The sequence below is a fragment of the Gymnogyps californianus genome, chromosome 19 (assembly GCF_018139145.2).
Source record: "Gymnogyps californianus isolate 813 chromosome 19, ASM1813914v2, whole genome shotgun sequence".
NCBI classification, from domain to species: Eukaryota; Metazoa; Chordata; class Aves; order Accipitriformes; family Cathartidae; genus Gymnogyps; species Gymnogyps californianus.
In genome coordinates, this window is record NC_059489.1 from 2792432 (window position 1) to 2863077 (window position 70646).

Genomic DNA, 70646 nt, shown 5'->3' on the forward strand with positions numbered 1-70646 from the left:
TTTTCATACTAGTTTTTCATCAAAGGTGTGTTAAGGGCAGCATGGCATTTATTTTTTTAAAGCTGTAAAATTAATAAGTTCCCTTGCAATGCTTCCTTTAAGAGATCTTCAGAAAGTCCCTAATTTAGCATGCTGAATTTCTCCTTAATAAGAGTTTCCTGGAGCTTTCGGTTCTCCTTACTCCAAGAAATGCCTTTCAGGAAAGTCCCCCTCGGAGGGTGCTGGCTCCATCCCCAGCCCCCCTCCTCCTCCTGCTAGATATAAGGGCTGACCCAAGGCTGGTCCCGAGTCCCCTTCTCAGAAATCCTGTGGAGCAACTGCTCGGGGGTTTCATTAATGATATTTTGAGATGCTATGTGCTCTCTGGCTGCTTTTCAGTGAAGCCCCAACAGGTTGCCTTGGACTGGGGTCCCACTTCAGCGGCAGAGCCAGGAGCAGCACCCAGTACGCAGGATGGGAAACCCCAAGGAGCAGTCGGAGCAGGTGTCATTTTTATGTTAAAATGCATTTTCTGTAGATAACGTGCAGGCATGCCAGGGCTCCACACTGTGCCAGGTACTGCCCGCACACTATGGCACAAGGTATGTGTCAGAAACGTAGTATTTTTTTAGCGAAGTGCATCTCAGGTGTGCTTTTAGCAGTTACGAGTAGCCTTCCCCATATCCCCCTTGTTGCGCAATGGGAAGTGATGCAAGAAAATGCTCTGCTTCTCTCCTAAATGAGCTCATTCCTTGAAAATGAGTAAATTGGCAGCTGCAGAAGAGCTACGGCCTTTTGTTAAGCAACAACCAGACAGCTTTTGTGTTTTTAGTCAGCTCTGCAAATCAGATGCAGAGTCCTCAAGCTGTTGAAGTTCCAGGACAGTCCAATTCCTGTAGTTGAATTATCGTGTGGCTGTAAACCCTTCCAACTAATTTGGATTTCCTGGCTTATCTGATTTCCTCACCTCCCTGTTTTGAATGCAGATCCATTGGAAAGCTATTTTTTCAAAAAAACCTAACAAACTCCATCCTGATTCCAGCTGTGTGACAGCTGCTGGAAAAGCAATTAAAAGGAGTGGGAACTAAAAAAAAAAAAAAAATTATTAAAAACAAAGGGGAAAAGAGAAAGAAGAAATAGAAATCCCGTTGGTCTTCGGACACAGGATTCACCTCTGCAGAGGAAGGAGTGCTTGCTGACTCAGGCTCTGAGCAAGATGGGGAGAAGGCGGTGAAGTTTTCCCTCCAGAGAAGCTCGGCCAGGGACGAGGTTGCTTTGGCACCGATCGGGAGCTGGCATTCGCCCTGTCTCAGGGCACGCAGCTATCCTCCTGCGGCTCTCCCCGGAACTTGTAAGCCTGGTAGCAACATGCTGTTATATCGCACGCAATGCACGTGTCACATTAAATACTGCAAAACGTCGCGTTAGTATCTGCGAGCTCTAGGCCAGCTGGTTGTAGGTATTGCTCCCCGGTTGGGTCATTGCTTCAGAAGAGTTGAGAGTGTTTGCACCGCCGGGATCGGACTCTGACGTCAGGCTGGAGAGGGGCATGGCCATCGGGCTGTGCTACAGCGTTGAACCCTCTCCAGGACTGCAAAGAGACGAAGAGCCCAGACATCTCAGAGCTGAAGGAGACGTGTTTCTAATGGAAAACACATTATCAGGTAAGGAGTTTCATATTTCTCTTTTGTTAAGGGAAAAATTATACCTAGGGCGTTTTCATGCAGGGGTTGTGTTTGGTGATTAATTTTTTCCTTGTTATTTTAATACAGTGTTATGCTGAATGCGTAAGAGCTGTACTTTCCAGCTCTGTTCCCTGACAAACATTAAGCTTCGCATCAAAATGTTTAAGAGGCAAAGGAGCAAAAATATTCTGCTTTTCTGGGTGTGCGTGGATTTTGATTCTCACCGCTGATGTAGTTTGGCTCTAGGCAAAGAGCCACAGGTTGAGTGCTGGGTCCTCCCAGCGAACGATCCCTCCCTTTGCTCCCCCCCTCCAGCCTTGCTATCACCAATAAAGGCTTCTAAAAGTGCAGACCCCCGAATTTCACTTCTCTGTATGAATTAAAGTGTTGAACTTTGATACAAGGCAGGCTTAGAGCTGTTTTTCTCCAGTTGAGAGTAGGAAAAAAACCTGTTTCAAAAACTGTGTGTTAAAAGAGTAGAGTCAGTAAAAATCTGTCTCGTATTTATCAGGAGTTAAAGACAGGGCTGCCCAGGGGCCAGATGCAGTTTTTTGTGTTTGCAATAACTGGCAAACAGGAGGGTATGGAGAAGGCACGTTCACCTCTGCACTCCCCACACGCAGGGATTAATCGTTGGCTCTCGGAAAGCCGGCGGCTCCTCTGGGAAGCACGAGATGCATCGCACATTGCTTTCTTCGTAGCCAGCATCGAGAGGTTCCTTCCAGTACTCCTGAAGAGCAACTTGCTTTTAGGAGTTAATCACAATATGCTCTGTTAAGTTTTTATTAGAGGGAAAAAAAGTCGGAGGAGGTGCCAAATAGGAAATCCCTGAGACGGTAAATAAATGAAGTGGTTATATAGGACATGCCTTCCTGGGACAACCTTTGGTATAACAGAGCTAGACACGGGATCCCAGCAAAAGTTATCGCAGTGCCGAGGGAGCGTGTTCCTGGAGAGCAAGAAGTTTGGGTGCATTTACCGAGCCCTCGGGAGGGAAATGCTTCCAGAGACATCCAGTTTTACAAGTGATGCTCTTAACTGGCTTAAAGCCTCTCAAACACTGTTCCCTCCAAACAAATTTCTGATGTTTGTTTTTGTCTTCTGAATCTGAAGTTTTGAATCTCGGGTCTTGTAGAGGCATCTCTCCGGCTTACATTTTGTGTCTTTTGATATCTACTTGAAAGTTAAAACCTTCCTGATGAAGTTCGTGCGGCATTTGTAGGCAGCATCACTTGTTTGACTTTCTGGCTTCATGTTGCAGCTTCCAGCGGTATTTGCTTCTTGCTCCACAGGCAGAAATAAGATTAAAACTGATACAAATTTAGTTGGAATTTTCTAAAAAGTTTTAGATTCACTCAATCTTTTTTTTTTAATGAAGTGTTTGTTACGTCTGTAGAGATTCAGTGCAGCTTTTACAAGACCATCATGTTTTCCATGTTATCCAAATACTCCAGCATGAACCTTTGCTTACTGCCCCAACATCCTGGGCTGGGTGGCTGCTTTCAGTTCACAACAACTGCAATCCAGACCTGGGCAAAAAAAGTAGCACTTCCTAGAAATCCCTTCCTTAATTGCCTTTCACCTTCATAGTAGGCTGCGGTGGGGAAGCACGGGAGAAAGCTCCGGGCAGGGAAAGGAGAGCGCTGGGGAGATAAGCCTTGTGCTAACAGTCAGAGGGTAAACAGGGATTCTAGATCCATCACCCCTGGAGTACGCAAATATTTAATTCTTCCAAAAACAAACAATGAAGGGAACAGAGTAGTAGAACCGTTTATTAACTCCAGCTGCCCAATCCGCGAAATCAGGAAATAATGTCCAAGGGGAAAAGAGCACTATGCGTTTGAGGTTGCTTTGATTTTTGGTTTCAGCCATTTTAAAGGATTAAAATACAAAAACATGTTCTGAGGTTCCCTCCCCTGCTCTCCTTCTGGGAAGGTCATGAAACCAGTTACCCTCAAATTGCTGTTATTCTTGCACAGGATATTTGCTGCTTGGCCACATGATCGAAGTCGGAGCTGAAATAAATATTCCCCATAAAAATATCCTCCAATAAATGCTCCCTGCGCAGTATTTAGGAGGATATAAAGAAACACATTGGTGTTTTAATGCTGCCCTGCTCTAGCTATACCAGAGTTATAATTCATTATGTTAGCATTTGGGTGAAAACAGAACAAATTGGTCTCTTACCAGCCTGCTTAAGGGAGACAGTGGCAGCATCTATTTTAGGCTGCTTTTAGTATCTAACCTCTGTTTCTAACTTGTCCTCCTGGGTGGCAGCTGCCTTCTCCCTACAGAAGATGTGGGGAGCAGGCTTGTATGTAATGGGGATGTTTTAGGGTCTAGTTACAATATCTAGAGCAGATGAGCAGTGGCTTGCCAACAAACCGCATGTCTAAGGCAAGACATAAATTCACTGCAAGAAACGCAGAATCTGAGGCTGAGCTCAGAAGTGCAGCGTAAACCAGAGCTACTGCACTCAGGAGCTGGACTTGACACTGCTGCTGCACATCATGTATGTTTTAAGTATTTTGAATAACTGCATAAAAAAAAAAGAAAATTAAAATTTATATCTTCTCTCTTCTATATGCCATTCAATCTTCTCACGTTTTTAGTACAGGACAGACTGGCTTTTCTGTTGTTAATTTTATGTAGAGGAAGAATCAAACTATAGCCAGTTGAATCCCTCTTTCTACAAAGCCTCTTTGGGATGAAGAAGGATGAATCTGTGCATGTGGAAGAGGCAGCTGAGTCCAACCCAGCTCTCTGTTCCCTTGCGTGATCTTGGACTATTTCCTTCGAACGTCTCCTTGGTCATCCAAACTGTAAAATGGAGAGAAGTTCTTAGCCTTTGGCATGTCATTGGCTTCCTCTGAAGTGGTGTTTACCCAAGTAAATATATTAACTTCCAGTGATCTGTTTTATTCTAAATGATATTATTTTCTTTCTCATCCTAGCTGGGAAAATGCAGGGGGTATTCAAGAGAGCCTCAAAAATATTTCAGCAAACCCATGCTCTCCTATGGAAAAATATTCTTCTGGTGTGGAGGAAGAAGACAGAAAGTTTTCAGGCAAGTATTGGATCTTTGAAAGGGAAGTTAGGATTTCCACTACAAAGTATTTTTAAATTGTATTGTTTTTATGCTAGGTGATATATGAGAAGCCTCAGCTGGTAATGTGGTTCTCTGGAAAATGTCAGCAGTTACGCTTCTTCCAGTGACACTACGATATCGCGGCATAATAAGGGCTTGTTACAAAGCTGGCTTATTGCTTTTGGTTGTTGATCCTATTTCTGCGCTGTCCAGAGGAACACAATGTCCAATTCATGATTACGGGTGTAAAATTATCAGCAGACCTCACTGGCTCCGGTACTAAGAAAACATGTTTTTCACTTGGAACATTCCTCATATTTTAAAATTACTACACCTGCAAAACAGCTCTTATTTATAGAAAGAAGGCATTCATGGCCAGAGGAGCTGGACCATGCAGCCAGATCAGCGCTGGATGAGAAGAGTCCTTGAAGACACTTTCCGTACCACCCAGCCTCCAAGTCACTGGCCTGCCACTCACCTCTGCATTTCCTTCCTTTCATCTAGGAATGGATTACATCCGTGGTTTTTCTCTTAATAATACAAACATCGTCAGGTATGATATTCCACTACCCGCGGCAAGAAATCCCTTACGACTTCCTCGGACGATTAGATGATCCAGCCTTTAACGCTACGGGAGTTACACTCGCATACACGCCTGTAACGAACACCACCAGGCAAATAATGAGCAAAGTGGCTTCGGATTCTGCGATGACGGGTAGCGCTGCTCTTAAATCCTTGTTATAGCTGCATGGTCTGAACTGACCCTGACACGGTCCTCGTTGTGGTGGGGGGAGAAAAGCATTGGGGCAACACAATTTTTGAGGGTACAAGTTGTGGCTGATGCCCATTTTCATGTTGTTGCATGACTAATCAAAGTTTCAGCTGTGGTGGGTTTTTTTCTTTTCTTTTTTTTTAATGACAGGTATAATAATAGAAGAGGTGGAAAATGAGAAAAAACTGGAAACAAGAGGAACTTTGGAGGAAGACATTATTGGTGTTGTTTTTAAGGATGACTTCTCCTACCGTCTCAGATTTCAAAGCTACAGTGTGGTGTCTCCAAATGATGCCTTTGACCACATTGGTAACAAAATAAACGAAACCAGAGAACCTGATTTTACATTAAAAAATGCTTAGGTGGATCTCTGTGCTGCCATGCCACTCAGAAGGGATCAAGGCTTTATTTGCTAAATGCTTCAAGAAAGATATTAATTAGAATTTGAGGTTTTGTTCACTTAGAAGGAAACAAGTGTCAGAGAAAAAAGTTTTTGAGAACACATACACATTACCCACAGTCCTTTTTGTCCCTCTCCCTTTTATGTCTTACCATGTCAAATCATGCCTGGAAAATGAGCATTATGTGTGCACTAATGTACTTCTAACATATAGTGCATAGACATATATTCAGTACATTAAAACATAAACCTGCACGCACATTTGTCAACATTACTACTTCTTTGACTAAATGCATCCCTATTTACTGACTAACAGTGGTAAACTATCCGAAACAAAAAGTAAGCTTATTATCAGATAAAAATCAAGTGAGTTCATCAGTTGATGGGCAAAAAAAAGTATTTTGCTAAGAACTGGTCTTGGAAAATGGAAATGATGGAGAGGCTATTTATTCTGTCTACACAAGTCAGTAGCTCTTTGCAGATGTGACCCCAGCTCCAGTGCGCTCTGGATTTCTTAGAGGTGCTCCTCTCCTGCCCTCGGCGTTGGGCACATTTACGGTCGCTGTGCTTTGAGCCTGGGCTCCTGCCAAAATAGGAGAGCTGAGCGTGGCCGGCTCTTCTGCGCTGTTGTTGTGGTTTAACCCCAGCCGGCAACTAAGCACCACGCAGCCGCTCGCTCGCTCCCCCCACCCAGTGGGATGGGGGAGAGAATCAAGGAAAAAAAAAACAACTTGTGGGTTGAGATAAAGACAGTTTAATAGGACAGAAATGAAGGAAAATAATGATAATAATAATAACAGAATGACAATAATAATACTAAAAGAACTAGAATATACAGAACAAGTGATGCACAATGCAATTGCTCACCACTTGCCGGCCAATGCCCAGTTAGTTCCTGAGCAGTGATCTGCCCCTCCTGGCCAGCTCCCCCCAGTTTATATACTGGGCATGACGTCATATGGTATGGAATATCCCTTTGGCCAATTTGGGTCAGCTGCCCTGGCTGTGTCCCCTCCCAACTTCTTGTGCCCCTCCAGCCTTCTTGCTGGCTGGGGATGAGAAGCTGAAAAATCCTTGACTTAGTATAAACACTACTTAGCAACAACTAAAACCATCAGTGTGTTATCAACACTATTTTCCTACTAAATCCAAAACACAGCACTGTACTAGCTACTAGGAAGAAAATTAACTCTCTCCCAGCTGAAACCAGGACAGCAGTGAAGACAGGGTTGATGCCACATCAGGTGGCCCATGGAGCCAAAGCCACCAACTCCCAATACCACATTATTCTTGGAGAAAAAAGGCTGCTCCAGGAAAAAAGCTGACTAAAACTAAATCTTGATTTCCTGACTCTTAGGTCAAATACATTTTCAACCCCACACATTATGCAATAGTGTTTATATACACATATATATGGAAATATATAGATAAAATTCTTCATTTTTTTTCTTTCCCACAGATACTTGCTCCAGTTTTTCATCAAGTAACTGCAAAGTTCCTTTGTACTGGTATGCGGGTTTCCTATCAGTGCAGTCCAGCATTGATGCGGCAGTCATAGAAGTAAGTATGGTCATGATGGAAAACATGTTTTCTGTTCTTTCCAGAGTTATCTGTAAACTTAAAAAAGCAACCAACCAACAAAACCAAACCACCAAACCAGTTAATTTTCTGTGATCATTAACTTTTTAAATACATAGTGTGATTCAAAAGTTAAAAGAATGATAGATCATTCTCATGGCTCAAGGCAGCGTTAGTGTTTATCACAAGGCAATATAAAAAGATACTAAACATTGAGGTTATTTGCCACTTGTAAATGTAACATTGTTATTGACAAAGTAATGATTTTAATGCTTATGAAAGCCTGTTTGTTCTGATGTTGGCTGTTTCATTACAGAAAATCAAATTAATGGCTGATTTCTTTTCTTTAGATGAAAACAAACCATTCTGTCTGGGAAGAGATGAAGTCAATTAGCGGCGTCCGTCTGAAATCACCCTTGATCAAACCTGTGTATAAAATGGATTATATTTGGTTCATTATTTACATTATATTGTGCTTCTCCCCATATATGTACTTTTTATCAGTGAAAGTTATAAGAGAGAAAAAGAAGCTCAAGGTATTAATGAGAGCAATGGGTTTGCAAGATATCGCATTCTGGTAAGTCTCATAGAAATAAACTGCATAATTACAGGAATTATCTTACGTACGTAAGATATATACTAGCTTGTAGGATGGATGTGTGTCTGGTACCACCGCTCAGCGGAGAAGCAGTAATTCCCCAGGCCCCAGCAGCAGTCATTTGCAATTGCCTAACCATACGTCTGGGCTCTCTGAAGCCAAGTTTTGCATGTTGTTGAAGCAGAACCTTTGCTGCTTTTATCTGTAATGTACCGTTTGCTGGAGGACCTCAGTTTCTGAGCACATTGCTCTGATACAGGATTTTTTGTTGTTGTTTGTTATACTTAGCTCTGCTCTCCTCCCCAAAAAAAGAGAAAGAGCACTCTTCACGTAGCAGAGACGCGGGTAGCAAGGTTCTTGGTGTTGAGGTGTTGCTTGCCTCCAGGAAATGGGTGGATACACACAGAAAACACAAAAAGTGAAGAAACAACAAACTTTGGAGAAAACTGCAAATGATGAAGCACAGGAGGGACGTAGGGCCTATCAAAACAGGCTTCCAAAGTCTTCTGAGCATGAGTATTTCACATCATTAGGAAAAGCATAAGAATAAGTGATCCTGGCTGCAGAGCCTCTGCTTAAGATGCCCTGTGGCTCTTTGCCGGCATCATTGCATCTGCAGAGATTTGGGTAGGTGCAAGACGTGGATATTTGCACCTTTCCTGTCTGGAAACTGTAAATGGAAATGTATTTGGAATTACAAAGTATTTGAGTTAAAAAGAGTGTGTCTTGTATTGGCTATGTCATGGCAAGTGCTGTCATGTACAGAGGCAAAAATAACTGTGCCTTCATTTGTAGGTTGTCCTGGAGCTTGCTGTACACGGTTTACATTTCCATAACGGCAAGTCTGCTGACACTGATCACAATTAGAGAAGTCATCCATGATTACAACTTTTTTGAAATATTTTTTTTTTATTTCTTTTACGGCATAGCATCTGTAAGTCTGCTTTTGTGTTCTTAAGTGATGCACAATTTTTTCCATTTCCGAGTTAAAACATCTGAAACTCAAAGACTACAGAGTACTCTAGGGCTGGGCATTATATGAGAAAGTAGCAAAAACTTCTGCACTACTGGGATTCGTTGTTATAATTTGTAGGCTAATATATCAATCCTATTACATTTTGGGAGATTCTGACTTGAAATCAGAGTAAAGAGAGGTGCTAACACCTGCATTAATGGGAAGGCTGGGGCTGCCTCCTTGCATCCAGCCTCCTCGGGAGGCTGAGAGGGCTCCGATCTGTCTGCCCCTATAGACCTGCCCTAAATATCAAAGCTGTCTGCTAAATGATGCAAGCCTTGTGATGTGCCATGTGCATCTGTAGGGGACAATTGAAACTCAGTTGAGTCTCTAATTTTGCTCGTTGGATTTTCATGTTGTTTTTTTTTAATCGCCAGCAGAAATGCAGCCTGTTAACTACTGGTTTTCTCTGCTGCAGATTCACTTCTGTTTCATGCTCTGCTCATTGTTAAAGCAACCAAATATTGCCAGTTTCGTGGGATTTGTCCTTCACATCATCTTCGGATTGCTGGGCTTTTTGACATTGTTCGAAAAACTACCACCATCTTCGGAATGGATTTTTAATCTCTTCAGTCCTTTTGCCTTTACAGCTGGCATCTCACAGGTAAGTTCAAAATAAAGCCAGCACATCATAAAAGTTCAGCCCACAGCAAAAATGCTGCAGAATTCTGCCAGATAACAGTAGCTGCCATATGTAATTTGCATTGCCATGATGACCCAATCACACCCCTCTGCCCTAGATGCTTTGTAAAAAGAAAACTTGACTACAAAAAGTACACGCTAATTCGTAACAAATATAGTTGGACTGTCAACTGCATCACGAATTTTACCAGCTCTGTATATACAATAAATTTCGATGTCTGGAAAATTATCACAGCAGTGGGATGTGTCTGGTGGGTACCAAGATCTGCAAGAACTGTGAGGTCTTGAAGTGCTGCCTTAGCAAATACCGTGCGCATCACTCTTCTGGTGTAGTAACTTCTTCTGCACAATTTTGAATTCAGCTTACTGAAGCACTTCTGATACTTGTGGTCATAAAAAAGTGTTGCCCTGGTTAGAAACAGCATCGTGATCACAAGTGGGCATGGGTTTCTGGCGAAAACGGTCATGATGACACAGCAGTAGCTTGCATGTAGTATTTCTGGCTAAAGGAAGTGTTGCATCTGACTTGTGCTTTTTTTCCCCCCTAGATGGTAAAATTAGAAAAATATGGACCAGCCTTTACACCAGAATTGTACCCTTTCTTTAAACTGTACATGATACTGAGCCTTGACAGTGTCTTGTATTTGCTGTTGGCCATCTACTTTGATAAGGTTTTGCCTGGTAAGTAGAAATGTGAGGGAAAGAATACAAATTTCCTTGCATTTTTCTTCTATAATCCTCTCCCCTCATAGGGGGAAAGCTGCCAAAGGGGCAGTGGGATAGAGCTGAGAAAACTGTAATCTACATGGAGCAACAAAAAAGGTGTCCTGGTAGCGAGCTGGTCAGGTTGTGGAAGGGCATCCTAACAGCAATGAGCCTTGCCGCGTTACATCAGGGGATGAAAGATGGATTTGCTGTATTGCTCAGAAAAAAAAATGGTTGGCAAGAATCCTGTTTTCCCAGAAGCTGGGTGCATGTAGCTACCTCATTTGGCCCTGCCTCAAAAACGGGCTCCAAAAGGAACGTTAAACCCTGCAGCGAGGCACCGAGATCCTACTCCCACAGCCCTAACCACTGGGTTTAAAAGGGTGTTGTAGGACTTGACCTGATTTTCCTATACCTTCTGGGCCAAAGAGGTTGTCAATGGGGTCTTTGCTGTGATTGTTCCCCACCTGCATTTACCGATATGGACGAGTGGACAACTTTAATTGCAGAACTTACCAATCCTTTTACGCTGCTGAAAGTCTGTATTCTGCAGCTATAGACGAAGAGATGACTGGACATGGCATTTATCAAAGTTGAGTTGACAGCAGTTTTTGGTTGATATTTCACCGTCTCTGTTTCTGAATTAGGCAAGTACGGAGTACCATATCCGCCTTTGTTCTTCCTGAGACCGTCGTACTGGTTCAAGCCCAGGAGCGGGTACGTGGGGGTGCAAGCTGGCAGCGAGAGCAGCCACGATCCTATCTCCAGCAATAACACCGAGCCGATGCCTCCAGGCTTTGATGGGAAGGAAGCAATTAGGTAAAGGCTCCAGTAGGCATGAAAAATATAACGCTACGCATTATATGTGACTCTAGAGAGCATAGCCATATTGCACTGGTAAACGTTAGACTGAGCCATCTAACATATACAGATAAGGTTAATGGCAAACATGTGAAAGGGAGGGTTTGTTCAGTGTTTCGTTCTGCTCCAGAGCTGGATGTGAACATTTATTGGACATGATGCATCCTCCGTGCCAGGGACCAACTCGCTGCCCCGCACGTTCTTCTTTGCAGAGCAGCAGCAGTGAGTCTGTTCCCCTATCACCATCGTCTTTAAGAACAGTGCTGATGGAGTGTGCTGCACAAGATACTGTTATTTACATCCTTAAGGGGCTAGTTTGGCCCATTGCTGTTGCTGCCCATTGCTTATTACTAGAAAGCAAATATAAATCTGCTAATAATAGTTTTTAATTATATAATCATTGCTTTTGATTATATAACCACGTGTTATATCTGCTTCATTCACTAAGTGTTCATTGAGTTTGACTTTGAAATCTTTTAAACATCTTTTAGAAAAGTACATGAGCTAACTCTGCTTTTAAGTGTAAAAGAAACGAATTACATAAAGCAATTCCTTCAGACGGTAATAAGCAGGACCAATTCGAGGAGGAGGTTGAGAAATATTCTTCCAATAGTTTTCAAAGGTTATTTTGAGGTGGAGGAAACATGTCAAGATTGTGAGATTCAATAGTAATGGCTTGCTTACCTTTCCTTTAGACTAAACAATATTAAAAAAATATACAAGAAGAAGGACAAGAGAACCGAAGCTTTAAGGGGTAAGAGAGGTTTTGTAGTTCTTTTAATTTCATTTTTCCCTAGATATGAACCCAAACTGTTTTGAAATGTACTGGATGCACCTAATTCTGCTCCAGCACTGTTAAAATACATTATGCAATGGTTATTTCTGCCGGGGTAAATTACTGGCAAATTTCTACCAGGTTGTTATCTTCCCGTTCACTCCAGGTAAATGACTTTTTATTATTTTTTCCAACAGTAGAAGTCTCCTTAAAAGCTGTGGGTTTCGCAGTGTTAAACCACTCTAAAAATCCCCTCTCAAACCTCCCTTTCAAAACGTAAACTATTTTGGGCAAACAAAACTTGGTTTTTTGGTCCCTGGCTATAGCCGAGTCTGCTGTCACTGGCTGGGCAGTGTTCTCCAAGCACTTGCACATCTGCCAACTGCTGCAGGTATGCAAGGAGTTGGCATAGTCACAGCATAGTCGTGGGATATTTGTTAAATGCCTTTGTTTAACAAGAACTCCCAGTGACCGTGAAAATATCAATATGGTCTGAAAGGTTTATACTGAGTAAAAAAAAAAAACCAACCCAAACAACCCACAAAAATACAAAGTCTTTTTTTTAAAAGGAAATGAGGTATCAAAGTCCGGCTGCTTTGAAATAACTCTTGAAATCTCACCTGTTGGAAAGGCTCTGGGCTCTTCTCTTTCTGTGGACTCTCTCTTGAGCCATGCTAAAATAAAAGGTTATGAACCTCGTAGAAAACAGAAGTCAAAATTCTTTAAATATTGAAGTTAATACACTTGTTCCCTCAATTCAATCAAGACATGACTGCAAGTTCCTTACTAAGTTTAGTCCTAACTTCTGAAGATGCAACCTGTGTTTTTGGATCTGTGTTTTTGCCTCTCAGCTTCAAAAGAAATGTCACTCCTCTGCCATACTTGGCAGAAAGCTACAGGTACACGTCCATTGCTCACAAACTTCCATCCTAATGTTATCCTATTTCTGTTCTAGGTTTGTCCTTAAATATATATGAAGGCCAGATCACTGCATTACTTGGTCACAATGGATCTGGAAAAACTGCTCTCTTAAATGTGCTCAGTGGATTTTCCAAGCCTTCAGCAGGTAAGATGATGGACCTGAATGCTGAAGAGGAGAAGCTGTTTGTTTTTTCAAGTGTAAGGGGGTAAAGATGCAAAAAAGCAAGTTTTGCCTCAGTCATTCAGTCTGGCTTGTTGTCAGTGCAGATTGCTCCTTCAACACGAGCTTCAGGGCTAATGCATCCCTTGTGGATGCGCTCATGTGTGCAAGCATACACAGATGGTTATTTCTCCATCTGGATGGCCTGATGTTTTCCATGAGCTGCATACCTATAGGAAATATGGTTTAGGTCTTAAGGGAGAGATTTGGTGCTCCGAAATATTTTTGAGTGGTATTAAAGCTTTGGATAACACAAAGTTATTTTGCCCCTTTTTTTTTTTTTTTTTAAACACTTGAGAAACATCCACAATGCTGGAATTAGTGTCAAAGGTATGAACACAAAGCAGTCTGCTTTCCCCTTATAACTGGGAAATACTGTACAGTATGAAATTTGTTTCATTCATTCCTGTGTGCAGGTTCTGCAATGATATACAACTACAAAGTTTCTGAAGTACGGGATATGGAAGGAATTCAGGCAATGGTTGGGATTTGTCCCCAATTTAATTTGCATTTTGAAGACTTAACGGTGAAGGAAAACCTGAGAACTTTTGCTCACATCAAGGGGATTCAGCGGAAGGAAGTAGAGCAAGAGGTTGGTATGTGCTTGTTAGTCACTGACCTCTGTTTTATGACATCTTGGACAGTTTGAGCTTTCTTTATAAAAGATTATCACCAGCATCTTGTTCTGTGGAAATGAGGACAACCCTAATTCAGGGGAGAAGCGTTTTTTCAATTCTTTCTTATCCTCATCTCATAAGAGTTAGAATTCAGATTTGCAGTATTTATCTCTAAGCAAAGCCATTTAGAGTAGATAAGTTTTAAATCTTGAAGTTATACTCTCCTGTACTGTGTGTAGCCTTTTATGAATTAAAATGCGACCGGTGCTTTGGAAATCTGGCTCTTGTCTTTGTATATTGTCAAGGTGCAGAAAGTTCTTACGATGTTGGACCTCACCGACCTTCAGGATGTTCGCGCTGATACTCTGAGTGGGGGACAAAAAAGAAAATTGTCTCTTGGAATTGCAATTTTAGGGAATCCCCAGGTAGGGACCAGTAATATTTACACACACAATGCGTACTGTTTTAGCATGTAGCTTTGCATTTTGACTTGGCACGCAGACATTTGTACTTTTCCCCTGGCACTCCAAGTCTGCTGACCTACTAATTCACTTGGCTGCTGGAAGGATTGAAGAATCTAGGTCAATGAGAACCATATTTTAAATTAAAAAGGTAATAATATTATAATGGGAGAAAGAGCAATAAAAATGTCTGATATTTGAGGATGCATTTTATTCTTAGAGTGAGATCATCAAAAGCATGAAATGAAATGATGTAAACATGGAAATGCCGGCTTGGACACATGAGGTCTGATCTTGTTCGCCTTTCCAGGTGTTGCTTTTAGATGAGCCAACGGCTGGGTTGGATCCCTGCTCCAGGCACCACGTGTGGAGCCTTCTGAAGGAACGCCAGCCTGGACGTGTGACGCTCTTCACAACCCAGTCCATGGAGGAGGCCGATGCTCATGCTGGTGAGCCCAGATTTTTGCACTGTGGTTGACTATGGTTTGCAGAGGAGGGTTTCCCGTTGCAGAGCCCACGTATGGGTCCCGCCATGATGCAGTCTGTGCTCACGGACACGTTTTGTCTGATAGCGACCACCCAACCTAGGCTGAGCAAAGGCTAAAGTTGGACTGATGTGCCCCTCCAGGACCTTGCTCGTGCTCTGCTTCAGGATGAAGCAGTTGCATATTATCTGGATATATCACTAGCAGGACCCACACAAGTTAGTGATATTGTTCGAATTAATATCTTTCCTATTGCCTTATTGCTCCTGGGCTGCACGCGAAATTTTCCACAAGCCTGTGAGAATGCATAACTAAAAGATTAACCTTGATGCTTAGGAGAAAGGCAGCGGTTTAAAAAGAAAAAAACCTTCAGCACTGGCCTGGTTTTACTCCTCTCGACTTCATTATAAAAATGTCTGTTGAGTTCAGAAGGAGCAGAGTGAGGTCAGTCTACTGCACTGCTGTAAATCCCCCCTAAACCCTTTGTATTCATACCTCCTTAGATCGGAAAGCTTTCCTCTCAAATGGGAGATTACAGTGTGTCGGCTCATCTCTGTACTTGAAGAGAAAATGGGGAATTGGCTACCACTTAAGGTAAATCCTTTTCTTTTTGGTCATCACTCTTTTTATGAAAAGCTTCTAGTTGATGCATTTTCTTGTAGAGTCTGTGTCTATAGAGTTTTTATATAGAGTAGTAGAAATCTTGACAATTCATTTTAGAAGACTTTTGAGGCTGCCAAAAATATGTTGCTTTGGATAGCAAGCTGCTTTTCTTTGGAACTCAATCCTGAAAGCTCTGAGCATGTGGCTAAAACGACTTTGCAACCTCCTTCACAGCCAAAAGGGGACCAGAGTAAGATGAATTGCAATTTCCACATCTTCTGTGGTGCCAGAGTAACGTACGACGGCTTTAATGTCAAGTTGTTTTTCTTTGGATTTTAATTTCTGTGTTCTTGGTTTAGCAGTACTGGCCAGGATCATTATTCTTAACCTCAACTATTTCTTGCATGCATGGCAAAACCAGGGGCACTGCAGACGTCTATAAAAATCCCCACTGACATGCCGCCCAGTTTTGGAGGTTTCCCTGTGGCTTGAAGAACGACCGCTGGCTTTGTATTTTAAATGGAGGATGCATGCATTTTTTTTTCTCATTTAATATTATAGCAATTGCTTTTTAATACAAACAGGGTGCGCATAAATGACCTGTGTGACCCTGAGCTTACATCATCCCTGGTCAGACAGTACATCCCTAATGCCGTGCTCAAAGGACAGAAGGGGAGCGAGCTGTGTTATATGCTACCTCTGGAAAACACTGAGAGCTTCCCAGGTAAGAAAAGCTTGTCGTTGTGCCAGGGTTGTAAAGGGAAACCAAGTGGTGGGAAAAGCAGAAAGCAAAGTTGCTGTGAAGGGAATTACTATGTTCCCTGGTCCATACTGCATGGGATTAGGAAGCCCAGAGCTGCATAAACGTCAGCCTTAAAGAAAGCCTCTAATGGACGTGCTAATATCAATAATGCAGATGAACAAAAGAAAATCCACCAGCTAATCTACAACTAAAATCCATTGAGTCTCCTCTGGTTTCAGGATGAGATTTCTCCCACCCAGAAGGCCCATGGTAATCAAGAACTCTGCATTTTTTACTATTTACCTCTAAAGAGCACAATAATTTTGCCATGGTTTTTAAATTATGGAGATTAACGATGTGAATACTAGAATGTACAACGTTAATCATGCCAGTCTGAGTTTTTGCTCAACGCTAGCCTTGGTTGCTGGGCTGAGTCTGGTTGTTTCTATCATGCAGATCTGTTCAGCCATCTCGAGAGCAGTCTTTTGCAGGGGGTGGTTAATTATGAGGTTAGCAGGACAACCCTGGAAGATGTTTTCCTGAAGCTGGAGCATGAGGAAGCCATCGATGGAGAAGGTAAAACATTGTCTCCAATTTGCAAGCATGGTACCATTAAGGTTCCATATATACATGTGTTTTAATTGAATATCTAAGGAGTTTCTGTTAAATGTAGATTCTGGTAGTTTTTGGTAGGTCAAGAGTTGCACTTGTATTCAACTTTCCTTTAGTGAAGAATATCTTCTTGGAGAAGTCTAGATGATTCAGTCTTGACTTCCCACAGGCTTTTAAGCACAAGAATTGAAGACTCATGTTGGAAGGGTATTTGCCTTTGAAGAGTATAGTGCCCAGACCATGAGGTGGGAAGAGCTAACTAGCCAGAAAGCATTTCACAGGGCCAGTGAAGATATTGGATGTGTTGCCATACAAGCCTAGGTTCAGCCAGTCTGAATTCACTGATGTAAATTATGTTCTGGATAAATTATGGCCCCTTTTCTCTGCCCTTGTTTCTTTTCTGGCTAAAAAAATAAAAGCGTTCCTCTATTCAGAACAGAAGATCTTTATTGATTGTGATTAAAATGTGTCCTTTGAACGCTCTTTGTGGATAATGGTATTTCTTGTGATCAACACGCAGAAGATGGAGACCTCGAGGAGAGAAACCACAGCCTCCTGGTGTCTTCCGAACAGGAGAGCGTGGCAGTGAGCGGGATGGCGCTCTGGAGGCAGCAAGTGTGTGCCGTGATGAGAGTTCGCTTCTTAAAACTAAAGCACGAAGGAAAGTTTCTCAGGTCCATGTAAGTACGGGAGCTCTTGCCTACTCTGCAGCCCTCGTGCTGGCTTGGTGCTTTTCAAAGGATTTGATCATTCCCTTGAGTGACTGAGGGAAGGCTTAAATAGCGGTGGAGATGTTTGGACGCAGAGAATTAGGTGGAAAATATTTAAAAGCTGCAGTAATAAGGACAGTCGGAACTTATTGGTAGAGCTCTGAATTGCTTAAGTTTTAAATTTCCCCTTCTCTTTCTCAACATAAATCACATAATTAGTTAAAGGTGGAGTTCCCCTGGACCCGCTTATGGTCTGTTTTTCCATCTAGATTGCTGTTCTTTGGAATATTTATCCTTCCAATGCTGATGATTTTCATTGGATTTCAACTGTGGGACAGCTCCAGTAACTGGGAAATCACAGCTAGCTCATATTTTCTTCCCACTGAAGAGAAAATTCAAAATAAGTCAACAAATCTTCTCATCTTCAATGACACAGGTGAAGAAGAACATGTGATGTTGATTCACTTTCTGTACCACTCTGAGTCCTCTTAGAGTTGATAGACTAACTGTGTCTTACTCTTTCTGTATGTTCCTTTATATATTTGCGTCTGTGAGAGGTGTTTTCTTTTAAGCAAAAGCAAATCCAGTTTTAGTGATGATAACTGAATAGCCAATATTTAAAAGAGTAATGAACCAGGCAAATTTAAAAAAATAAATAAATAAACAAACTAAGTATGGAAACATACATTGTGTTTAACCAGTTTAATTAAAATAGAAAAAAATAGAGAAAATATAAGTTTGCTTAGATTCTGAATGTTTGGGGTTTTTAAACATACCTCTGCTTTGCAAGTGGGAACTTGTTCATATGAAATTGTTTATATTTAAAGAAAAAACTCTAATTACTCTAATTTCAGTTCTTGACTTGATTTCAGGATCAGAAATTGAGGATTTCGTTGCTGCTTTGAAGACTCAAAGCATAATCCCAGAAATAACTCTTCCGAAAAACATCACAAGCATTCCACTACATAATGGAGCTATAAAAATATCCCTGGAAGGCAAGGTGAGGGATATTTTTTCTTCTTTCATCCTGTATGTCAACAGGATTTTCTGAAATGTGTTTAACTGAGGCACAGCGAAATACACACACCAGCAAACCGGAGAATATTTGTTTGACATATTAAATAATATCGGTAGTCCTGTTTGTGGGAAACCAGGATTATATTTGATTCTTTCCACTGCGTGCTTCTTTACAGTGATGTTTAGAGAAAAGTGTTAATGCAAGTCTTTTGTGCTTTTCTCCAGAAGTTGTTGTCTTTATCGGTCATTTTGCTCGTGGTACCTGTTAGCACACTTGCAGGTCTCCGCGGTCCCACGAATAAAACTGTCTGATCGCCTTTGTCATTGCTTTTCTCTAAACCCCTCACTGCGGTCAGCTCCTCCTCAAACCTCTCACGGGCACGAAGGTAACGTCTTTTGCTCTTACATCTTCAGAGCTACCGATTCACCGTCATGTGCAGTGCAGAACCCATCAACTGTTTCCCCGTGCTCGTGAATATCCTCAGCAACACCTTCCTAAGGCTCTTCAATTCCACCGCGCGCATCCGTGTCTGGAGTGAGCCCTTTTACAGTGTGAGTGTCCTGCCTTTCTTGGTGAAAATTAATTGAAATAGCCGTGCTGAAGTGATAAGGACTGGATGGGTTGGAAACCTGGTTGGATGAGCAACCTCCAAGGGTTGGGGTCAGTGGTCCAACTGCTGGCCAGTTCCTGGGAGCATTGCTCGGCAGTCAATACCGGTGCTATTTAATGACAATTGCTTCTGCAGTGTGTAAGAGCTCTATAGGGTTTCAGTGCCATAAGACATTTAAGCTCGTGCTATGTGGCAATATGGTAGGAACACAACGGTAATACTTGCAAACCCCACCCTTCTTCAGCATCTGTTTGGCAAGAATCAGCATCAAAAAGATGGTCTCTATCCTCAACAATTTACAGTAATTCCAATACTTTTTGCAAATTCTAAGATGCTAAATGCTTTTTTTTTTTTTAAACTGCCTTGTTTTGTGTTCTTAAACACAAATGACTTCTCATTAGCGTTATTGCTCACTTGCGTGTTTAGCCATCCTATGAGCGTCGAGCTAGCCAGATTTTCCCTGGGCAGCTGTTGATTCCTGATGACTCTGAATTTCTCTTCCACAGACACAAAGCCCAGAAATAAAGAGCAATGTTTTTTTCATCTGTCTCAGCTACATGCTGATTTTGGCTGCCGGTTTGCCTCCTCACTTTGCGGTGAGCAGCATGGAGGATTACAAGGTAAAAAGCATGCGCTTGAAAGTGGTCTTACACAAGAAGTGAATGCAAATGCAATGTCTCTGGAGAGCAGTTCCCGTACCAGTGGGCTGGCCAGCATTTCTAGGTAGGATACTAGAAGAAACGCAGCCACATGAGCACAGTGTTGTACCAAAGCGTGTTACCCTGCACCTCAGGGAATCAGCTGGGGCTCAGAACAATTTGGGTGTTAACAAAGATTTTGGGGTCAGGAGGATTTTTTTTTTTTTTTTTCCTTTTTAAGAATGAAGTGTTTTTAAACAATAGTAGAACTAAGAAACAATTGAAAGTGTTTGGAAAGGAGAGGAAGGCTCAGCCAGGGAAGGGAGGAGTGAGAGTAATGGAGAAGGAGGAGGAGCAGGAATGATGTTTCAGGCTCTTCTAAATCAGCTCCCTTTTCCCATTTGCTTTCACAGCTCCAGGCTCGCGCCCAGCTGCGGCTCGCGGGGCTCTTCCCCTCGGCATACTGGTGTGGGCAGGCACTGGTGGACGTCCCGCTCTTCTGGACTCTGGTGTGCCTCATGTTTGGGGTTGTGCTGCTCTTCAACCGCATCTGCCCCTTGCAGGCCAGCACCGTGCTGCCCCTGGTGAGCTCTTTGCATGTGGGAAAACGGGCAGACACAAATCCCCCTCCCTTGTTTTCGCAGTGAGTTTTTCCTTTAAATATTTTAACTGAAACGGACTGCTCTAGGCAGGTTTTCATATATCCACATCCATCTCCTTGTCGCTGACATCAGCCTCTATCTCTAGATCATTTGCATCATTGGTTACGGAGTATCTCTTGTCCTCCTCGTCTATTTAATTGCCTTTAAATTTCGCATGGGACGAAGCAATCGTTACATTTGGTCTTTCATCTTCATTCTGGTAAGTGAAGTGAATCTTCACTCTGAAGTATTTGATTTACACATCTTGCCACTTGAGGTTTCATTTCAAATATACCGATATTCAGCAGAATAACCCAAATCAGTGACAAATAGCCTATTTTTTAGGAAAACACATTAATATTGGAAATACTTTTTCTGCTTTGTTCCAGGTGAATTTCACTCTCTATATGCTCAGTGACCTACACGACGCACTTTACTTCACCTTCTCTGCAGTGATTCCTGTGTTTCCAGTGCTGGGCTGGTTGATCTTCTCTACACCAGTAAGTAAACATGTCCTACTAAATTCAATAATGGTCCTAATGGTGCGAACTGGAAAAGCAAGAGGCTCTTTCCAAATTCCCTGTCTCAAATTGCCAACTGTCAAAAAGACAGAGTGAGAGAAGACAACAGGAGAAGAAAAGGTCCAGGCTGGGGAGTGAGAGAAGGGACCAAGATTTGACTTATTAATTCTTTGTTTGACTGGGATATTTTCATTTTGTTTAGTTACAAAAAGCTGTTACAATGACTGTATTTTGGCAGCCAGGGTAGCGTGGGAGGGGAAGGTGCTGGAGAGGGAAGGCCTGGAAGGATGAAGTGAGCTGACAGAAGGAGGTGAAAGGACTGGGAAGAGGGAAGCAATGATGGAAAAGGTCGTTCTAACCTGGCTGATTTGAGACACCGCTGAATTAGCCGTAGCCAGGGAAGCTGCAGCTCTTTGAAGCAGTATGAACCCCCCCAAAAAAGTATAGATCAAAGCTCCTTTATCTCATCCTGAAGAAAAGCTAAGCATCCCTACATCCCACACTTGCTCTGACCCTGCACTGAGGCACACTGTGCTAAGGAATTTCTCTGACTGACTGATATTTTTTTCTTGTAGCGTTTCTTACTGTTTCACAATATCGGTCTTCTTGAGTCATGGAATCACACCTTCGTAGCTGTCTTTGCAGTAAGGAGCAATTTGATGATGGTTGTTTTGGTTTTGTTCTAATGCAATGGACTTGCATAACTCTTCCCATAATTAAAGCACGAGTTATGTGGTCAAAGTTTCACATTAAATGTTGGCAGGGGAGGTACATCCAAGTAATCATGGGCTTGTGTCTCATGTGACCCCTGGATGCTGTACCATATGTGCAAAAATGGTGGGGGGATTAAGTGGAGCTCACGTATAAGGCAGAGATATTATTAATCAACTAATCAGTCTAATGCTGCTTCTGCAAAAGAAAGATGTGATCTCTGATCCTGTAGCATGCCTGTTGGGGTGCAGATTCTCTGAGCTAAAACCGCAATATGAAGTCAATGCTTTTGCAAATGATCTGCCTATGAGACGGAAATGTATGCGAAGCATCAATTTAACTTCTTCCCCTTTTGGACCTTTTCAATAGCTGAAGTAAATGAGATAGGTCCCTGCATCCCCTTATTAAAATTAATCGAGTGTGGTGTTACCTTGTCTCCATACAAACCTAATTCATTTTTGCTTTTTAGCCTTACATCCATTGTGTGATTTTTGCTTTTCTCCTGCGCTGTTTGGAGATGAGATATGGAGAAGCAGTTACAAGACTTGATCCCGTCTTCAGGTATGTGCCGGGCAGCTGGGGTGCCTTGCGAGCCACGGTTACCCCGGTCTGCGGGGTGGGCTTGGTGCTGCACAGCCAGGCAGGACCCCCTGACAGCAGGAGGAGGGGAGGAGTGAACTTAAAAACAGTTTTGCAAAGTCTGGACAAAGTTCATATTTTTAGTTTTAACCAGTTTATCTGGAGGGGAGGAAATTGAGAATGAAGGGAGGGATTTTTTTATTCCTTTGGGTCATTACGGTTTCCAACTTTACTTACTGGAGTTTCCCTGCATGTGTCTGGAGGCAAATTCCCACCCAGCATGTGGTGTAGAAGGTCAGTTGAACTACAGTGTCCTAAAGAGAATAATAAGTGTGATTTAAGCTTTTTTTTTATTAAGCTTCATAGCTGAGGTTTCAGGACATTTCACTACAGCTGGCTAAATTAATTGTTACAAATTGAAATCCAATGTTTTAACTCCTTTTCAAACGTGTCAGTATTGCTCTCTGCAGGATGGAGACTTCCCCTAAAGCTTCATCAGGCTGGGGTCGTCTGCTACCTGCTCTCTGCTTATCTGTCGCCAACAGCGTGCGACTGACCACCTAAGTCATGTGGGGGAAGATTTGTAAAGAATATTAAACTGTCAAACATTAACGAATGTGACTCAGCTAGGAGTTAGATGCCCAAATAGCTTCAAAAACCTGCCCCATGCATTTTAATTCTCCTTGAACAGATCATTGGCATGTGTCAAGCAGGGGACCAGTCAATACTTACTGATGAAGGAAAAGCTAAAGCTGGCCTTTATTTTCTCATGTATGCCAGTGGGATTTTTTTTTTTCCCCCCCACGAATAAATATTTGAGCAGGCACTGTCTGTAGAACAGCTCCCTGGATTCAAAGAAATTTTGTGGGGTGCTGCATTAGCATTGCCCTGGGGGAAAAAAAACTTGTAAAACCAAGCTTTTTGGGAAGTGATTCCCGGTGACACCATCTCCCTCCTCTGCTCGTAGGATCCAGCAGAGGAGAGCGGTCACCCACCAGAACAGGGACCACCCTGGGGAGGAGTCCCCAGAAGTCCAGGCGGAGAGGGAGAGGGTGAGGAGCGTGATGGCCTCCCTGCAGCAAGAGGAGGTGAAGCCAGCCTTCTGCCTTGTTTTCTTTTTCATTCTCCATCTTCAGGTCTGTCTCTGCTTTCTTAGCTCATGCACTTGTTATTTACTGATCTGGTGTCCAAGTGCACATCTCACCATCCAACCCACGGTCGCCCTGGCACCAGAAGGAGTTTAGCTGGCACTATATTTTTATTCCCATTCCACTTTTTTTTCCTTTTTTTTCCTGTTGCTCTGTTTCCTGGATTTTTAATTTAGAAATTTTCTCTTTAAAGAGTCATACTTAATGGTAAGAACAGATGAGCTGTCTCATGGGATAGGAGGAGAGTTTTTATTTCCCACTTCATCCCTTTTACAGGAGTCGGTTATCGTTGTCAACAGTTTGCGCAAGGAATATGAAGACAAGAAAGCCAGTTCCATCTTTAAGAAAAAGAAGAAAGTTGCTGTCAAAAACGTCTCTTTTAGCGTTAAAAAAGGTTCGAGCATTTTGATGCACTCCCTGTAAATGACTAAAATCTAACGTGAAGGTCACATTTGGAGACCATATTTTTGTTAGAATTTTCTTGTGTGCAACCAGACCCAACACAGACTCCTTATGTTCATGGTTTTAATTTATGGGGATAAGTTAATAAACAACCCTTTCTCCTACTGTACTTTCAGATACTGCCTCGCACACAGGGAAGAAGGTCTTGTTAATAATAATTATTTTTAATAGTTCTTGCATATTTGTTCCAGGAGAAGTATTAGGTCTGTTAGGACCCAACGGAGCTGGAAAAAGCACAACTATAAACATGATTTCTGGAGACATAGCAGTGACTGCTGGGGAGGTAGGTGATTCCTTTGGAGCAGCTGGTGGGATGACCTTGATACCTTTATAAATTAAGGATGTGATAAGGCAAGCCGGCAACGCAGCACTTAAGTCAGGGAATTTATGTACATGCAACCCTGGATATTTACAGAAGTAAGAAGAAAGTGTTGATTTACTCGAAGCACTTTCTAGTTTTCATCAAAATCAATGTTACAGACTTAAGGGTTTGAGCTACACAAAATCTTCGGTGTGCATTTGAAACCCATCGTGAAATTTCACAAGCCCTGTAAGAAATGTTGACATCTAAAAAAAGATAACATTTTTCATAAACAGCCTTGCAAAACCAGGAAATTGAAAACGAATGTGAACAGGGTTGGGCCAGGAACGATCCATCACTTAATTATATGCAGGATGATTAATGACATGTGCTGGGGGAGGGGAAATACCATTGCTGTTACAGATTTGGGACTGAATGTTTGAAATAGAAAAGTGTTACTAGGAAAAGATAGTCTCATGTTGGTACTATTACCCAAAGTTTTATGGTAGTAAATACTGTTTGGTTTTGTGGAAACGCTGTCCTGGATTCAAGTGAGCAGAAGCCGTGGTAGATGGAGATGATCACTCCAGTGATGCTGGCCTTCCTTTCCCATGTGCTGATGAGGTTCCTCACAACACGGGAGAAAGCATTACTGCGTTTCCAAGGGGTTCATTGATTCGCCCCAGAATAACACACCACACCTACAGAGACGTGTGTGTCTGTGCAGGTGCTGCTCCAGGGCCGCGATGCAACTGCCTCCTCCCCGGGGCAGGGCAGCCCGGGATGCCTGGGCTGCTGCCCGCAGCAGGACCCGCTCTGGCCGGACCTCACGGTGGACCAGCATCTGGAGGCGTACGCTGCCGTGAGAGGGATGAGGAAAGAAGATGCAGCTGTTATCATCAGCCGGTACAAAGCCAAATGATTTCAGCTTTTGGTGGTTCTTCTCTCCAGAGGTATAGGACAGGGAAAGGTTGTTCTGCTAACAAACCTGGGTAGTGTGATTAAGAGACAGCACCTTCAATGCCTCTTTACCTTGGAGAAACGGGATCGCCTTCTGATGAGATCTGCTACTTTAGACTGTTCTCAATCCCCTGTCAATGAAGATTTTAGCCCTAGTTTATCTAGAAAACTTCAGAAAAAAATTAAACTTGCTCCAGTTCATGGCCAGTTACATGAATAACTCACTTCTCTCATTAGCTGTGCTTACTGTCTTGAGTTTCTGCAAAAATCCCTTAATTTATCGTCCAAGCTAGGAGTAAAATCACCAATTAACCCACGGTGATGGGTATCAGCCGAACCAAGTATGTTCGTCTCTGGTTCCTCAGTACCCCTGACCACAGCGTTAGCAAACAGAGGTGGTCATTTCAGTATTTTTCCTCTCCATTCCCCACAGCATAGCAAAGGCCTTGGATCTCCAGAAGCATTTAACAACCCCAGCTAGGAGGTTATCTGCTGGAGAAGCCAGAAAGGTATGTGTTAGATTTGCGTTTGCTACTTGAGCAAATCCTGCTCTTTCTTCCTTGAACGCATGCACAGAAAAGCTTCAGCAGAGTGGGTTTCTGGCATCATTTGTTTTCATCAATAGCCTTTGAATCCAGCCTGGCGGGATTCCCCCCACCTCTTTCCCCACTCTCCCATGTTGTGTGTTTAGTAAATGCTAACCACAAATTGGATTTACAAGGTAATCGCCTCTCCATGCCCCACCACGTGCACCTGCCAGTAAATGGGATGGAAAACCACTTTCAGATCTTTGGCAGGCTTGGGAGTATAGGGAAAACTGATTTTGGGAGATTAAAATGTTAACTAAGAACACCTGAGGTGGGTTTTTTTGAATCCCTGTTCCTCCTGCATTTTGGAATCAAGAGCTTCAGCTTCTAAAAGATTCACAGGGATTAAGATGTAGCAGGACAACTCACCAGTTTTGCAGGTAAAGTAAAAGCAGACCTGACCTGACCTCGGTGTCTTTCCGATTTCAGCTGTGTTTTGCGCTGAGCGTCCTGGGAGATCCGACGGTAATGCTTTGGGATGAGCCATCAGCGGGCATGGACCTGAAAGGGCAGCGCCGTATGTGGTGAGCAGCCCTGTTTTAGCAGAACTGAGAAGTGTGTGACAGATTTAACGGGATGGGTCTTACCCTCCCTATTGTAGCAACCGTTGGGCAGGCAAAGAGGTTCTGCCTCGGTGGCAGGGTACATCTGTATTTTCCCTTTTTCCTAATGCACAGGAGATGGGGGGCCACTCGCTAAACTTCTTACTCAGCAGGCAGTAAGCCCTTGCTAACCATCAGATGTAATCTTAATGGTAGTGTACCCAAAAAAATCTAAGTAGGTGCCAGCTGAACCCATGCATTTGGTACAAAAGACAAAAATTCCTGTTTTCTTCAGAGCAAGAGAAAAAATTATAGGTGGTTCTTCCTTTTTGTCATTCAGCCCTAGTCCTTGCTCTAGCTTTTCATCAACAGTTTACACTGAAAGTGTAAAATCTGGAGGGATGCTGACATGACAAATTGCAACATAGCATTGGCATCCACATGTCACCTTTAAGCAAGATAACTGAAGTCTTTTAAATAGTCATCCACTTTTTATAATTTTATCACTTCAGTTGTTTTTTGGGAGGGAGACATAAACCAGGAGATTTTCTTTGGCTATTCCTGGGAAGCAACTGTGGTCCCTCTGTTCCCAGGAAAGTGATTCAGACCGCCATGAAAAGCAAGGAGCGGGCAGCCATCCTCAGCACGCAGTACCTGGAGGAGGCGGCGGCGATGTGTGACCGGGTGGCCATCCTGGTGTCGGGGCAGCTACGGTGGGCACCGGAGTCGCATCGCTCACCGGGATGCCACCTGATTTTTAGTCTGGGCTTTTTGGGGGGTTTGTTTGGGTTTGGGTTGTTTGGGTTTTTTTCCTTCTTAATCTAATAGAAAATGTTGGTTTGGATTGTCCCAAGTGTGTAGCAAACAGTTTTGTGAGGAGGTAGGTTGTTTTAGCAGCACGGTATAAACAGCTGATGAATAAGAGGTCATACATCTGCTGCTCATATTCAGTCATTGCTTTATTTGCTGATTATGATGGTTTGAGCAATGTTTTCCCTCCTCTGCAGGTACATCGGTTCCCTTGAGGATCTGAAAAGTAAGTTTGGCACAAGTTACCACCTAGAAGTCAAAATGACGGACACGGAGCAAAGCGATGCTCTCCACGCCAAAATTCTGCACCTCTTCCCCTGTGCGGCTCGGCAAGAAAGGTCACTACCCCGTGGGCTGCCCACCCAGCCCAGACTTGTGCTGGGACGCTCTGTTGCTCCTACTGACCTTGCTGAATAATTTACCTGGGAGTACAGTAACCTTACAAGTACCCCTAAACCTTGGTGCTGACTCATGAAATGATGAATTCTTTTTTTTTTTTTTAATTACTTTTTCAGGACTTCTTCTTTGCTCATCTACAAGATACCAATGGAAGATGCACTACCTCTGTCCCAGTCTTTCTCCAAGCTAGAAGCAGGTAAAAGGAAACAATCAATTAAGTAAGGAGATTGCTTTCAAATTGTTCATATGGATTTGTTTTTTACGGATGCCTTCTCCATCCCTCCGCAGCTAAACAGAATTTCAGGCTCGAGGAGTACAGCTTGTCATTGCACACTTTGCAACAGGTATGCTGATGTAGAAGTTACAGGTTAGAAACTGCCTGTATAAAAAGAAGAAATAGCCTGTGACCAGCGTAAATACTGTCAGTCCGTGGCAATAACGGGGTCATTTTCGCTGCGGCCCATTGCAGGTGTTTCTAGACCTCACCAGGGACCCGGAGGAGCACGACCTGCATGCAGCATCCGGCGGGGCTGTGGAGCAGATACCACTTCATCCCTGAGCCCTTGGAGCCACAAAGGAAAATATTCAGCGTATTTCATCAGTGTTACTGATATGTGTGATCGGATGCAGCCCTAGGACTTGGTTACCCGTGTCACAACACATACCGCTCCGCAGGTTTTCTGCCTCACAAAGAATGAATGAATTATTATTTTAATAAATAAAGCCTTTATCCTTTGACAAATTGTTGCCTGCCATTCAGCTGTACCCCTGCTCAGACTGACTCATGAAGATTCGTTGGGCTGAGGAATAACCCTGCTGGGATGAATTGCTGGTCCCAAGGCAGCGAGGCGGGCACTGCAGCGGTGCGTGGGGGCTCGGTCGTTGGAGAGAATCACGTGCAAACTCAGAGGAGGCTCTGAAACCCTCACTCATCCATGGCAGGAGGACACCAGGGCTCTGGCTTGCTTAGTCCTGAGAAGCGTCCTTCTGGCTGGTGTAATGTGGCCAACGAAGGTGGTGTTTTCTGATGGAGGGGCATGGGGCTGTGTTTTGACCCAAAAAGCTGCTGTTGCTGTGTGTTCCAGCTCAGGCCACCTTGGCCCATCTTTGGTCCCCACCACTGGGGACACGGAGAGAGGAAAGGACTCAGCGGTCCCTGGAAAAGTGTAGTGAAAACTGGCAGCTCTTAGATCACCATCTTTAAAAAAACAATTATTATTTGGAGTCAAAATAAGATGTGCTTTGACCCAAAGTAAAGCTGGAGCAGGACAGCAGGCTGAACAGGTCTTCTGGCCACAGCACGCGTGTCTGACCTGCTTTGGTGTTCGGGAAGACAGACCCCTCTGTGGGTGCTTGGGGAGCGATGGGGCACTGGTGGGGAGACAGGGGCAAGCACCAGCACCCTGACCCTGTCTGAGCATCTCTTCTTAGATATCTGCCTGCCAGGGCTAGCTTTAAATAATAAATAAAAAAAATCTAAATAAAATAGAAACTCCCTACATTCAGGCAGCCAGGTGTTTCCCCTGGTGCCCGTTGCCCTGTCCCCCAGCACCCCGGCCTCTGGGACAAGCTGGGCTGGGGACCACTGGAGGACAGGAGCAGTGCCATCCCATGGGACAGACACAGCAGCAAGACCCTCACCCACGCCATGAGCTCCCCTGGTTCATGTGGATGATGCTGGCGATGCAGGTACGGATGATGCGAGTATGGGCAACGTAGGCAAGGAGGATGCAGGTGGTTTACGCAGGCACAGATGCGTGTCTAGGCAATGCAGGCAAGGATGTGGGCAAGCAGGTACCGGCAGGTGGCTGCCGTGGCTCAGTGATGGGCTGCTCCTGCCAGGAAAAGCCCCCAAAGCAGCCACCCCACACACCCGGATTGCTGCTTTCCGTATGAATCTGCAAACATCAGTGCCCCTGCCAAGGAGGTGGGCAGGGAGGTGTCTTTGCTTGAGAATCACTGACTGGGACCTGGCATATCCACTTCTCCACTTAAGTTGGTTTTGTTTTTTTTCCCTTTGTGAGGAGATGCTGAAAGGGGAGGAGAAGGATTGTGCACCCAGGTGATATACTGGGGACAGGTCTTAACTGCATTCTGTGTCCTGACTTATTACGCCTCTGGAGTCTGCCCAGCTCTGAAACATCTGAACATTATTTAAATCTTCGGGGTGTTTTTTTCCTGCTAGACAGAGCAAAGGGAAGCAGACCCAGCTCCTCCGTGTTTGCAAGCCCGGTCTCTGTCCTGGCTGGTCGCTGCTCCCTGCCACTGCCGGTCCCTCAGCCGTGCTGCGGCAGGGGATGCTGCGGTGGGCGACCAAGGGGCAGGCGTGCTCCACAGCCACGCTCTCAGCCTGGGGATGAAATCAAACCCATTCCCTTCAAAAGCAGCGAGTGAGTCAAGAGAAGTTTATTTTAATGTTTACAATATGTTTTTAATCAGAAGAGCTGTTGCTATCCAGGAGGCAGCGCTTCACTGCTCTTCCTACACCAGGGCTGGTGGCACTGAAACAGTTTGCAAACACAACCTTTGCCATTCGGAGATGGGCGAGAGTCACCGTTTGCTCCTCCGCCTGCAGCAGCGTGCCGTGATATTGCTGTTGACTTCAGCCTCTCTTGCTGCACTGAGAAACATAACAGAGTTTGCCAGAGAAAGGATTTTTGTGTGGTTTGTTGTTGGGCTCATTTTTCTTCTCTTGGCCAAGACTCAAGAATTTCCTGAGTAACTTTTCAGAGAATTCGCTCCAGCAACTCAACAGCAATATGCTCTGTCTGCTTTTTATAACATAAATAAATCTGAAGGTCTGCCAAGGAGGAAGGGGGGAGGAAGCCAGGGAAAAGCGAAGTGATGGTGTGAGGAATGCCTTTTGGCAGAAGTGCCTGAGTGAAAAAAACGAGTGCGTGGACAAAGGAGCACTGAGAGCTGCTGCGACACCCGGCAAGTCGTCCCAGGGAGGCTCAGCATCTCCGCTTTTACAGGCACGCTGCAAAGGACAAGCTCTGGATTCCTTTCAAACCTTCCCGTTAAGGTAAGGCTTAAACATTCTTCTTAAAGCAAATAAAAATTGTTATTTAAAAGGTATGAAAACATCCAGTAATTAATAACACCATTAATAATACTGGGTGAGAATACGAATGTGTAGGTGGGACACTGGGCATCTTTCTAACCGGCTGAGATAAGCTTGTGATTAAGCTTAGTGACTATTTAAAGGCGATAGAGTGTTTTTAACCTTACTTCAATATGAAATAACACACAAATGGAGCTCAGTTTATGGCAGAGGTGTATTTCCAGTGTTTCTCAGCGCTAAGAGGATGTGGTAGGCTCAGCTCAGCTCACTATTCTAAGTAATCCAGCCCATATGAGGAGCAGATTTCTTTCCCTACATGCAGTGTAAGCTAAAGATTGAATTTAAAAAGTCTTCTGTCCATCTTATGCTCTTAAAAATTCCCCCTGAAATACTGAAGGAGCAATGAAATCAGTTCTGCCACGTTTCCCCCAGCTGCCCAAACTCCGCAGCAGCGCAGCTGGGGGTCAGGCAGCATTGAGGGGTGACAAGGAGGGGGGACACGTGGGACATCTGTGACGGGTACCCGGTGTGCCGGCTCTCCAGCCCACCCAGGATCTCCTGGGTGAGAAGCTGTAAATCCAGCAGTGCGTCAGCTTGTTGAGGTTACTCTACGTGAGTGTTGAAGTGAAGGACAAACTGGAAACTTGCTTTAGCTGTGACACTAATCCTGTTTCAGTTGTGGAAATGCATACGGGTGATACACGCTGTCTTACACCTTGCTTCTGTTAAGTGAAAAAGCGACCGAGCAATTGCAAGTTTAACTTCACAGTTTCCTCAAGGAAGCCTAGAGATCATTAGCACAGGGTAAATTCAAATTTTTATATGCCTGGATTTAGTGCCATCATCTGTAAGAGAAAAATCTATTCAGAGGGTGATGGCAAAACAGCAGATTTCTGCCACTGAGCCAATGTCCCTGCCGCATCTTCCCGACGTGCCGTGCAGTGCATGTGTTTGCAGCGTGCACCCGGGGAAGACCATTTGTTGCAGCTGCTTTTCCAGCATTTCGGTGCCTGCTGCCTTGTTAGAGCAGAGACATGCCTCTCCTGTGGGCTGAACATAAATATTTGGAAGAAGATAAACTCCGTCTTGCCTGTCAGCACCGTGAGGCATCATCCCCCAAAGGACACAGGACAACGTAAATCCTCCTTCCATATGACAGGAAGGTTTGAAAGGATTAGGTCTATAAATGCTCTGATATTCCTACCTGAGACTTCACTTATAGAAGATCAAGATCTTGTTTGAAAGCATATTTTAGCTGCATATGTGACAGCAGAGCAGTTTGGCTACGTGAGTGTAGCTATTTCGCATTGGGATACTTAGTCCTTTTAAAGTTACTCATCATTATTTTACTGGTGGTTAATATGGATGTATCTCATCCACAAAACTTACTCTGACAGCCAGCTTTATGCCTACTTCTTTAAGTTTCCACTACCAGCATTAATCCAGGCAACAAATCCTTGTCTTGCTTTGACCATGTGTTTTTAGGGATGCTGCTACCTCTTTTGGAGTAACACAGCAATGCATGCTCGTGGCTGTTTCTCTCTTGTTTTCCATTAATATCCCTGACAACGACAGCTCTCCCAACACACTTCCAAGAATTTGTTCTCTCGTAGCTCCGAGTTGCCTTCAATCGACGCAGCTTTCCGTATGAGCTCAGCTCACACCACAGCCAGGAGTTGCTCAACACTTCTTGGTGTGAAGCCTATAGCACATTAAAATTACACGCAAAAAGGTTTTGGTGATTTTAATTGACCGTATTGTTGTCATTTCTTGGATATTAAAGCCACCCAAGCCGATTAGGTCATGTAGTATGATCTTCCCTTTTTTATTTCATAAATAACTCCTCCCAGCCTTACCATGCTGCAGGACAGAAGTGTAAAATTCTGGTTATAATCAGTGTCTTACTGCTGAGCTGCAAGGATTGGGAGTATGTCGAGGACAACGAGGTCTCTTGGTCCCTTGCTGCTAGAAGCTGTGCTGCAGGGCTGGCTTGTGCTCAGCACGTGAGGTCTGAGTTCCTTCAGCCCTCTCTTGCAGTAAAGAGGGAAAGAAAGTATCACCGTGCACATGTGCAAGGACTGCAAATAAAAGCAGTCACGGCTGTTCTAGTTTATGTTGTACTTGAAAGTAATTAAAAAAAAAAATTGTTTGTAGGTTCAAAGATGAAGAGACTTCAGAGAAATACGAGTGTATTCCAGCAAACAAAAATTCTCTTATGGAAAAATGTACTTATCAAGTGGAGGATGAAGATGCAGAGCTTTCAGGTAAACTAAAAAAAAAAAAAAGAAAAAAAGTGAGTAGCTAACTGTTGAGAGTGGCCAAGCCCTGCCTGCCCCTATACACCAATTTCTTTTTGTAAAGTTAAAAGTTAAAGTACTTCTGAAAAGCCTGACTGGTAATGAACACTTTGAGACTTCACTTTTCTAACTGATAGTATTTCTGTCTTTTATGTGACGTATGAGCTCGGCTCTTTAAGCAGAGTAATTTACTGAGGTGACGGGCACAATGCAAAGACCACGTTAGTCGACATCTAAGAAACCGGTGTAACTGAGTGCCTCTTGCTTATATTTTAATCCCACAGAGAATATGCTCTTACACTTTTATATTATTAAATTCTCTTCTCCGCTCTCCCCCTTACCTAGGAGTGGATGCTGTCTCTGCTCTTTCTGCCGCTGATGTTCATAGTGTGCACGTTCATGATGAACATCCGCTACCCCGAAGTGCCTTACAGCTACCTCGGGCAGTTAGATGATCCTGCCTACGATGCCACCGGTGTCACCATCGCTTTTACACCCGTCACTGTGACCACAAGGCAGATAATGAATAAAGTGGCCTTGAACTCTGTAATGACAGGTATGCTTGGCTTTTTAAATATTTAGCTTTGTCATTATTTAACCTATGATACAGGTATTGTGTTTTAGTGGTTCTCCGCTATCTTTAGTCAGTAGAGAAAATTCATCCCAAATCCCCCATTCTCCCAAATATTTCTTCTCTCGTATTTAAATTACTAGTGAGGCCAGTGTGTTCTTCTGAGCTGTAAAGCTCTGCATTATCTGATGTTCACTATGTAGACTAATACTATTAAGACAGCTTGGTTCATTCTTTTGAGGTACACTTCTTCTCAACTGCTAAAGTATGAAGTATTTAAAGGTGCCACCCTGCCCAGTGAGGAGAACTGGAAAGGAGGAGTTGCAATGCTAAAAAAGCAGAATATACACCCTGGCCTGTGCACACACTGCCAGACCTACAGAAACTCATTGCAGTATTTTTCTTACATGCCACAGGTATAAAACTAGAGGCACTGGACAATGAGAGAGCCCTGGAAGAAGCCTGGATTTCAAATAATGAAATTATAGGGGTTGTATTTAAGGACAACTTCTCCTATCGCCTCAGGTTTCCTTCTGGGAATGTGGCTATTCCAAATGACAACTTTGGATACGTAGGTAATACAAAATGAGAATTTATGGGTGAGTGATCGCCCGGCATGGATAGGCATCGCTTTGTTGGAATAATCCATATATGTTAAGTGATTTAATAAATGGCTAATTATTTTTTTTTTTTTTGTCAGTGGGCCACCGTCCATTTGAAGTTTCCCATAGTGCATATGCACGCTTATCAGCTTTTGTAGTGAAAACCAATTACGTTTCACTGCTCTTACCTGTGATGCCCTTAACCTTTCACCCTTGCAGATAACTGTTACAATTTCTCATCGCGGTACTGTGACAGCCCAAGGTATTGGTACAAAGGCTTCCTGTCCCTCCAGTCCAGCATCGATGCTGCTATTATAGAGGTAAATCGAATTTATTAACTGATGTAGGTGTCCTTTTATTTTAAACTTGGCCCAGGAAAAACAAATTGTTCTGTGTCAATAGCAAGGGATGGGCTTGTCAGAAAATTCTGCAGAAAAACAAATATTTTAAAATACTCAGCCATCTGAGTAGTATCGGCAGCGACAGTGGGCACTTGAATGCAAGTTCCTGCAGAAAATGACGGCTTTCGATTTAATTTTGAAGATTTGTACTAACTTTTTGTTTCTCTTCAAAATGACAATTTCTCTTAAAGGCTAGGAACCGAGCATAATACCGCTATTTGATTTAGAGTATTTCTCAGATTCCAAGGAAAAGGCAATTCTTGCAGGAGACTGGGGTGGTATGCCTATCTGCCGGATGACTTGGTTTCAAAGTAGGCATGTCTGTCATTTCTTGTCCTTCCTTTCCAAATTGTTCTTCAAAAGTGTACCAGGGTAGGAGTCATTCCTGCTGGCTGTGCACCTCCAGCTGTCCAGGCTGCTTTCATACCTGGGGAGAGAAACAGGATCCTGGGGAGCGTGAGTCATTTGTGTGTCTGGATCCTTATCTCTGGATGAGCTGAAGGATTTACCTCTCTCAATAGGCGACGGAGAGAGTCTAGCTGAGGTGCAGACACATAAGTGAGTCAGCTGAGCCCTTCCCGTAGGGCTTTATTGCATTACTTGTTGATGTTCTCTATAAAGCTTCATGAAGAAAAAAAATCTAGGGCTGATGAATCAGAAGGTTCCTTGTATAAGTACATCTCACTGTAGAAAATAATTAAATACTGAGATGTTGACCTTGAATTCCTTTAGGTGGTGGCAAATCATTCTGTTTGGGAAGAAATGAAATCAATTGCTGGTGTTCGTATGAAGTCCCGGAGTGTCATCTTCTCAATTACATTAGAGTACAGTTATTTCATGATTACTATCGTGATGTGTTTCTCTCCATTCATGTATTTCTTATCGATGAATGTTGTAAGAGAAAAGAAGCAGCTCAAAGTATTGATGAAGACAATGGGGCTGCAGGATATTGCATTTTGGTGAGTTCTTTTTTAACTAAAGTATCTGTTTGCCAAAAATCAGTACACTCTTGGGCGTTTGTGCAAAGAGTTAATAAGTTAAATGAGTTCATAAGTTTTCTCCAGTACTCTAAGGACAAACCAGAAGGGTTGAGCATGGCAGCAGCATATTCTTCTTCCTTGGGTATTTTCTCCTAAGATGGGTCATGCTATCTGTTCTGCATAGAGTATGAATGAGTTGACCCTGGGGAATACTTAATATTTTAATTTAAAATGGTTCTACCATGCAGATGAAGTTGTAACAACAGTTCTTAATTAAATGAAAGTGTAATGCCACCTTTCCATCCTCAGGCTCTCCTGGAGTCTGCTGTATGCTGTTTACGTGATGGTCCTCTCCTGCCTGCTGACAGCTCTCGTGGCGCAGGATGCTTTCTACCTCAGCAGCTTCCCTGCGGTCTTACTGCTGTTTTTCTTGTACGGCCTAGCATGTGTAAGTCAGGTTTTAAAGCCAAGTTTTCTCACCACATGATTTATTACTATGTTGATGAGCCTAAACATTACTCGAGAGCCTTTTTCACAGTGCTCAGGACTGTATCCTTTGCATGGTCATACTAATTGACATAGCTGAGTGGATTCTCTGACTCAGCAGCAGCGATTTGAATCGCAGCCTGAAGGTCTGACAGGCAGTAGGTTGGCTACAAAAGACCTGATTTGAAACTCAGATCAACCCACTAAGAAGGACTTTAGTGTATTTTATTACACGGACCCAGCTCACCAGAGATCTGTTTGCCTGGCAAATGGAAGTGTTACTTTTAAAGATATTTATTTCCTTCAGTGATTGAAGGAAACTTCTGTTCTTACAGATCCACTTGGTTTTCATGCTCTGCTCCCTCCTAAGGACCTCCAAACTTGCCGGCTCCATGGGGTTCCTCATCACATTTCTCTTTGGATGCCTGAGCCTCGCAGTGCTGATAGAAAATCTTCCAGAACCGTTGAAGTGGTTTCTTGGTCTCTTCTGTCCTTTTGCATTTAATGCTGGCATTGCAAAGGTATGGGGCATCATCTCTGCAGCTGAACCTTCCCAGTGGCTTGCTGTCCTGGGCCCTCTCAGTGGGGACAGAGTACTTTTTGTCACAGACAGTGGCAAGAAAAGACCCTGCTGTACTTTGCTGATAGAGAAAGGCATAGGAAGTCATAGTCCTCATTTCAAAAGATCAGCTTTTCCACATCCGTAAAATCTTCAGGTACTTTTCATTCATATCCACGTCCTGTTTTGAAACCTCCATGCGAGCTGAGCTGCTGTTGGGCAGCAAAGAGGGGCTCCGATGTCCCCATCCCATTCCCCTATTTAAAAAGCCGATGAAGGCAAAGAAAACCATGACCCTCATCACAAATAATCTGCCATTGTGCACTTCTGTAGCGTCCACATAAATCTGAGGAAGCCCCAGCGAGCCCATCGCTGCACACAACAGCACCATTATCCGCCGGGGCTGGACCCCAGGCAGACGGGAGTTGACTCGGGGACGTCAGCTCTTCGCTGCCCGGTCATTCCCCTCTGGCTGCAGCAGCTCCTCCTGGCAACAGAGGCTGTGCAAACACAATTCAAGTTTTCTGCTGCGGCCATCCATCTTCCATCCCCGCTTTGGATAATTTTGTGCCGTTTCCCAGTTTTCCATCAGTCATATCTGCATAGCTCTGAGCGATGCTTTCTAGCTCCAGTTATTTAATATTTGATTTCCTGATATATTAAAACAACTGCCTGAGAGAGGAGATTTCTGCACCAGCACTAAAAGAAATTGAGTTTACTGCTAATTTACCTTATGGTTAAATCAATAACTATGTAAAATTATACCTTCTTTGTCGTGACTCTGTCACGTCAAGAGTGCCAATATCAAGTTTCTTGAATGATTTTCTATAAAATGCTGATCTTTTCTTCTGCTTCTGGGTTGTTCTGGAAAATTCTGAATGAAAACATAAGATCTCTGCGTGGAGTAAATTTATTTCCCTTCCTCACTAGAAAGAAAGGAAAAAAAATTGGTCAGTACCGCAGATGATTTCTGGGTTAACAATGTCAATTGCATCCATGGTTTGATCGAATGCGCATAGTTTTCCAACCTGAAAATTATTCTTCCTTGTCCTTTATTTCAGGTTTTCCATTTAGAAAAATATGGAATGGGTTTCACTTTTTCTAACCTTATGGAGGAATCATACTTTTTATTTTCGACTTACATTATGCTGGTCTTTGACTCAGTCTTGTACATGCTGTTAGCCATGTATTTCGACAAAGTTCTGCCAGGTAGGTATGATTTATGCTTATGATCATACTTTCTTCTTTTATACTTTTGATTTATACAGATTGCATGTAATAGCTCCTCAAGAAAATGATGGGCTGCTCCATTCTGTGAGTCAACAAAAATAGGTTTTGGACTAAAAAAAAGTATTATATCGCTGAGTGACTTTTCTGCCCCTGGCACACACTGGTAATTCCCAAATCAAAGACAACAAAGTATTTCATGTTTTTTCTTTCTAATCATACTGCTGTTGAACTGTTTATGAGAAAACAGTGTAATAATGTGTGAGACAATATTTTAATTCATTAAGTAAAATATTGAATTCATTAGATACAGCCCTGAAGCCAACCTTCTTCTCTTGTCTACCCGAGCACCAAACGTCTTTTTTTAACTGGACAAAGCACCAATTTTGAGGCAGCCAAGTACATATTAGAACCTCCTAAATGTTTAGTCTAGGATAGTATCTTGGTTGTGGCTTTGGCTAATGACAGATCATCTTCTTTGCGTTCTTGTCAGGCAAATATGGCATCCCAGATCCCCCTTTTTTCTGCCTGAAGCCCTCGTACTGGGTGCGGAGCAGGAGAGGCTCCACCAGGGAGATGGCCAGAACTGCAGCGAGCCCCGAGGAGCTCCTCGTGATGACATAGAGCCGGTGCCCCCTGAATTCATGGGGAAGGAGGCCATCAGGTTAAGAGAGAAGGAATTGCTATTTATGCTTTTTGAGTTGGGTAGCTTGGGTTTAATGCTCCCACAGACCATCACTTCTGCCATCAGCTTTGTTTTGACTTATCCAGGCAGTTCTTGTGTTCGTGAGGCTCTTGCAAAACACTTCGTTTCACGGAGAAAAATTAGAGATAAAATGCAGATGAGATAAATAGATAATTCAGGCTGGTCACTAATGGTGAAATTTGGATAAATTCAGATTTTAAAAAAACAGGGTTTTTTTTGCTGTGGACTTTGTTAAATGTCCATTAGGGACAACAAGGAGAACGTGGAGGGCAGCCCATTGTAAACCAGCCATCTGTTGCAATGGGCTTGACCTTGCGTTTGCAAGGCTTGATGCTCCAGTATTGCGTGCCAGGCAGTGATGTTCACGCCTGTGTACAGAGCATGCCAAACCCTCCTGAATCTCAGGGTTGCTTCCCAGTACCTCTTACTTTACCTGCATTTCTGTCATTTTAAATTAAGGCCCATAAGAATGAAAAAGGGCACCAGGGAAAGGTATTTACAGAAATCCTGAAATAATATCCTCCTTACCTTCCTTTTAGACTCAACAATATTAAAAAAGCATATAAAAAGAAGGACAAGAAGACAGAAGCTTTAAGAGGTATGAAAGCTGTGATGTTGATTCCTGTTAAAGATGAGGAAAAACAATTGTGCAAATATTTCAGTCAGTCAAAGAAATAAAACAACACTTGTATTGCTTCTAAATTTATGTAAAATATTAATTGATGCAACTGATTACTATTTTGTTCAGTTTTTACTAATTTGCCATTTTTAATAAGACTAAAGAGAAGAAAGGTTTTTTCCTATTGTTGTATTTCTGTCTTTTCTGCTGAATACAGAGCAGCTTCTTATGCCTTTAGTTAAAGGTTTGCAGAACTTTGCCCCACATTGCTTAATGCACTTTTGGCCAATTATTGCTACTTAGTTCTTATACTTTGTGACTTGTCTTGCCTTTGACAGTGAGTAGAGGCAAGTCAAACCTCGTTTCTTCCCAAACTTGATGTTGTTTTCATTCTAGGTTTGTCTTTAAATATTTACGAGGGTCAGATCACTGCCTTACTCGGCCGCAGTGGGGCTGGAAAGACAACACTGTTAAACGTGCTCAGTGGACTCACTTTGCCTTCTGAAGGTAGGATGGCAAACGGTGGGACAGGGTGGGCTTGATTCAAAAGCTGTAAAGACCAGTTCATTCCACCTCACCACGTTTATTCCTGTAAACAGGCTCCGCAACCATATACAACTACAAACTCTCTGAAACAGGAGATAGGGAAGAGATTAGAGCGATGATTGGCATTTGCCCACAATTCAACATACAGTTTGAAGTCTTAACGGTGAAAGAAAACTTGAAAACTTTTGCAGAAATCAAGGGCATCAAGTCCAAAGAGGTAGAGCAAGAGGTAAGTGTGTGTTCCCCTGAAACATGTCCCTGCGCACCAACGTGAGGCTGTAGGCAAACCCCACGGTTCAGTAAAGGCTCCTTTTGCACCGGGAAGCTCAAAGGGTCCACCTGGCTGTGTCTTCTGAAAATCGAAGCTGGTGTCGAGCTTCAACCAGGTTAGTAGGCAAGCTTGTGGTCTTGGTGCAACCACCGCGATTCCTCTGCTCAACCCAAGGAAAAGAGGGGATGTAGCAGCCCCTGTAGTGGCTGTTCCTGCTGGTGATGGTAGACCTCGGTACATGGTCTTAGAAACTGCGCCTTCAGTCCCAGCCAGATCTCCTTCATGGCTCATAAAGGATGGAAGGACAACTGATGCTGAGAATGGACATCCTTGTGCTATTCTAGGTGCAAAACATTTTGGAACTGCTGGATATCAGTAACATTCAAGACACTCAAGCTGAGAAACTGAGTGGTGGGCAAAAAAGGAAGTTATCCATTGGAATAGCCATGCTTGGAAACCCCCAGGTAAAGCAGCAGGCACGGCTCTGTAATATAGGGAATATTCAGGTCCAACATAACTAAAACCTTATGCATGTACTTGGCTACAAGTTCGTGCATGATTTCAGACCTCTTTAAAGCACTCTTAATTATTAAAATTAATAAATTTAATAATTTCGTTCCATTAAATTCATAATCCATCTTGCTGGTCTAGTTTTAAAGCAGATAGATAGTTCCCTGACCTCTGCAGAGCTCCCAGAATAGCTTGCATAAAAGGTGGCCTGGATCTCTTGCCTTCAGGACCTGAGGCTTTCAGGGGAACACCAAACCCAAAAGACGTGCAATTACTCTGGCAATGAGGAATGTCTGATTTCATCCTTTCTGCAGGTTTTGTTCCTGGATGAACCAACTGCTGGGTTGGATCCTCTTTCCAGGCACCAGGTGTGGAGCCTCCTCAAGGAGCAGAGAGCTGGACGGGTGATCCTGTTCAGTACGCAGTTCATGGACGAGGCCGATATCCTTGCAGGTAAGCAGAGGCTCAGCCTGTAGAATCTCTGCAGAATAACCCTGGAGCAGAAAGCCCATGTGAGGTTCAGTTGCAAAAAAAGTTTTGAACGACTGCTCTACAGTACAAATTCCTTTGGCTTTTTCTTTCTTTAGACCGCAAGGCTTTTATCTCACATGGGAGGCTCAAGTGTGTTGGTTCTTCTCTGTTCTTGAAGAAAAAATGGGGGATTGGCTATCATTTAAGGTATCTACTTCAGCCGCAACCACTGGTGTCTGGGAATGGGCATGTATAAGGAGCCACCAGAATGACTGTAAGGGGGAAACTGTAGAGCAGATGTCGTCAAAACAAGAAAATTAACTGAATTAATATTCAGTTAAATTAACTGAAGCAGCACTTTACTCCAGAGTAAGGAATGAAGTATGTCGGAGTTTTATTTTTATGCATCCTAGCAAATACGATGGTGGTTGCTGTTTGTTTGGGGGATTTTGTTTTTGGTTTTTTTTTTTTTTTCAAAACTAAGCATCTGGGTTTTTTTCAACTGAACAGGATCCATGTCAGTGAGTCTTGTAACTTAGAGAACGTGACATCTCTGGTTAAACGGTATATCCCCGATGTCATACTCTCAGGACACAGTCGATACGAGCTGAGATATAAACTGCCATTAGAAAACGTGAATAAATTCCCAGGTAATGTATGTTAAAATAATTGAGAATTGTCCATAGAAAAAAAAATAATCACAAATGTGGGGAAAGAGAAATGAAGAGGGAGATTTTCTACAGAAGTCACATAAGAACTTTAGAACTGTTGCATTTTGTTTTCCTCCCCCCAATTTTAGCATCCATATGTTTAAGATCAAAACGTACAACAAATGCTTTTCTACTGTTTGTAATGAAAAACCTAGCAGGCTAAAGTGGGCTACATGTGTTACTGAGAGTTTATTTTTCTTTCTGTTAAAAGAGAAGATAGTGACAAGACAAAACTCCATACAACCGGTACCGCTCCATACCTGCAGCGGCACCAGGCAGACCCTCACTGAAATGCTGGTGCTAAGTAGAAAAACATCTTCAATGAGCAATGGATTTGGCGGTTTTGTGTTCCTCCAGATCCTTTGCATCCTGGCAGCTCACTGCTTTATCGTTTTCCCTGTCACTAGAGATGTTCCAGTCAGGTTGACTCAGCTGAACCAAAGTCTGGTCTGGAGATACGTGCTCATGTTTGAAACCTTGAAGGCACTCGTATTATCTCTGTCATGCAGATCTGTTCAGTGGCCTCGACAGCTGCTCTGACCAGGGAATTATCAATTATGGAGTTAGCATGACAACCCTGGAGGATGTCTTCCTGAGACTGGAGGAAGAAGCCACATTGGATCAAGAAGGTACAATTGTGGCTGCAAATATACGATCCGCAGCCAACGAGAATGGCTACTTTGCAATAACCCCTGGGCATGCCTCCAACAGTTGATTACTAGGCGGCTCTTAATTTTTCACATATTACAACATAGAGGTTGGTCTTAGACACAAATGTGCATGTGGAAAACTCTCTGCAGATGAGCACGTCCTTGGTGAAGAGTGGGCAGGAGCAGGACCGCAATGCCCTGACGAGACGGAGCCGGGCTCCCTGCTGCTCTCGGACACGGGGAAGGCGGCTGTTGGTGGCTTGGCTCTCTGGAGGCAGCAAGTCTCTGCCGTGGCACGGGTGCACTTCTTAAAGCTTAAGAGTTCGGTGAAAAACCTGCGGTCAATGTAAGTACCAAAGTGATTCTCTCTTGCAGATCTGGAACTGGACACAGTCACAGCGGGGGGGACAATTTTCACACCCCTGTTTCGATGAGCGTTTGGATTAATTGATATCAGGTCTTGGCTATGAATGATCTTGGTAATCTGCACTCAGAGGAGAGGAAAGCTTCTTCCTTTCCAGTGTCAGTAATAGAAAAGCTCCCTTTTGTGCATTTTCATTTCTATACTGAGTGATTTATGCAAGAGAAACCCATTTTCTTTCTGAAGAAAAGAATCACTTAGAAACACTTTTATTTCAGAGGAAGGAGGAAGATTTAAAATAAACTAGTATGTACAGAGAAAGGAGAGAAAAATACGACTTTCAGACCTCCTCTTTAATTTTTTTTAAACTTCTCTCAAGTTGCCAGTGTCTGAACTCATTTGGCCCCATTGATCTTCAAGCTGGCATTTCCTGGTGGAGCACAAGAAACAGAAGGGAGATGCTGATTTATGAAAAACTTGTATATTAAGGAAGTCTGAAAGGCATTTCATGGCCCTAAAAAGTTGAGCACTCCAGATCTGAGGTCCTCTCCTTGCTAAATTTTGAGGCCTTTGTGAATGATCAAGGTTTGAGACTTCTGAAAATAAAATTGCCAAAAATTTGTAACAGAAAGAGCGCTGGGTAACCTGAATATAGTGTAGCATTCCCAATACACAAATGCGTTCTACTGAATATCTGTTTTCAGAGTGTTTATTCATCTCTTTCTTAATGTAGTTTGCTGCTCTATGTGGTTTTTCTGCTTCCTCTGGTTTTGCAACTGTCCTTGGTTGCTGCCTGGCAGAGTGTGAGTGCTTGGGAGCTCTCGTCTGCGCGGTACTTCTTGCCCCTGGGGAAGAGGGCTCACTCGGAGACGACCAGCCTCCTGGTCCAAAACAACACGGGTGAGGGGAACAAGCCTTTCCTCATCCTTTCCTATTCTGGGGCTTCTTGCTGTTGCAAAGGAAAATGAGTGAAGGAGCAGATGGTTGTAGGATGTAGGGGAGCTAAGGGGTGATGAAGGTTTTCGTGGCAGAAGAGCATAGGCATTGTCATTTTTAAAGGGTTGTGAATGAAGCCTACTTTGGCTTCAGCAGCTGGTGAGATCCTGATGCAATGATGCGAAAAAGGATATCACAGCAGATGAGATTAGAAGGGACCCAGTTCTTTCCCTGCCCCAAATCCAGACCTCTATCCAAACAATTTCTGCATTTTCAGAGTGGGGGATTCTCAAACCAGGCACCACACTCCAGTAAGGGATCGCTAATGCTGAGTCAAATTAATGGTATACTTCCAGAGTTTTACCTTCAACAGTCCTATAAGTGGATGCTATTTTATGTTATTTAGACAGGGTATGATACTGTTGGCTTCATCAGACCGTCACAAAGGAGAATATATTTTGTAGCCACTCAACAAAGGCAGAAAAAAGATGACAATGCAAAAATTCAGTCAATGAGACTGAAATCCACTAACTTCACAAAAAACAATGTGCAATGATCCACAACATACGTGCTGTCTGATGTCCACAGTTATTAGACTTTCTCTGTTTTTGTTTGGTAGTCATGGATTTAAAAAAAAAAACAACCCAAACCATCAAAGACTCTCTTGTTGTTCAGTATTATGATTCCTCTGCTTTTGGCTTCCACACCAGGCACAGGCATTGAAGACTTCATCCACATGCTCGAGAGCCAAGATCTCACAGTGGAAATAACGAGCGAGGAAAACATCACAGAGGAGCTAAAACACAATGGGGCTATAAAGTCTCTCGCAAAGGTCAGGTGAGGATTTTTGTTCTCCTCCTCCCGTTTATTCCCAACAATTGAAAAATTGAGATGCCTCCATCAGCTCTACCTGTGAGATGGTCCTATCGAATAAGGCCCACAGGTACAAAGACTTGAAAGTGTTTTAACCAGTAAACTACATGCTAGAGGAGACCTATCTCCCTCATCCTCCACCTCAAACTTTACATTATTGTAGCACGACTATACAGACTTCCAATATCTCATAATTTGTTTTTTAGCAAACAAGGTATAAGCAAAACTATTTCAGGCCTGGATTCTCCTGGTATGCTTCTTTTATACTGCTTCCCTGCAGATGAGAAAAACCAGGAGTTTTCATCTTGTTTTCTTGCTCTTTGAAGAGCTACAGGTTTACCGTGTTATGCCACATGGAGGCCGTTAACTGCTTCCCGGTGCTTGTGAATGTCATTAGCAATGCTCTGCTGAGAGCCCTCAATTCCACCGTGCACATTCGGATCTGGAGTCATCCATTTTTCTCTGTAAGTGTCAGAGCCTGGCAGCCAGGTGGTGTCAGAAAAGAGTTCTTAAATCTGCTTAAGGTCTCAGTAAGTCATCAGATCTTAATGGGAAGCCATGTGGGGCTGTCTGTACCTGTAAACCCACCTTCCTCGGTGGTGGCTCTAGAACCATCACGCTTGACTTCAGGAAAACTGAAGCTAATTTTTCCCTTGTGGGTCTCGAGGGCTGCTGAACAGAGAAGGTGGCTGGGAGGGTTTCGTCAGGAGGTTCCTTATTCTCTACGTCACGTTATTCAAGCTGTGGCCCATCAATTGACAGAACAGATAGCTCACCACAAGTCTGGGACGGAGGAGTGGGACCTGCACCATCCATCTCTCCTCACTGGTGGCAAGCTCTTTGCAGGGCTATGGTTTGGGGAATACCTTCCTCCTGCCAATATTTGGTTTCAGATCCCACTTTGTGTTCATACTGCCCTGTACTTCATGAGAAATGCAGTAAGATGAATTGTGGCATCTAGCCATTACATTGCAGATGTTTTCTACAAATGCTTTGTTCTTCTGTTTTCAGATAGATGATCCACAATTCTGGGATTATTTTGTTTCTTTTTACCTCGTTTATGTGCTGTTGTTATTCCCTGGTTTTCCTCCTCAATTTGCAATGGGCTACATGCAGGATTACAAGGTAAATTCCTTGAAATGGAGTAGATTTGAGGTAGGCAGAAGGGATTACAACTACCTTGCCACAAGGACGTTTGAATATGATGGGCAGCTTGAGGCGTTTTTCTCTGTATTGCCATGAGCAGCTTTGCAGCCAGCACAAAATGCTAAAAGACAAAAAGAGGTGGAATTTTACCCCAGTATCGCAATGGTAACAGCTTTTTGTTAGCTTTTTATTTCCGGGAGCCATTCCCATGGGTGCCGTTGGCCAACCAGGCACCAACAACAACCTGCCCTTTGCATTGTGCCTTCCCAGGTGGGAGCTCGTGCCCAACTGCGGATCTCGGGGCTCTTTCCCTCAGCATACTGGTGCGGCCAGGCGCTGGTGGACATCCCGCTGTGCTGGCTCCTTCTCTTCTCAATGTTGGGGCTTCAGTTCGCAATGAGCAACAAGATCTCCGGGAACATCGACAGCCTCTTCTTGCTGGTACATCCCATTCTGGCAATTGCTGGTTTACTAGGGAGGAATTGGGGTAATATTTTGAGCACGTGTAGGGGTAGCTGACACACCATGGGTGCAGACGGTGCTGGCACACCTCTGAGTCCCCAGATGCTTACTGGCCTTCTCCTTATTTCACCTCCTATCATTTGGATTTCCCCAGCTGGAAATAAAAGGCGATAAATCTTGCCTTAATATACTCCTTTACACTTAGCAGTAAAATTGTGGTACTTTCTGAATGCCCTGATCTTAATGTATGACCGTTTAAACTGAACCACATTGCTATAGATAGGTTTCTGGTTGTTTAGACCACTCTATTTTCTCCAATGAAAGCCCTTCTTTTCTGTAGATCACGGGTACTTTTGGCTATGGAATTTCTATCGTTCTCCTCATCTACTTGATCTCCTTCGTCTTTCGCAAAGGATGGAACTGTGATTTTTGGTCTTTTATCCTGATAGTGGTAAGCATATGCTAGATAATGTGCTGTAGGGTTTACAGAAATGTATTTCAAGATCTTAAGGATGAACTAGAGGTCAAAACACCAAGTACAGATGTAGAACATAAATACGGGCATGAGTTTTATAGCAGTCATTTCTATATTAAATTCATGTTACCATGTTCTGTTCCCACAATCCTGCTATGGCACGGGGAAGTGCTTGGATCTACCCTGAGCTGGTGCAGGAACGGAGGCAAAAAAGTTATCGCTCTGTTCAATACCTCACATCCAAGAGATGTAAGGTGTTGAGACTGGCATCATCAGGTTAGACACAGATAGCCTGAGACTGACCTGGAGGGAGGTGGGGTATTTGGCATGAACCGGGATCAGAAAGAACAGGACGGGATCCCGTGCTTCATTCTTCTGCCTGAAGCAGCCCTGTGTCTAGGAAGAAGTTATCCCAGCTGCCCCAAACCAGCAGCCTACACTCAGGCAGAGACGGCTGAGGACCTCCTGAACCCTCACTGTTTCTCATCTTTATATTTCTTGTCCATTTTTAGAAATTCAACAGGGAATTGAAAAGGTAGACCCACACAATTTTTAAGACCAGTGAGGAGCGTAACCCTTCCCATCAGCTTAAGTTACCCTCTTGTTTTATTTTTAGGCATGCTTTGTTTCTTGTATCATCAGCAGAGTCATGGATTTCTCAACTGGTACTGGAGTCTCCCTCTACGTTGTGTCTCTCTTGATTCCCGTGTACCCACTGCTGGGTGTAATGTTCAACTGCCAGCAGGTAAGCGGTGGCGCTGGACGAGGAGAGGCACCCCACCATAAAACACAACTATGTGTTCTTGTGAGCAAAGTCCTGGTGGTAACCGCACGCTGCATTCTGGGAAGGCTCATCGGTTTCCTCTTCTGGGTGGGATTTTCCAAATGGCCAGAGTGCATCGTTAGATGACTGATTCATATCGCATCTAATTTTTCCAGCTGTTCATTATGGCTAGGGGCTACTTCTTGTGCTGTTGAGCTGTGACTGTAGATTAGGTAAGCACTCTTAATTCTTTCCATGCAGAATCAAGCAACTTGGCTTGAACAATTGTAAGAGAAAATTTGAAGTTACATATCTGACTTTGCATGGAAACTGAGTGAGAATTAAGAATAGTCACAAGGCGCTTTACTCCATGTCAGCTGAGGGTGGTCGTGGAAAGTCAGCTAAGAATTTAACAGAACCCTCCAGCTACATGCAAAGCAGCTTACGAACCATAAATTACTTAGGAGTGAGGTCCAAATAGAAGAGACTCCTCCTCTGTCCTCTCCCACTCACCTCCACCTCTTCTCCGCTGGGACCCCAAAGGAGAGGAGACCAGATGTTTTCCTGTGATAGGCCATTACCGCCAGAAAGAGAGTCTGATACACGTACTGAGTGCCGTGACATTTTCTGGTATAGGACTGGGATGCCCAAAGTCAAACATCTGTATTTGTTCATCTGTATGGTGAATATTTTGGGTAAATCAGAAGCTTTTGTGCATTTTCAAAGTATTTGTTTTTGTTTTTAACCCTTCCAAAATTAGCCAGCATTATACTAAAGGATTACAGGTCTTCATTGTGTTGTTGTTTTTTTTTATTCTCATAGATTTTTATAGAAGACGCTGACATATTTGATGTGACTCCAAGGAATGATGTACTAATAGCTGTTTTTGCAGTAAGAAAACATTTAAGATTACTTTTATTTAGGAATGTGTGTCTCCTAAACCCTGTCCTCAGTTATGAGGAAGCAGGCAAGAACCCTGAGCTCATTTCACGCAGAAGGAGCATCTCAGTGGGTCTGGATGACAGGTTGCTCCCCTGTGCAAAACTAACCTCACTCCTTTGAAATGGGGAAGGGGAAAAGAAATAAGCCCAGATCACTGAATGCTGCTCTGTTATTTTATGAATTGTGTTTTTCTTCTACCATTGGTATTTTCTGCAGTATTGGTAAGTGATAGTAGAGCTCACAGCCTTCAGGATTACCCTGAGTTTAGATGTTAATGGACTTTATTTTCGCATACTGTGTTTTTCCCCCACATATTTTATAACACTGCCACCATCTTCTCAGTTTCAGCCATAGTGGGATGGAAGGCAAGGCTGTTAACGTGGCAACCTCTTTTTTTTTCATTTCAGCCTTATATCCATTCTGTGGGTTTCATTTTTCTTCTTCGATATTTGGAGATAAAATATGGAAGAGCAGTTCTGAGAAAGGACCCAATATTTAGGTTTGTATACACACATGCACCACAGGCACATGCGAGATCTAACCTCCTACCACACTGCTTTTCCTTGAAGACAACATTTTGATCAGAGATCATTGCCTTTGTGCCCCTATTTTTAAATATTTTTTTAAACACGGGTGATTTTTTTTTATAACTAAAATAGCCCCTTAAATACTACAGTGCTATGATAATATAAAACAACTCTCAAGCTTGTTAGTACCTCCATACGGTGTTGCCTGTGCTGTGTGGATGTACCAGCTTGGTTCTTTGTACAACACAGAAAGAGTATAAGTATTAAAAAAATAATAATAAATAATAAAAAAACCACAAGAAACATTGAACCAGAGGGACGTTCACTCTTGGTCTATCCAAAATGCATTGGTGGAGAACAAGGGTAAAGAACAAAATGCTAAGATGAATCTGGTGGGTTTGTAGGATTTCCCCAAGGAGAGAAAGCAGCCACCAGCACCCCGAGGAGCTCGAAGAGGAAGATGAAGATGTTAAAGCTGAAAAGGCAGCAGTGAGAAATGCCATAGCGGCTCCGAGTCAGGAGGAGGTACGACTAAGTGTTGTCCTTCTCGTTTTATTTTATACCAGTAAGAAGCCCACTGGTAAAAAACAAACCACCAAGTACCAATAAGTGCAGGTCAGTGCTCTGGCTGTATTATTCTCACTGGGAAAATCAAACTCCCAAATGTACAGTGTGGGTCCCATCAGGATAGAGAAGAAAGCTGTTAAGAGGAACGGGGACGATAAAGTGTCGTGTTGCACCTCATATTCTCAGTGAACTATAAAACAAATTCAAAGATCTCTAGAAGGTTTTCTGCCTTTTTTAATGGAAAAATATTACTGAAGGATTAATGCTATCCAGTTTAATAGACTAATCTTTCTTCTTCCTCCTCGCTTTCAGAAATCAGTCATTATTGTCAGCAATCTGTGCAAGGAGTATAAAATAAAGCAAGCTGGTTCAGTTTTTAAGAAGAAGAAGAAAATGGCCACCAAAAATGTTTCCTTCTGTGTTAAAAAAGGTGAGAACTGGAACTGTTCTCCTAGGCCTGTTTTGGACCCCCAGTCATACCCAGAGAATTAATTCCCTGCAGATTCTCAGTTATCTGAGCAAGGACATAAAGGTCAAATCTATTTGCTCCGTGGTTAAGGCACGTTCGGTCTGTCGTTGATGTGTTAATGAACAACATGACATGGGTGCATCCTACCGGTTACCTTTGACTCTCCGTTATCCAAAATAACGTAGCCCCCTCTCTCCAGGATCCACTTCAGCAGTGGCTTCTGAGAGACCTAGGAGCAATGCTCAGACTTGCAGTATCAGTTAAGGTTGAAACATTATGGGCTCTCGGAGCATATTTTTATACTGTTTACTTTTATATGATCTTTGATATTAGCATGCTCTCTTTTCTGTGGGACTGTGCCTGATATATTTGTTGAATGGGGAGTATTACTAAGAAATTATACGTATTGATTCCAGGAGAAGTATTAGGACTTCTGGGGCCCAACGGAGCTGGTAAAAGCACAACTATCAAAATGATTACTGGAGAGACGACACTGACTGCTGGGCAGGTAGGAGGCGTCTGGAGAAAAGGGACTGATCCATGATAAAAGCGCAAGCGCAAAGCTTGCGCCTAGGCTAAGCTATAATTTTTTTCAAAGTATTATTAGTGATCAAGGTTTTAACTGAATTCATTGTGCTATTAAATTAAATAATGTATTAATAAAAAATATTGTGAGCTACTTCTAACTTTGACAAGCAGTTGCATCTACCCTAGTTGGCCATGTTTATATTTAGAAACCACGTAAATGAGGGTTGCAAAATGACTCCCTTGCTCTTTGGGTTTCCTCACCTAAATCCCAATGAAGCCCATAGTCTTCCTCTGAACCATACCCTTGTATCTGGGCAAGGCTGTGTGAGAGCAAAACGATCAGCCTGGTTGTGCAGGTGCTGATGAAGAGGGGAGATGGACCAACCTCCGACCTCCAGGACCACGCGCCCGCCTTCCTGGGGTACTGCCCGCAGGAGGACCCGCTCTGGCCGGACCTCACCGTGCACGAGCACCTGCTGTTGTACGCGGCCGTGAAAGGGGTGTGCAAGGAGGACACGGCTGCTGCTGTCAACCGGTACGGATGCAGAGTGTTTTGAGGGGTTGGTCAATGTTTTATCCCCTAGTCCTAGGGCATGGGGAGGGGACCAGAAAGTCAAAATTCACTGTGAGCCAGAGGCAACCTTGAAAGAAACTCAGGAAATGGAGCTGCAAAAGAGATTTTATGCTAAATGCTGTAATTAAGTGAGTGGGTTAAGAAAATCTCCAATTTGCCTAAGTGCATTTAGTGGGGATAAATTTACCACTAATGTCCTTTTAAGTATGTTATCTTTAGGAAGCATTTCTAAAATCTCTGATGTTATAGTTTGGCACAACAAGAAAGGGTGCTTAAGTACTGCCTGCTCAGCTGACGCTGGCAAGGAGGAATGGATTTATAATGCTGTTATCACTAATGATGGGTTTAGAAAAGAGCTTGTGGCTTATTCAGTACACTTTGCTTCAAATATTAACTAACATTTTAATAACACAATAAATGTTTTATGAAAACAAGCAGGAGTCAAGAGCGAGGGGAAGAAAGTTCCTTTTTCTTATTATTTTGGGAATCCTTGATGAGACTATTGAGTTGGAAATTACAAAAATGTTTTTTTTTCACTTGTTCCCTTTCCCCACAGAATAGTGAATGCTCTGCAGCTTCAAGACTATTTAAAAAAAAAACCCAGAAAATTATCTGCTGGAATAACCAGAAAGGTGTGTTTTGTTTTACCTATAATAAGCAGTGCAATGCTCATAGCACAAATCAGAAGTCCCCTCCATGAGCGGAGGGACCTACCTGTGCTCTGAGCTACCTGGGAGAGCATTGTGTTGTCTCCCATGGTGGGGTGATGGAAATTAACCTTTTCCAAAACCACATTTCCTATAAATCAGAACCTTGATTCCTATAAATGAAGCAACGCTGTCCGCAGCTCTTTGTAGACAGAGTGCCAGGGACTGCAAAAGATTTGACTCAAACCCCTTTCCCTGTTGTAGCTGTGCTTCGCAGTGTGCATGCTGGGCAACCCCGCAGTCCTGCTCCTGGACGAGCCGTCAACTGGCATGGACCCCAATGGGCAGCGCTCTGTCTGGTGAGTAGGACCTCAGACATTGTGCCACCATGGTGGTAAAGGGGTTGGAAGCCAAGAGTAGATGCCTAAGGTTAGGTAAAGAGTGTTTTACCCCATTTGCAATTAGTGCTGCTCATCACGTGCCAATGGTTTTATTGGAAATTCCGTTTTCCCGGTTGTCTCTAGCTAAAGCATGAGCAAGGAGAGAGAAAAACCATTTTACCTTCATCCTTGTTGCAAACTTTAGGACAGTCATATATGGGATTTGGAAGAATTCATGAAGGGACCTGAGTCAAAAACATTTTTTTGTCATTATTTCAAAGTATTACCATGTGCACGTCAGTCTAAAGTTGCTGCGTGTAACGTTTTTACACTTATTTTAGAGGAGGGGCATTTGGAGGGACAAAGGTGTAAGAAAAAGTGTCTGATATTCCTAGGGAGTGTTAGCTTTTTTTCCCCACCCCCTCTGGTCCTCAGGAAAATGATTCGTGCCGCCCTGAAAACCAAGGAGACAGGAGCCATCCTGACGACGCACTACATGGAGGAGGCGGAGGCGGTGTGCGACCGCGTGGCCATCATGGTGTCCGGGCAGCTACGGTGGGCAGCAGCACAGCCAGCACGCGACTGAGCTGGGCAACGGTCCATGCAGCGACAGAGGCTTCTCCTGCGGCCTCACCTACCCGAGCCCATCACCATGGGCTTTGTGAAGTGCTCCCCGTGATTTCAGCAGCAGTACAATTTGGGGAGGAGCAGACGGTGGGGCACCAATGGTTTCAAACTGACATCTCTTTTTTTTCCTCCCTCCCCTGCAGGTGCATCGGCTCCATTCAGTACCTGAAGAACAAGTTTGGCAAAGGCTATCTACTGGAAATTAAGGCCGAGGATCCAGAGCACACTGATCTTCTCCATGCTGAGATTTTGAGGATTTTCCCAAGTGCAGCCCGTCAGGAGCGGTAGCTATAAAATATGGGATGAACGGTGTTTTCAACACTACCTCATCCCCAAAAATGTGCCCAGTGTGATGGCCAGATGCAGGATCTCAGCTGGAGAGGGATGAACAGCTGAGAGTCCTTGTATGGGGATCTGATTTGATAATGTCACCACATCCAACCCTGCTGCGATCCCTGCAGCAAAACGTCCACACATCCAGCTCATAGCGTGACATGAAGTTTTGATCCCAGAACCTCAACACAGAGCAAGAATCACCTTTTCTTCTTTTCCTTCAAGGTTCCCCTCTTTGCTAGTCTACAAGGTCCCGATGGAAGATGCACTGCCCCTGTCTCAGTCTTTCTTCAAGCTAGAGGAAGGTAAGAGCAAAACAAGCTGACTTTTTGAAAAGGTGGAACACAGACTGCTAATTTGTGACTCTCTTTCCATTTCTCCACAGCCAAACGAAACTTCCACCTCAAGGAGTACAGCTTCTCTTTGAATACTTTGGCTCAGGCAGGTGATTTCAAGGCTAGACATGCTGTAAAGGCATGAGCAGGAACCAAAGCTGCAGCAAGACCTGGGCCGGTGCAGTGGCAGAAGGCTGCTCCACCAAAAAACTGCCCAGGGGTGGTGGGCGAAGGGTCCTCTACTGGGAAAGTGGTGGAAAAGGGTTTGGTTTTTTTTCACTGCTGGGATTTAGCACGGTGGGAACAAGCCTAGGCAAAGTGTTGCTGCCTGACTCCGCTCACCCAAGACAGGCACACAGCACACCCAAGGGCTGGATGCCCTTGGTGGATGCTCACACCCAGCCTCTATGGTTGCTCCTGAAGCAGCAGGTTATTGCTGCTTGTACCAGGCTGGTGGCAAAGATGAGGAACGTTTATGTCTATCCATTGGTGGGTAAAACCTACTCTGCTGATGTACCTATGGGCAGCCGGTGCCTCGCAGCAGGTTATACCAGAGAGCACAGGAGTCTCGGCTGCTGCGTATGTGCTCCCCACATAAAGCTACTTGACATACCTCTCATAGGGGTTGCAGAGCTGATGCTCCTGTAAAGGAGCATCACAGTGTCTAGTGAAAGTCAGAGAAATAATCAGAGTTTTATCTTGCCCATTTCAGGTGTTCTTGGAACTCTGCCGAGAGCAGGAAAAGGATAATTTTGATCTGACTTTGGATGGGACTTTCGAATGGAAACAACTTCAGCAGGAGGACTGTTAAAAGATCTAAGATGCTCATTTACGCATTACTCAGTATTAACCTAACTGATGTGATACTGCACTTATTTACTACCATTATCAGCGTACCATGAAGAGGAGGAGCAGGCTCTGCCTTTCCAACGAGCATCGGCTAAGGGCTCCTCTCCGATGCAGAAGACATTTCTCCTGGACTCTGCAGGTGTCCGCACTGAGCCCTACCCCAAGTTGCATTTCCAGTGGCTGGTTGATGAAATAGTGCCTGCACTGGTGAGAGCTCTTGTCAAGCAGAGCAGCGTGCAGCAGAGGGACAGAAAGGTTTGCAGAAACAAGGGTCATAACCCATCTCTGGGGGTCGAGGCTCTGCTTTGCTTGGTGGATCTGGGTGCATCAGGGAATCTGGACATGCTGCCAACCTTCTGGGCTCCTCTCCCACCAATGTGTGGGACTATTTGCCTACAACATGTTTAAATATATCTTACTGAAATTTGCACTCTATTTTTATATTCTTCCAATAAATGTTCTCTATAGAAACCGCGGTTACACCCTCATATGTCATCATTGCTGTGGACCATCAGGAACAGCTAAGCAGCTCAAACTCCTTCCCCTGGGGATGGAGGGTGGCTGCAGAGGGTCCAGGGCTGCTGGCCAGATGGTTGTAGTCCTTCATGTTTACTATCTCCAGCAGCCTGGCTTGGCAAGTGCGGTCACCCCTGCCCTCCCTGTGTGCTGGGGCGAGTGGTTGTCACTCCTCCGTCTGGAAACCAGCCTGGGTTGTTCAGCCTGGAGAAGAGAAGGCTCCAGGGAGGCCTTATTGCAGCCTTTCAGTACTTAAAGGGGGCCTATAAGAAAGACGAGGACAAACTTTTTAGCAGGGCCTGTTGCGATAGGACAAGGGGTAAAGGTTTTAAACTAAAAGAGGGGAGATTCAGACTACATATAAGGAAGCAATGTTTTATGATGAAGGTGGTGTAACAGGTTGCCCAGAGAGGTGGTAGATGCCCCATCCCTGGAAACATTCAAGGTCAGGTTGGACGGGGCTCTGAGCACCCTGATCGAGTTGAAGATGTCCCTGCTCACTGCAGGGGGGTTGGACTAGATGACCTTTAATGGTCACCAACCCAAACCATTCTATGGTTCTATGATTTTCCTCCTGACAACTCGGGCACACATCACCCCTCTGTCCAGCTCATTTGCAAAGGTTAAGACTCTCACAGAAAATATTAAGTCCAATTCTCTTTATATAATCTGCAGCGCTGGCTGTGTTGCAATCACTGCTTGTGTACGTTCCCCACTCAGCTTCAAAACATATTTTGGCAGTTGGAGGACACATATTTAGAGAGATCATGATTATTTCCCTCCTGGTTGCACAACAGCTCCGTTTCTACTCCCCACCCCTGGGAAACGGGTCAGTGAAATCACCGAACGTTTCGGTCACCTGTTCATACACTCAGCTCCGGGAAACGGGAACTCAGGGAAAGGGAAGAGTTTTATTTAGTGACCTGGGGGATATCAGCAGCAGTGGAGAACTCAAGCTGTGAGCCTCCTGATAAAATGACAGTTTATGAGATCCATTCCTGTTGGGTTTTCTTCATCAGCATCTCGTGGTTTGCGCCTCTGGAGGTGCTGCTGGTGAGAGGGGCCCTTCTGCTGCGGTGGCTGCTGGTTTGAGTGGACTTGTAAAATACACTGGCTTCCCTCTCCTCTGCCCTCTGTATCTCTGCTCTTACACACAGACCCTCGCTTCTTTAACTGCGAAATCTCTTTTCTACCACACAGCATGAGGGGACCAGGTCCCTTTGGAGGTCTTTGAATGATGCAAAGACACCAACAGTAATAAAAACCTCAGCAAACAAGTCCTGGCCCAGAGAGAGCGTCTCTGGGAGCTGGACAGGGGAAAAGGAGTGCACTGGGATACAGGGAAGATGAGAAAGCAGAGAGCAGGACTGAGGTGTGAAATCTTCTTGTTGCAATTGCATTTCCTTCCCTGGGGTGAAGAGCATCTCCTGCAGTGGCTATTCCTTCCAACACCGCTTGCACAGTTGTTTCTTCTAAGTAACTACCACCCATCCACTTCACCCTCTGCTACCACAGGTTTGACAGATTATTCTCCATGATATTTAGGGCTTTCCATTGCAGGGGAAGATGAAGCAAGCAGAGCTGACTCCATCATCTCCTGCACAAGGAGGAGAAGGAAAAAGACCCACAGAGAGTCCCCCAAAGGCGAGCTGGTTGGAGCTGGGGCTTTGCATCAGCCCAGAGGGAAGAGGGGACAGGGTTCGAGGCACTGCCAGCACACAGTTGAGATTTCCAGGTCCTGGCCCATGGCCAGTGCTTGGAGAAAGGGGTTTTGTCACCAGCACAAAGCGGAGCTTAGCTGGCAAGAGGGAATGAACAAAAGTTCTCAAAAAGTTCACGAGGATTTAGGTTTTCCATTGAAAAAAAAAAAAAAAAAGAACAAGACAGAGATTTCCTGGAAATGAACCGGCTTCTTAAATATTCCCTTCAGAGGTCGCCTCCGCCTCTCTCCTTTCCCCTGCCCTGAGCTGAAGGGCTGCGGAGGAAAACCATCCCTCAGCAGCTGCAATCGCTCTACCTGCTCTTTGAGTGCAGGGGCTGACAGCAGCCTGGTGGGAAGCACCTTGCTCCAGCACACAAAACAGCTCCAAAACTGGCCTAATATTTTGGTTATTCTCCTTGTTTTCCAGCACAGCACGAGCCCTCCATGCACACAGTGTCTTTGCTGATAAACCTGAACCAGAGCATGTTGTTTGTGCTGCAGGGTGCGTCCATCGTCCCGGCACAAAGTGGGTGAGGCAGCTCCCTGCTGCGGTTGCTGCACGTTCCCTGCAGTAACTCATGCAATAACTTAGTCTTATTAACAGGGAGATTCTTATTTATTAGATTTAAGAATGCCTTCTTTGTGCAGCAAAGCGACAAAGCGCACAAAGGGCCATTCACCATCAGCCGCCTCCAGCGCCGGTCCCCAAGCACCGTGCCCCAAACGGGCATCCCAGAACAACAGCAAAGACCAGCACAGGCCTTTCAGGTTAGGAGAGAAGAACGGTGCCAGCCAGTAGTTCTTGAGTGCTGGGGAGCAGGGGAGCAAGGCACACACGTGCTCAAGGTTGGGAGCTCAGGGACAGCATTTCACTCTGCAAGGTTTTGGGGAGCAAAGGGGTATTTGAAAAATGTCTGGACAGGAATGACAGGGCTTTCCAGGTCTCCTCGTCCTCTCGCAGCTGTGATAGAGATATGAAGGTTGTCCAGTTCAAATGCTAGTTAAGCAACTCAAGTGCAAGTAAGCAGCAGCAGCAACAAAAAGTGGTATTTCTGAGAATTTCAAGGAACTTCACAAAAAGCAGTGATGTAAGCTTCAAAATAGCTGAGACAATTTTCTGTGGAGTAGGAGGAGGATAAAGCTGAGTGATGTTAAGCAAAGGACTGGTGTCCTGCAGGAAGCCCATAGCAGGGCTGCCTGCGGTGGCCTACAAGTTGGTGTCCTGCCTGCAGACACCCCGCGGGGTAAAGGCAACACACCCCAGCCCTGTGCAGCTCCTCGCAGCCCCTCCTGTATCCCCCCGTCACAGCACCAGTGCCACGGCCATGTGTGCTTTCTCCCGGGCAGGCACCTCCAGATCTCATAGCTCAGCTAAACAAAAAACATCCTTTCTTCAGAGCAACCCGGAGGAAAAAAAACCAGGAGACAGGACCAGCATCAAACAGAGAGTTATTTGTGTCTGCCCTGGAAGGAAAGGCACCACGAACACGCGGTCTCCCATGCCTCGAGGGCAGCGAGCATCTCCAGCTGGGCAGACGCTGCGCTCCGGCTGGCAGACCCACGAGAGGCTTTATCACAGCGAGCACAGCTCATTCCCGTGCAACACAACTGGCCATACGTGGCTGTCCCAGAGCAGAGCCAGATGTTCTTGAAGCAGAAGAAATGAGGCAAGGCAGATGTTGGCAACCTCGACGGTGCGGGAGTCCAATTCTCTTTTTCCATTCGCTTGAGACAAAAGAGGAAATCAGTGTTGGATTACATCTCCGCATGTGAACCGTGGAGGGGGTGAACAGGGTGTATCAGGTCCTCGGCTAATGCGAACCAGTGTACAGAGTGGTGCTCTCCAGTTTGCTGCACGTGAGTACCAGGATGTCGTAACAAGCATCTCTCAGAGTATTTAATTTTTAAGGCATTTCAGCTTGAATTACTGTGCACATGCAAGCTGAGAAGAAGATTTTTCTCTTGCATTGGTACTCTCTAATTCTACTCAGCACCTCAAAAGCCTTTTGAGACTCTCAGCTCCAAATATTGTCTTTAGCAGCAGATGGATAAAATATCAGGCAGAAGACTATGTGTGGCTGTGACAGCAGCCAAACCCAACAAAATATTTACTTCAAAGCAGACAGAAGGATAGCTTGTCCAGCTGGAAAAAGCAGGAAACGTTTTTTAAAAGAGTGGAAGAGGGGGACAGAGGAGGAGATGATTGTGTAAGTCATGATGTTTCAATTAGATCATGCATGAATGATAACAGAAGTTCCTGAACTTATGTTCTAGGCAAAATGGAGGTGTCCGGTTTGTCCCTGTGCATCTTCATCCTGGCACAGACATCAGATGGTGTTTTATGCACAGGTAAGGAAGGACATGGGCTGTGCAGCAACTGAGCTAGAAACACGCCTGTGTGTCTGTGGTCATGGTGGATGTCACCAGGATGAGGACCGAATACATCCCTCCTGCAGGGTCTTATGCTTTTCAGAATGAATTTTGGCTATTTGAAAATATCAGAAGTCATCTAGTCCAGTAACTAACGTCCCTGGAGAGGTCTTGGGTTGGGTCAGAGATGGTTGATGGATGTCAGTGGGAGCCCAGATGCCAAAGGCAAATCCTTCCCATGGATTTGGGGCATGCTGGAACAGGTCCTTCTCTGTCATTGTGGCAGTAAAATATCATGGGTTTGCTGCGAGAATTGTCACTACCATCAACAACCTTGTCTCTCCTAGGCAAATGCATGCAGCTATAGGGACCTATAATGCCTATAAATAGGTGGCCACACCAGCCTGACCCTCGCTTCAAGCGACTGCCTTCTTTGCAGCGTCTTCTCGCTCCGTGTCCCAAAGCCTTGAGAGCCAGGAGCCAGCCCAGCCATCCGCTCCTCCAACCGCAAAGCCCACCAAGATGACCCAAGACATCTTCCTTCTCATCCAGGCATGTGAATGAAGCTATTTTTGCCCACCATCACCTGCCCCAGACCCTACTGTGATCCCAGCCTCCAACAACCACACGTCAGGCTCAGCAGGTCTCCGAGGAGGTAATCGATAGCAGCAATTCAGCAGCTGGAGCACTGCCATGAAGGGAGGTTAGTACTGTCGGGGTTGAGCTGTAAACGGTCTTTTTTACGTTTCTTCAGCTATTTAAGTCCTGTGTCTGCAGCTGGACTAAGAGGCAAGGTCTGCGCTGGGCTACTGGAAATATTCCCTACGTTCCCAGTCCCAGCAAACATTTATTATCTGACTTTAAAGCAAGCGCTGTAGGATGCGAGGAGGATTTGAGGCAGTGCTTGGCCTCACCTTAGGCAGCTGAGGACATCTACTTGCTGGCACTGGCTGCTGGCATGGGCCACAGCTTCCTCCACCCACGCACCTTGGTTTTCTTTGGCCTCACTGTGAGAAATTCATTTCATGTTCTAAATGCAAATCCTCTGAAGGGTTTTCAGGATGCTAAGTAGGAATTCAGAAGGAACAACAAAAAGAAGCAAGAAACATTTTTTTTTTTGCTTTAATTTGAAAAATAACTGGCCTTGAAACCGCTATGTTTTTTTCCCTCTCAGGATAGGACAGAAGATTCCTGCCAATGTTATGTAGCAGGGCTACACCGCATTTCACATGAGGATTTGTAATTGCCTCTCACAAGGGACTGAAAAGCGAGAAATGGGCTCCGGTGAGCAACATGATTGCACAACATCTTCTACATCTGATTTCTTACATTTGCAGAACATCTATCTACTGTCCTGGGGCTTTCCTGGAAGACTGGCTGTAGCACTTACAGGGATAAACAGATGGAGACTCTCTGAGCAGGAGGGACAGAGAGCAGCAGCTCCGTGTCCCCCCTGTATGCCCTCCACGGGGGTGTCCTGCACTGACTCTTCCAGCCTGAGGTCGGAGGGCATGACATGAAGTTAGCTGCGTCCATGAGGATGCTGTGAAAGCTAAATTTGAGCTGGCTTTAAAAAGCACCTGGACAAATCCACGCAAGAAAAAGCCACCCACGGGGAGCTGCTAAAGCCCCTCCAGCTTAGGGACCCCTGAGCCGGGGAGCAGCTGGGGAAGGGGCAGCAGCCACTTGCCCTGTCCTCGTGCTCCTGCACCCAAAGGACCCCAACAAGCGGCCAAAGGAGGTGCTTGGTCCCTGTTCTCTTGGGACCCCATTAAGTCACTGTTAACTGTTTCAGTTAACTTTCAACATGTAAAGCCAAGAAGGGAACTCTTTTCTGGGAAGAAATCACCTTTTTTTTTGGTTACAAACTGGGCATGGGCTAAGTGGTATGGTATATGGTTTACCAACAATAGCAATGCATTTCAAAATCATCCGTTCAAGTGAAATATAGACAATAATTTTCTTGAAATGCAATGTTTCTAGCAGAAGCACTGTAGGTCAGTGTTTCACTGAAAGCAAATCTTTCTTCTGGTCTGTAACGGCTGATCTCTTCCTTCTACATCCTCTGTTCTGCCTTTTTGCTAGAAAGGGAAAATTGCCAACGTTTACAAAAAAATACTGGTTCGCCATTTCCAGCTGTATCACCTCAGACACAGGTACCTAAAGAGTGCTCCCACAAGGGAAGATGGGCTAAACTTGTCCTACGGGGAAAATGCACTTGATCCCAGCTGGGAATCAGCAGATCGAGACCTGCAGGTGGGAGGCTCAGGGGCCACGAGCTGTCCTCGCTCAGCCACGGAGACCTCCAGCCGCTGCACTGCTGCTGGGTCTGCTTTTGCAGGAAAAACCTCTGCAAGCTGCTGACTATTAATAGGATATAAGCCATAAATGAATTTTCCTTAAGGAACGTACTGACAGACGGGATATTAGAGCAGTGAATGAGGGCACCAGAGAGAGGAACAGGAGTCAGCGGAGGCTCCGCTCATGCGGAAAGGCCATGGGGACACAAGACAGTGGATGTCCTGACAGCTGGGTGTTTTCAGAGGGCGGGAAATGTGCTCATTTTTTCCCTTCTCTCCAAATAAAATGTGGTTTTTGTGCCTTCCCCCCCCCCCTTGCCCCATGTGAAAGGATTTTGCACAATGGGTTTCCGAGAAAGAAGATGCGAGACTTTTCTTCTCTTTCCTGGAACAGCCCTAATGAATCACTTCGCTCCCCGTTGCGGGGTGTGCGGCGGCTCCGCGGGACCCAGCGCGCCCGGCCCAGGGTGCGCTCCCCCGGAGCATCTCCATTCGTGCTGTGCCACCTCCTGGTGACATCGCAGCGGTGCACGGCTGGGACTCGTGCTCCTCAACACCCCCCCGCCCGCCCCGGGACATCCCTGCCTTCCCCAGCAACCAGGCAGCGGCAGGTTTGCATCTGCAGGATTTTTTTTGCCACCCAGTTATCCTGCTCCCATCTCTTAAGGTGCTGGACCAGCCAAGGGGGACTAAGGCCAGCTGTGCCCCCAGTCCCTCTCCATCAGGGTGCATGTGGCCGCATGGCATCCCTCGCCCTCTGTGCCGGTGCATGGTGAGCCTAGTTCTGGCTAAGATAGGTCAGACAGGAGGGTGTCATTGGGACTGAGCCCCCCCGTGCTGCCATGCACAAAGGGAGGTGAGTACGGGGGTCGGGGGGATGAGCTGAAGTCCTGGAGCAAGGGTATGAGCAAAATACCCACTGGGATCGTAGGGACCTGGGTGTGAGAAAGGGCTACGGAAAAAATAACTTTCAGGATTGTTCCAGTAACCTGCCAGGGGCTGCTCCTGGCCCGGCATGTTGCTCCAGGCAGTCGGGCCGATAGAGCATCCCAGCCTGCCTGAGTCAGGATTGCTTTGTCACTCAAATATTTCCCTAACCCCAAAGGAGTGTGGCTCCTACTGTGTTATCACTGTACGATGGCTGCATTAGAGAGGCAGCATTTATGAGGAATGGGGGCAATGAAGGACTGAATCGTGCACAGCCTGGAAGAGATTTAGGACTCTAGTGCAAGACCAATTTATACCTTAATTTCCCAGCCAGGAGCAACTACCAGGATGCCAGTGATATCCTCGTCCCAGGGCCGTGGTTTATGAGCATCAGCAAGGGAGGAGCCCTCGCTGCATGGGACCACAGGCTCCAGAGGCAGAAACGTGGGAGGTGAAGAGGATTATAAAGAACTGGGCTGAATGTGAGGAAAACTCATCAGGTAATGCTGTGTCACTCAAAAAAAGCTGCTCATAGTTTCTCCTTTCTTCGGGAAAACTTAGACCAACAGCAGAATCTTTCATTGGAGTATTTCCAATTTTCTGTACAAGGCACCCATCCGAGGGAAAGCCCCAGTTCCCAGGCAAACACTGCCCAGCGGGAGAGCCCTGGGCGCTGGGAGAAGGGCTCAGCCCCCCCAGGCCTGGCTGCTCTGTGCTGAAGGTGGCACCGCTGCCTCTCGTATGAGCAAGAGCCTTGTTCTGCAGCTCTGCACCACTGTCCGACGGCTCTGGATGCACACCGAGGATTCAGAGACTGAAGAAGGAGGTCAAAACGCTGGACCACAGATGCTGTGGACGTGACTGGTGTCCATAGGAATGCAGCAGCCACCACCAGCAGAGATGTTCACTTCGTCAACATGTCCATGGTGAACCTCCCTGAGGAAGTTTCATTTGTTCAGTACGTGCACAGACCTGGTCCGAGTTTGGGGGCAGATGGAGCCCGAGACTCCCCTTTGCCAGGGGGACCTCTCAGTATCAAGTATATCAACTTGATACTGAAGGAAGAGAGAGAAGTAAACGGGTATTACTCTAATACATTCCTCTTCTCCACATCAGATCCATGTGCCAGCTTCGTTGCACTACTGATATAACGAAAAGGTATCCCAGCACTTTCCGCTGCAGTTTGGGATTATAGCTATCTGCAACCTTTAATCCCTGCTCAGCAGAGGAGAGTGTTTCTGGTCACTTGTGCATTAATGCTGCCAAATCAGACTCTCATTTTTTAGAGTCACAAAACTCCACGCAGTCCCATGCTGACTTCACCAGCCATAAATCTGTACCCCTTTTTCTACTTCGAGGGGCTAAGGATGCCCCCAGTTCAGGGCAAGAAGGAGTAGTTGATTGGTATGAAAAGAATAGCAACTGTGGGCACAGATCCGAAACCAGGATTTATTTAGGAAGATTTTCTGGTTATTATCTACTTAGGAACAGAGGATTTGTCAGAACAGATCAGAGCATTTTCATCTGGCATCCTGCATGTAGGGGAGACAGTGAGAGGATGTATTAGAGGAAAAACTCTCTCCAGCCCTTCCAGAAGTGCAGGTACGGGGCCCAGCACTGTCACGAAGGGGAGCAGAGGCAACGCTGTAGGTAGAACCAGAACTGGCTCCAGATGTCCAGTCCCTGTGAGACTGGAGCCAGCAAAGGCAGCTTCAGCCTGACTCGGGTCTCCGCTCGAGCTGACTCAGCCGAAGTGGAGGTGATGCTCCCCTCCTGTATGCCGGCTGGGCGAGAGCTAGCCTTGGGCTACAGCATGTTAATCTAAACGCAAATGCTTTTTCAACTCAGCCCCAAGGCAGGCCACATCCCGCTGGCTCGGCAGAAAGGATCCATCGGTCCTCTGCGTCACTTCTGGTCGCTGGGAGACGGGCAGCACAAAATCCCCAGGCTCCACTAAGAAATATATTTTCTGATATTTGCGCTGACGTTTCAGTAACAATAACATCATCCAAAACATCAAGCGCTTGGGAAATGTTTGTTTTACAAAGTGGGGTTGGAGCTGCTACAAAAACAATTCCTGTTTTTAAAAAGAAAATATTCCCTTGTCAACAAGCAAAAAAAAAAAACAACATGTGTGTGTATCCCAAGGAAAGAGCCCGGGGAAATGCCCTTTCCCATGCACGATGGCAGGGCTGCTGGGGCTCTGGCAGGACAGCGGAGATGAACAGTTCGACGGCAGAGGGTGAGAGCCGTGGTGTGGTGTGGGAGCACCGGGGCTGCGGTGGCCTCAGCCGCGTGAGCCGAGTTCCTCGCTGCTGTTCTCATTTATAAATAGAAAGGCAGTTAGTTATTATTAGAGCTTGTTGAGTGGGTCTGGAGGAACTGCAGAAAACCTTTGCAAATGAGCTGCTTTCCAGTTCAAGCAAAGCTCCTGGGGTCACATCTGGAGGAGAACGTCATGAGGAGCGCCTTGAGTCTTGGAGACAGGTCTGGGCTGGTCTCAGAATGAAGGGCTTCACCTTTGCACCAGGTCATGGTGCTCCCAGCACGGCTGGGGTTGGTGTGGTGGCACACGAAGGATGGTCTGTCCTCACCCCACTCTGTGCGCCCGTGTTTCCCATTCCTATGATAACAAGGCAGGGCATCAGCAGAGAAACTTGCCTTGAGTCTTTTATCTCCAGCACCTTGCCCAGGAACTCAGAGGACACAGGCAGCTCCTGCACCGTCACGCCATCCTGATGCGCATGAGGAAGCTGTTTCCCACACCGGGTAGGTGGCACAAGGAGACCTTTTTGTCACATCTTCAAGCTGCCCCAAGACCTCTGGGGGCTCATGGATGGGCACAGAAAGAGGAAGATGTACACCTGGAAAACCCAGAAGGTGGGTCAGTTCTCCGGGCTCCGGCAGAAGAAACACCATCAGGTATGTTAGGGTGGCGCGCGCGCGTGTGTGTGTCCCATGTTGTCCTCATGCCGCAGTCCCTGCCACCCTCCTCCAAACCTCTCCTAGAGAGCAGCACACAGGCTGTGCCGGGGGGTCTCCGCCATGCGATGATTTTTGGCCATTTCTCTTAAAGTCATGGAGGACAAGATCTTTCAACAGCGTTTAGCTCCTGAAAGATGTGCCTAGGCACATCATGGACCATCTTATCATGTCTAAGCTGCTCTGTACCTCCTAATTGTAGAGGTCCTGCTTTTAAATCTTATTTTTCTTGCCTGTCTCTCTGTTGGAAATGACATTTTTCTTTTATCTATACATTATACCTTCTAAAATCTGTCCCTAAATCTACAAAACCATACCCAGTAATGCACAGAGATCCAGGACTGAAAGCATTTCATTAGTGACTGTCCTTTACAGAGCCAGCAGAGTCAGAGGGAAAGAAAAACAACACACACATGATCAATATTTTTTTAAATAGGATTTGAAAGCAAAGCATGAGAAGCATCTATCTGGTTTTAATCTAAAATGAAAAAATATGGCTATTAATATATGGCAATGCTACTCTACCATAAGAACAAAGTGTAGATAAAACCTGCAAGCTTAATGAGGCTCAGGAAAAATAAAATTTGAAAGCAGATCTTTGAAAATCTCTGGGTAATCTCTGTTCCATTTATCATGCTTCGGCAATCAGAAAGTAAAACCAGGCTTAGCATAATGAAGAAAATCAAACAGGCTTTTTTTTTCCCTGCTGCTCTAAAATCACAGAAGAATATAGTCATGGAAAAGACAAAAAAGGAGGAACTTCTGCCCTCCTGCCGGCATATAGGGAATCTAATTGCAAAGGTTTCTTTCTGTATGTCTGAGTAGACTATGCGGGACTGGAATTTTTTAATCACAGTATTTAAGCTCTCCTTGGCGACACAGAACTAATGCAGTGGTCCTCTCTTGGTCTGCCAGAGATGCAAAGGTAACAACGGTTGATAACTGAGTCACAAGCTGAGAATGTGAAAAAGCCAAAAAAACTTACCGCCCTTGACATCTCCGCCCGGCCAGGTCAGCAGCGCAGCACCAGCCCCGGCCAGGCTGGGGAGATGCTGAGGACACGGGTGGATAACATGGCTGAGGAGGCTTTGCCTGTGTTTTTTGGGGTGTGAAGTGCTTTAATGATTGCAGACTCCTGAACCTCCCAGTCACTGGAGGGGGATCGTGCCGTGCACCCCTACAGATGCTACGCAACAGCCTGGCCAAGCGCTGCTCCCCCTGGCCAAGCATTTTTGGGGTAGACATGGGTGAAGCCCAAGGCATCGTATCCAGCTGCTGCCAGAACTCATGCTGAGTGCTGCCCCACAGCACTGGTTATCTCTGGGTCTCTTGGCTCAGTGGCAGAGGCTGTGAACACAGAAGGGAAGCTGGTATTTGGGAATTAGGTCTCCAAAAGCCCCAGACGGTACCGGTGGACTCTGCGATGGATGCTCCCCATCAGGACGCCGCTGCTGCTGCAGAGCTGGAGGTGGCCCGCACCCAGACGGGGCAAAAGACGTCTGTGGCCCCTGCAGACTTGAAAGTGGTGGCTCCCAAACATTTCCACTCACAGCCCCATTTTCTGGGCCACCCCAGATCTTAGCAGTCTTGTTAGCAATTGATTTTCTACTGGGCTGGTAGTCCCAGCACAGCTGCTGGGTCCCTGCAGGGCATTGCAACCCTCCCTTTAGAGACCATTTCTCTGAGGGTATTTAATTTCTCTGCAGAGCCACATAGAAAGCCACCCAGCAGCCTTTAAACCACCTTGTTTGGCTACTGATAGCACCGAGCTCAGAGCAGGAGGCCGTAGCATCACTGTAATGTGTCCAAAACATCTTCAAAACAGCGGGCTTGACCTACTTGTCCCTTCTCAGCTCCTCCAGCTGTAGTTTCCCCACAGAGCACAATCACAGTACGGTTCTCTTCCCTCCCAGTGCTACAAAGCTGGGCTGTTTCACAATTTCCATGTCTTTTTGCCTATCTAATCAGGGCTGTGTGGGGATCCTTCAGCTAATGGTTCACTGGAAAGCAATTTCAGATCCTTGGGTGAAAGATTAAATATATAGTCGATGCATTATTTCGGTACAAACTGTGTCTGTTGCTACGGTCAAGGAACACGTGTGGGGCCATTTGGAGGTAATAGAGGTTGCTTTTATCTCCTGTTCCCTTTGGCAGTGGCCACAATTATGGTGCTTTGAAATCACTCCTTTTGCAGACAATTAGGAGGAGGGAGGAATTCTCAGCAATTAGTCACTCTAAATCACATATGAGCATAAAAATAAGAATAATTGCACCTTCTTGAGCTCGCTGCAACGAGATTGGATACGTGCAACTCCCATATATTCATATTTTGTCTCCAGAGCCAACACTATTAAGGATTTCTTTTTCAGCAGTGCTGAGTGCATGGTGCTGCAAAACGGGCATTTGAATGTTGTCTCTTTTCCCAAAGGTGCTGTAAGGATGAGAACTGCAATGAGTATAAAGCATTTTAAGACTGTGCAAGCAGTGTTACAGGTCTGTTCCCATTACTGCCCTTAATTCTGCTGGAAGATGGGTGTAAAAAGAGATGAATAAGTAATGATCCAAAGCAAACAGTTCCAGGCAGAAGCTTGGCTGGTTGGGGCTTTCTGCCTCCCTAGGCTCGTGCCCTGGGGTAGGACAACAGTAATGAGCAGCTTGGGTTGTCTACTGCAGGGGGAAGACAGGATTTAGACTGCCGGTGCTAGGTGTCCAGCTAGCTTCATGAAGCCATCATGATAGCTTCTTGCTGTTCTCTTCTCATTATGCAGATATTAGAGTGAACGTTCAAAGTCTGGATCTGATGAAGCCACAACGCTCAGACTTGAATTTTCCCACAACTACAGGGTTGACCCCTGCAGCCACCTCCAGCTACGAGCAGCAGGAACAAATCGCAGCTTCTCTGTCTCTTTCTCACCTCCTCAGGTGCTGCAAGTCTGGGATGCTTTCTTGGAGACTTGCCTGTAGGTGCTCGGGCTGAAGTTCCCATGTCTGCAGCCAGGACAAACATGGGAGGAGGAGGAGGATTTTCCCCTCACGCTCATGCGACAGCCTCCTTGCCTCCTCTTAGTCTTGTCTGCGGCATACATCGGGATGTTAAAGCTTGCCCATATCAGCACGTATGAAGAAGTAGTGAGCCATGTAGCCCCGCAGTGCTGTGCTCTCTACAGCCCCTTCACCCACCAGGTCAGCCGCCCCCATCACTCCCACCAGCAGCGCCAGAGGGATTTGTCCCAGGACAACCATCCAATTTCAACAGAAATGCAGAATTTGAGCCCCGCTAATTGTCAACACTCCACACACAGTTTTGTCCCCTGTAGTTAGTGAAGAATGAACAAAACCCATCTCCAGGCTGCTCTCTCCGATGCTGCCCAGTGTTTGTCTCAGACCCCGCTGCTTTTTTAGACACCAGGTCTAAAGAATTGCATGTAGAAGAACTGCAATGCCTTTCTTTACTTATTCCTTCATAAAGACTTTCCTCAGATGAAATCTGCTGAAGTCATAAGTCACAAGGGGGCTTTTTCAGGCACGAGAGACATGTTTTCTCCCAAGAGAAAGCTGGCAATCTAGCTGGGACAGATTTTTACGCACTCTCTTTGCTCCTGCGCTGCCCTCAGCACATGGACTGCTCCGTGCACACACCGAAGGGCAGGGCCAGCTGGCGTCTGCACACAGGAGGAGGGGGCCTGAACAACGTGTGCACATATCATCCCTAGCAATGGAAAAATCTGCAATTGCAGCCAGTAATGACTATTACTGCGGTACAAATGCACACAGTGGGAGAGACTCCAGCAGACCCTCCTGAAATCTTTTTTGCACGACTAACTCCAGGAGAGAGGAGCCCTTCTGCAAGAGCTGGGGAGGGCTCTTCCACGTGCAGCCAGACTGAAGCAGAACTATGTCTTTTCCTCTGTAATGAGATATTTTAACTTCTCTGTGCTGCGTCTTGCAAGGAACAAGCCCTTGCAGTGAGGGGGTTGCAGCATCCTCTGGGATCTGAGAAGGGGACAGTGCTGTGGCTGGCCCAGGGCTCAGGAGGTGCTAAAGAAGGAGCTGTGGACACATCCCTATTCTATTATTTTTGCCTCACAAGGAGATGGCAATGCAGTGAGACCACCAACGGTGCCTCACTTGCTCCTCACGTTGTTATTTTAATCTGTTCCCAAACCAAGAACAGGCCACCAGCTGCCACCAGCCCATCCTGCCATGGATGCCACCAGCAGCGGGGTGCTGAGCAGTGCAGCACACCCGCCCCGCTTGTTTGCCACGATATTAGTCACTTGCTTCCCAAATCCGTTGGAAAAAACACAGCCACAGGTCCAATGCTCCAGCCTTTTTGCTGCCAGACCAACATCAGAAACCATAAGAAACAAATGGACCAATTTTGAAGCCACTTGCGCCCTGCAGCAAACAGAGAGGGTGATGCTAAAGCAAAGTCCAGTAAACTCGCCTGGAAAACAGGTCCCAAGTGCCTTTTAACTCTCCACCTTTGCAGGTCCCTGAGTTCATGTCATGGTTTGGCTCCTGTCATGTCATGTTTGGCCTCAGCACAGCATCATCATTTAGGATCTGGGAGGGAGACGTGCTTGGCGAGACTCAAAAACAGTCCACAAACCCTCTGCTCCCCACCCCCAGCTGGCATTAAGCTTGTGCATGGCATTACCTGGAAACTGCTGCTAGGATCCTTCAACGTCCACGTCACCTCTTCGATGAGGTTAGGAGGGGTTTGCCATCCTCTCCTCTCCCTGCAGCCGTCCATAGCCTCCAGCTTGCTGTCCATCCTGGGTGGGCTGGGATCCACCACCCACTGCGGAGCCTGGCAGCATGCACTGCCTCGGGCACCCCGGTACCCCCAGCTGCAAACACCCTCCTCTTCACCTCTCGCATCTGCTGCCTTCAGCCTCCAGTTTTCACACCCGTTCAACGCTCTGCCTGTGCCAAAGGAGAGCTCGTTACCAGCCCAACCCCTGCCTCCCCTTGCAAACACTCGTAACTCACCGCAGTAATGAAGCACCCGACCCCGATATTTTATGGGTATATTTGGACTATTCCCCACTTTCACACTGAGTAAAACCCAGCACAACCCACACATGACCTCTGTGTTACTGACTGCTCAGTGCAGGGTCTGATAAGGACCGTATGCAGCATAAATTAGCATTTACCTTCTGGGGCTTCCTCCTGGTTGCAGCAGGATGGGTACCAGACTAACTACAGCTCAGCGTGCAGCTGGAGCATGTCTTGCCTCCCCAACCTGACAGCAAGTGGCACTCTCCCCACGCAGAAGCCCACGGGCAGTGGCTGACATGGCCCACGTGGCCACAGGGCTTCTCCCTCTCAAAAGCAGAAGGAACTCATCATCCGGCCAAAGAAGATGTAATTCTCTGGTACATGATGGCACGGCGCCAGTTCCCTTCTCCAGCCACTCTTCATTAACCAAAGGCAAAGCGCTGCAAAGCAGAACATTTCACAGCAAGTTCTCCTTTCCTGGCAGGTGGGGACAGGATCTGATGGCTCCACCATCACTGTGTGGGACTTTGAGTTGGGTGCCAGCCTCCTCTCCATCAGCCATGCACACGGAGGGATAATACACATGGTCCTTGACAGCTCCCAGCACAGGCTGATTGCTGCAGGAGTGAGACCATCGAGGTTTGTGCGCTGACCCAGTGTTATGAGCTAACCCACACCAGCTCAAGGCTGGTTGCCATGAGGATCTCTCCCTCCGGGGGCAAACTGAGTCTTTGGCCCCGTGCTGTGGATGTACATGGATTTGGTCTGAGGTTGGGTCTCTAGAAATCGACTCAAAGAGTCTAAGAAAACCATTTTAAAATCATAGAATTATAGAACCATAGAATGGTTTGGGTTGGAACGGACCTTAGAGATCATCTAGTCCCAACCCCCCTGCCATGGGCAGGGACACCTTCCACTAGATCAGGTTGCTCAAAGCCCCATCCAACCTGGCCTTGAACACTTCCAGGGAGGGGGCATCCGCAAC

At 45.1% G+C, this 70646-nt stretch overlaps 2 protein-coding genes across 2 annotated transcripts; both read left to right on the top strand.

The window, feature by feature from the left end:
* The first annotated feature begins 1528 nt into the window (after window positions 1-1528).
* On the top strand, window positions 1529-28132 carry LOC127023965 (ATP-binding cassette sub-family A member 9-like). Its single transcript, XM_050908337.1, has 39 exons — window positions 1529-1643; window positions 4619-4731; window positions 5257-5467; window positions 5675-5833; window positions 7384-7484; window positions 7853-8079; window positions 8896-9034; window positions 9534-9719; window positions 10306-10438; window positions 11110-11281; window positions 12019-12077; window positions 13054-13164; window positions 13656-13831; window positions 14162-14281; window positions 14628-14766; window positions 15306-15396; window positions 15990-16129; window positions 16604-16723; window positions 17280-17439; window positions 17739-17905; window positions 18342-18469; window positions 18901-19038; window positions 19604-19717; window positions 20149-20319; window positions 20483-20596; window positions 20766-20876; window positions 21473-21541; window positions 22078-22169; window positions 23155-23275; window positions 23612-23729; window positions 23989-24080; window positions 24826-25004; window positions 25492-25567; window positions 26075-26169; window positions 26781-26900; window positions 27195-27335; window positions 27513-27592; window positions 27685-27740; window positions 27866-28132. Exons 1-39 carry the CDS (start codon window positions 1529-1531, stop codon window positions 27953-27955), a joined length of 4944 nt encoding a protein of 1647 aa, XP_050764294.1. The 3' UTR covers window positions 27956-28132.
* Window positions 28133-30359: 2227 nt separating this feature from the next.
* LOC127023964 (ATP-binding cassette sub-family A member 10-like) lies at window positions 30360-54330 on the top strand. The gene is given in 41 exon segments (XM_050908336.1): window positions 30360-30421; window positions 32615-32724; window positions 33103-33313; window positions 33745-33903; window positions 34150-34250; window positions 35064-35290; window positions 35621-35759; window positions 36133-36318; window positions 37418-37565; window positions 38077-38187; window positions 38190-38247; window positions 38829-38887; window positions 39305-39415; window positions 39508-39683; window positions 40070-40189; window positions 40550-40688; window positions 40823-40913; window positions 41217-41356; window positions 41926-42045; window positions 42217-42412; window positions 43161-43327; window positions 44074-44175; window positions 44178-44200; window positions 44563-44700; window positions 45248-45361; window positions 45653-45823; window positions 46185-46295; window positions 46936-47064; window positions 47905-47973; window positions 48432-48523; window positions 48956-49076; window positions 49431-49548; window positions 50004-50095; window positions 50472-50650; window positions 51246-51321; window positions 51601-51695; window positions 52152-52271; window positions 52487-52627; window positions 52902-52981; window positions 53062-53117; window positions 53724-54330. Coding segments are annotated over 40 exon segments (4887 nt in total). The 5' UTR covers window positions 30360-30421; window positions 32615-32622; the 3' UTR covers window positions 53823-54330.
* Window positions 54331-70646: the final 16316 nt, after the last annotated feature.

Excerpts from the sequence above, each read along its gene's own strand:
- LOC127023965 (XM_050908337.1), top strand. The coding sequence starts at position 1,529 with ATGGCCATCGGGCTGTGCTACAGCGTTGAACCCTCTCCAGGACTGCAA. Across the intron at positions 20,877-21,472 it reads GGTTGATCTTCTCTACACCA|CGTTTCTTACTGTTTCACAA; the intron begins GTAAGTAAACAT and ends TTTTTCTTGTAG. Across the intron at positions 27,593-27,684 it reads TTTCTCCAAGCTAGAAGCAG|CTAAACAGAATTTCAGGCTC; the intron begins GTAAAAGGAAAC and ends ATCCCTCCGCAG.